Here is a 72,089-nt window from a genome sequence, read left to right on the forward strand (position 1 = left end):
CGGTGAGATGCCTGACATCTATTTAGTTTAGGATGTGTAAGGCAAACCTCACAGCTTTATCTGTGGGCCAGGACATGGCTACCATACAGGTGTACTGGCCACTGCACGAGTCCTCAAGTCCACCCCCAAGAGGATCTGTGGAGCCTCACCAGAGCAGAGAAGGCACACAGGTTTCTAGGAAGAGCAATGGAGAAAGGCCTGGGGAGGCCCTAAAGGGCCTAAAAAGTCCCAGAAATTTTAAGAAGGCCCGAGGAGGAGGTCTCCAAGAGCCCATAAGTTTCTCAGGGGTCTAAGAAGGACTAGTTAGGCCTGCTGGCCCAGAGACCCTAAGAGGCTCGGCCTGGGTGGAACTTGGAGCACTTGGAGCGAGCGGTGGCCGCGCTCTACCGTAGTTGCTGGGCGACGCTTCCTCCTGCAGCCCGGCTTGGTCCGGGGTGCGACCCCGCCGGGGGCGCCCGCGGCCTGCAGCCGCTGTTCTCCCTCCCTGTCCTCCCACCTCAGGAAGGCTGGGACCCAGCCAGAACCCGCCGAGCTGTTCGCCCAACAAGAGGAGGAGCCCGTGCCCTGGGCTGGAGACCAGGAAGACGACGAAGACGACGAGGACGACGACGAAGACGACGACAACGACGACGACGGCCAGGACACGTGGGCCTTCGAGGCGGACGAGTAAGAGCCCCGGCCACCCTGGAGATTCCCTGATGTCCTGGGCTAGGAAACTAGCCACAGCCCGGAGAGAAGGGGATTTGCCTCATGCAGAGCCTTGATTGGTAGTCGACCAGCTCCTTGATTCCAGCCCTTCCTCCCGGTGACCTGCCTTCCAGTGGGGCACACACTTGAGTGATCCCCAGCAGCGCCCCCTGCTTAGCAGCCTACTGCCTTCTGCATTCTTTTAGCCCCAGAATCCCACGTGTATATTGCAATGGATCACTGCCTGTTGGCTTACAGACTACCTGAAGTATAAATATTTCCTGGAGACAATATTCTGTAAACTATTGACAGATCTACAAGCCACTACAGTGGTTTGTAACTTTTCTGATTATCCAGAACTTAATCCAGTGATTGCATTCTCATATAGCACTCTACTAAATATGTGTATCTTAAACACTACTAGGGATTTTAGACACCAAATAGTTTGATATTAGAAAATGCCTGGTCCTCTGAGCCTTTCAGTGAACCAGGCATGAGATTATTGCCCAGTTTAAGTGAAAGGTTAGTTTTGCTTTCTGGTGGGGCACATTTTGTTTTGAATAACTAAAATGGACTTGGGGCCTATTTTTAAATTAGAGATAAGTCACTGCATTTTGTTTTATGTTTTTGTTTTTTGTTTTTTCCAGTTTATGTCTTGTCTGACGTCTAGTCTCTGGGGTTCATTTCCTAATATTTGGCCAATTAGATCTTTGGTCGGGCTTGCTGCTAGTTTCTAATGCTACGTGCTTCCTAAGCTTTTTTTTTTTTTTTTTTTTTTTTTTTTTGTGCTAGGATTTAAAACCCAAGGTCTTTGATGTTGAGTTACCCTTGTAGCCCTTCCGAGAATTTTTCTTAACAAAACTCAAGCTTCTTTGTATATACACGTCAATCCTTCCCTAAGTTTACCTGTTCTACCACCTATATAGGACCTTAAGGGAACAGAAGAACAGCTCTAAGAAAATGGGAAGAAAGAGCAGTGAGAGCTACAGCACCAACCTGCAGGGGTCAAGCATCTCTCAGGAGGTACGCAGAGCTGTGGAATTCCAGACTTCAGAGGCAGGGACAGAGTCCCAGAGTCTCACTAGGGTGATAAACCCCTGCTTTTGCTTTCTGAGCAGTTTCTGCAGAGATTTCCCATTTGGCACCTTAGTCTAGTGTATAAACAGCTCAGTCGTCTCAATGATTCCTTCCCATTTCAATCTAAGGCTATGTTTTCCTCATGTGTAACATTTCAGACACTATCCCAGGAACACATAGGCCAAGGAAGCGTGAGCATCCACTGGGCTCTTTCCAAATTGCCAGTAGCTGGTTCTTACCTTCATCTTTTTAGAAAGGTGATTGTGTTCTTTATTTTTATGGGATGCGTATTTTGCCTGTATGTCTGTACACCTGCATGCAGTGCCTATGGGAAGCCAGAAGAGGGTGTCAGATCACCAGAACTGGGGGTAGCATTGCAGGTAGTTGGGAGCTAGGAACTAAAACCCACATTCTCAGGAAGAGGAGTTGGTGCTTTTCACCCTGAGCCACCTCTCCAATCTTTTTCACACACACACACACACACACACACCACATCTTGCTGAATTAGAATCTGTAGGGTTTTTGTTTGTTTGTTTTGTTTTGTTTTTTAGTGCTTAAGGCAAATACAAACCTTAAGCATGACACCCAAGTGCTGCTTATTGCTGACTGTAACCCAAGGCTCGGAGATTTCCTGCATTTGATGGACGATACTGTACACAAACATGAATGCCATCACGCACCACTGACACACTGAATAGGATGCTTCATTATACTTTTAAAATCAGCATTTGAAAACCCCCGTGCCACTCTTTTCAACAAAACCACATATCGTAATATACTTTTCATCTCCTGCCTAACAAGCTGATGGTAGTTTGGTAGGGGGAAGCTGTGCATTCCTTGAGATGTGCTGGTTGCCTCTCAGAGGAGGCAGAGGGCGCCCTCTGTCGGGCTTTACCTAGCAACCATTTTAGAGTTTAAACCTCTTTAAAAAAAAACATCAAAACTAACATTATCCTTAAAAATAAATATTGTTTTAGAATCTCTCTCAATGGAACCTGGATGCAGAAGAACTCTTTGACGAAAAGGGGAGCTTCTCATCTGGAAACGATGGTGCAACAGGTGGTAAGAAGCCCGGGATGTGTGTATGGTACCCACAAGAGTCGCATGGATGAAAGGATTTAATATCTTAACCTATTTTGTATAACTATTAATTGACATTTTTATATACATTCTTTCAGGCAAAATTAACAAGGTAAGGATGTTTGGCTTAAAGTAATTCATAAAACATACTGCTTGAAAATGTCTTGCATGATCTTTAAAAGTTTTCCTCTTTCTCAAGGCTTAAACTTGAAAATTTCTTTCCGAAGAGTTCTTTATACAAGTCAAAACCTTTGCCATTTTACAGAGTTATAAACTAGTTGTTAAATTTCTATTTTGGATGGGTGTGGTAACCCATGCCTGTAAACCCAGGTATTTGGGAGGCTGGGGCAGAGGGATATCTGTGGTGCAGAGTGGGTTCAGTATCTTCTTGGGCAACTTAGTGAAATCCTATCTCAAAGTAAAAAACAAAAATGTGGCTGGAGATAGATTAGTGGAAAAGCATTTCTTAGTGTGTGTAAGGCCCTAGTTTTAATCCCTAATATCACAAAAGAACGAAAAACAGTATTTTTACATTAACTTTTTCAGAACAATGTAAACATAACTTACCCAGGAGTAAATGAAGTTTTCTAGTCCTCGTCGAGGGGAAAGTAGGGTGTGCCCTTAAGATGTCCTGAAGCATTTGAAATAGTCACTATTCTCTTTTGGGGTAAACCTAATCTTTCCATATATCCTTTATAACAAGCACGTGAAATATTTAACTGTAAATGTAGTATTACTGTTATCCAAGCCTCGTTGATTAAAAGTGTTGAAAACAACAGAGTTGGGCGTGCATTGGATTTTACTTAGAACATGAATAGCAAACAGGGCCGTGTTGTATTCAAGTCTCCTTTTGCCTTCTAGAACCATCTGGAAAATCCGGCAGAACAGCTGGTATTGCAGCTGACCGTATCAGAGCATGCTCATAGTAGATCGCAGGTATGAGTTCTTCCTCACACTCTTTAGCCACTGCTGTTAAAATTCTCACAGCTTTTAAACACTGTATGTGCTTTTTGTATTAGCAGAACAGTAATCAAGGGGTATTTCAGCTATGGAGTTCTCCTGTTAATAAAGGAAGTGCCATAGATAAAAGGTAAGAAAACCATGTGTGTGTGTGTGTGTATATATATATAATAATATATATATTGAGACAAGGTTTTACAGTGTAAGCCTAGCAGGCCTAGAACTCGGACATCTATTCTGAAGTGCTGGGACTAAAGGTGTGTATGTCACCAAACTGAGCAGGAAATAGATTTTTAATATTCCACTGAAATAAACTTAAATATACCTGTTAAGTACTTGAGATATGAGGATCAAATACAACCAGAAAAAAAGATATCCTATGAAAATAATAGGAAATTACAGAAATCCACTCTAAAATAGCAAGTGACCGCAGACAGTCGATGTATGTGTACCGAAAGCCCTATGAGGCTTACATGGGTTGCATTGGGCTTCTTATAATGGAGAGAAAGGAAATGTGGAACAAAAGGAGTTTTCTATGCTAGGAACTGCATAATTCCATCCATTTAAACTCACTTAAGTCTCCCATCAGTCTAACACAACAGACTGTAGCCAGCATCTTACAGATGAGGACACTGGGGGAGCCACGAGAGTTAAGAAATCTGCCTGTCACACATTTCCCATGGTAGAACAGAAATGGACAGAGCTTAATGCAAGCTCAGTCCCCTTAACATATCCTATCAGACCTAGAAGGGGTTTGAATTCTTACTTTCTGGTTTATTATATTGTGTGTTAACAGCCAGACTGACTGCTGGAAGCCTTAATTTCCTGAGCACCACAGGTGGATGTCACTGCTACCTGCTCCTTCACTGTCTTTAAAATAAACAAATATACTTTGGAGAAAAAATGAACTAGAAACCCAGCATTCTGTGGTGTGGCTCCCCTAACTCCAGTTTCTATATTGTTTTTCCAGTATGACTTTAATTTAATGTTTACCTATTACTCCCAAAAGGGCTTCAGAAGAAAAAAATTACCAGGGACTACTTCATGAATGAATCTTGTTTGACAGACACTGTTGAGTTCATTGTTTGATAAAAATGATTTTTTAAAATTCACAGTGTTTAACATAGAAGTCTTTGTTATAAGTAACTTATATACAGTCTTTAAAAGTCTTGTCTACTTCAAGGTCAATAAATATTTCACTCTTAACTTCAGTGCTACTCAAAGCTGCAGGTTGCCATTCCCCACTACCCTATCCATAGACACTCACCCATTTTCAGTGCAAACTCATAACAGCAGTTAGTCATTTTAAGGTATTATCACAGGCTTAACTGTGCTTGCACCAAGAGTTGCTCATCAGTATTTTTAATGCATATTTTAAGACATTTGTGTAGTTGCATCTAATTCAAGCATACTTGGAAACCAATGTTTCTTTTAGAGGTAGCTACTACATACATAAATGCTACTGGGAGCTAAATACCAGCCTTTCTTTGATAAAAGGTTACTAATGCTATTTTTAGAGTATTTTTTTTTTTTACATCTATGAGTGTTTTGCCTGCATGTATGTATATGTATGTGCCATATGAGTACCTGGTGCCCATGAAGATAAGGCAAGGACACTGGATCTACAGAAACTAGAATCATGGATGCTTGTGAGCTATCGTGTGGGTGCTGGAAACTGAGAACCCAGGTCTTCTACAAGAGCAAGCACTCTTAATTGCAGAGTCATTTTTCCAGCCTCATAATAGCATTTTAATTCTTGTAACAAGCCACAAGCCATTAGTTAATTAAATCTTTCTTTTTTAAAGAGAATTCAAAAACTCTTCAGTGGAAACTGGCTTCAGTGCAGCCCACAATCCCAGGCTCTTCACTCTAAAGCACTTATTAGCAAGTATTCCAGGTTTGAGAGATAGCAAGCAAGTCATTCCTTATCCGGGTCGGTCAATGCCAGCGGGTCTGTGCTGGCCTTATGCCGATGGAGACTTTCTTAAGGATAGAAATGAGTTTCGTAGTAACTCGTTTTCAACTATGGAAAACAACAATGGTGACTCTTTATCTGCTTCAAATTGGAATTTCAAATACAGAAACAGCAGTGCGGAAGAAAATGTCACAGACGAGAGTGACTTGTCCGAAAACGAGAAAATGAATGACTCTCTGCTCAGCTACTTTAAAAAGATGGACCTGAACCTAAAGCCGGAAACGATAGACCATGTGGAGAGAGCTTTCACAGAGGAAGTGTCTGTATACGCCGACTTTCTCCCGGCCCCTTTCAACACTCTGGACCTGCACAGATTTGCCTTCTCCAGGTGTGAAAGCTGGAAGGCAGCAGTGGACCCTCCGGAAAGTTCCATTGAGCGTTTGATAATTCGTTTGTTGGAGCTGGAAAGATTACAACATATGACCATACAAAGAGAGAGGCCAAGGCTCCAAAGCACTTTCTACAGCTCCATGTTTTCAATGGCAGAACGACCCTCTTCCTCTAAAGCCATCGCACTGAAAGCCAAGCCGCCAAAGATTCCTGAAACATCAACTCTCCAGACCTCTGGCACAGATAAAAATCGAGACAAGAGGAAAAACAACTCCGGTTCTGGCAAGCCAGAACAAAATGTTTCCAAATGGAGCTTGAGCAGTGGTGGCAAAAGTAAGTCGAACTCTAGACCATTGCTAAAATGTCCATCCACTTCAAAGCAGTGCGCTGTGGCTCATGATGACCAAAAGAATTCCAAAAACTCCATTTTAAACCCTTGCCAGGAACCCCCACCCAAGCCTACTACTACCACCCAAGCAACTCAACCAATGGCTAAAGTGGTCTCAACCCGATGCCTTGCACCAAGGTCCCCCATGCCAGTCTCCCCTATCCCCCTGTCCTTCCCTGAAAATCCAAGGGAAGAAGGTAAAGTGCCAAGGACCAAAAAGAAATGTCACCGAAAAAGCATACTACTGAATAGATCTTTCTATATTCAGAAGCGAAACTGCTTATCACCTTCTCTTATAGCCAGGGGCAAGTGCTCACCCACTGACCAAAAATAGCTTTCATATATCTCAATGTGAGCGAATCTATTCCATGAAACCCAGCTAAAAAAATGGTTCATCATTGAGACACAGGTATTAGAAACAAAAATCCTCACCCTTACAAAGTAATTCCTTGCTATGACATGGGTAGAACTCATGAATGTCACTGCTGACTCTATATACAGTCAAGGGCTTCCTCACTGACACTGTCAATCTTTTGTATGTTATACTTTGAAGAAATGTCTCATTTAGTAAAGCAAACTATTCAGAAGACTGTTCTTTTGTTGTGATTGTTTTCCAATGACTCCATCATTAATAAATAGTATAATTGACTTAATCTGTTGTAGTTGTCTTATTCTAATATACAACCAGGTAAGAGCTGCAGTTCCTTTTAGTGATTTTTCTTACATTCTGAAGGGAAAGGTGTCCTGGCAGTTGGGAGCCAAAGAATACCACAAAGTCACACAACAAACCTCACACAACAGATTTATTGGGGAATAAGACAAGAGGAGGCTGCCTCTGCCGCAGAGAGAAGCAAGGAGTACTGAGCAGGAGGCAAGCATTATATAAGGTTTCCTTGGGGGAGGGGATTTCCAGGGTGGCCTGGGATTGGTGGGATTTGGGGCCTGATGTGGGAGCAACCCCAGGGGGGGCTGGATCCAGCCTTTAGGATTTGAGTATTCTGAGGGGTGGAGCCTGGTGGTTGGAGGTCCTTAGGGGTGGGGGGACCTGGGTGCTTACACACCTGGAGGTTCTTACACTTTCCACCTCAAAACCTTTCCCCTTTCCTTCCTCAACTCCACCAACCTATCATTCGAGCCTTTGCTCGGCTTTGCAGTTGTTATTTCAGGGCTGAGATGTCCTAATGACTTGCGTTTGATCCCCAGAACCCACATTTGAAAGAGAAAACTTGCAAGTCCCTTGACTCCACTGTGCATTTCAACATGAACAGAGTAATGATGTAAGTCACTTTGGTTAGTCAATGTGCCAGATTCTCACCGGCATGGTAGTCCAGCATTTTGACATTTGACACCTATCCAGGTTGCAGGGCAGCCTGTAGGCCGTATAGTGGACAAACTTTCCATTTCCCCTCCAGCATAGACATGAAAGTAGCAACATGGTCCCCAGAGTAGTCAAAATATGACATTGCTAGAATTCTCTCTCGAGAGGTTCTAGATGTTTGTATTAGCTCTAGTTAACAGAAACTAAAGAGCTAAAACTTAACTCATGAGTTGGCAAAAGGCAGCTTCTGAGACGGAAGGTTTTTATTATGTCTAAGGATCAGGAAAACAGGCTTCAGCTACAAACTTCCTGAAGAATTTTTGGGAGTGGGACCCATGGAGATATTCAAGCGTTCACATTAGCGTAAGCATCTCATGTAATGATTTGGCATCAGGGTCAGGATGTCTATGAGGACAGGTATCATGTGCTTTGGTCTTAAGTTAGATGTCTGATGAACTCCAACTAATTTTCTTAAACATTGAAAAACATGTTTAGTTAGATACCATCAAAGAGACCAAATGAAGTCAAAGGTGAGCTAGCTTCCTACCACGACTTAATTACAGCTGTGTGTGTGTGAGAGAGAGAGGGTGGTGAGAGGGGATAAGGGAACTGGGATGAGTGAGATGAACTGAGAGGATTCAAGCTTTATGCTGATGAAAGTTGACTCACTAGTGTTCTCTTATTTGCTTTGGTCAGGGAGTAAGGTTCAAATGGTTTATAACACAGGCCACAGGTCACAGAAAGCATGTAGGTCACAGAAAGTATGTCTAGCGTTTAGGCTAATGACAATTTCCTGAAACAATGCAAACACAAAGGGGAATGGAAACCGGAATTTATGTGTTTATCAGTCAATCTCCATTATTCAAAGATGCTTAACGACAGTCCTCCAAAGAATACAACAATGGACACGTGTGTTCCATGGTTCCCATCCATCATCTTGGCTTGTCCAAGTCCAGAACCTTTAACGGCTAGGGCTTGTGCCCAGTTTTGCCTTTAGTGATCTGGCCTTCATCCCCTTACTTTTAGGTTCATAATGCATGAGATCTTTAGGGGTCAGCAAGCCTGTTTTATTCACTACCTCATTTTGGTATTATCAAATGGACAAATGGACTCTTCTCCAACCTTGGGGTAATTGTGCATGGCAGCAGCAAGCTCACTTTGAGAATTTAAGCCCCAATCCTATCACAGGAGTTACAACTCTAACAAAGTTCTTTTGTCTGTCTCACTTGGGGACTACCAGTAAAGATGGCAACCAGGCTGGGGAGTAGAAGACTGGGGAGCAAAGGCCACAGGAAAACAGGCCCGTTATGGTACAGGAGAAAGACCAGCTCAGAGCAGTATCTGGCAGTGGAGGAGGACAACTCTCAAGGAACCAACAATTCTTGCAAAGGCAGGACTGAGAGAACACAGGGAATGACTAGGTGGCAGACAGGAAGAACATCTCAGAGCGCTGTAGGTGTCAAACAGGAATTAAGACTGGCACCAGCCCAAAGCTCTTACATTAGGCCCACTTCAACCCCTTTGGACATATGGTTGGAGATGAATTTAGCCGCTAGATCATATGAAAACATAAACAGTTAGAAACAATAGCCCCCTATGACTAATTTCTTATAGGAAACATAAAATGCCACTGCAGAACAGGGATTTGGCTTGGTACAGTGTACTGGCTGGTTTTTGTGTGTCAACTTGACACAGGCTAGTGTTATCAGAGAAAGGAGCTTCAGTTGGGGAAGTGCCTCCATGAGATCCAGCTGCGGAACATTTTCTCAATTAGAGATCGAGAGGAGGGCCCCTTGTGGGTGGTACCACCTCTGGGCTGGTATTCTTGGGTCTGTAAGAGAGCAGGCTGAGCAAGCCAGTAACATCCCTCCATGGCCTCTGCATCAGCTCCTGCTTCCTGACCTGCTTGAGTTCCAGTCCTGACCTCCTTTGGTGATAAACAGCAGTGTAGAAGTGTAAGCTGCATAAACTCTTTCCTCCCCAACTTGCTTCTTGGTCATGTTTGTGCAGGAATAGAAACCCCGGTTAAGACATACAGTGTGTCCATTTCACATTCAGGAAGCCCTGAGTTTGATCCCAGCACTGTATTCTAAAATTGGGCCCACATTTATAATCCTAGCACTTGGGAAGTGGAGGCAAGGGGATCATTAGTTCAAGGTCATCCTCCAATGTACGGCAAGTTCAAGCCCAGGGTGGCATATATGAAATCCTGCTTTAACAAAACAGGCAACCCAACTTAACCAGAAACACTTGACCACAAAACCACCTGATAATTCTATATAATCCCTGTTTTAAGTGCATTAAAAAAAAAAAGTATCAAAACACTGACATTTCCAATTAGAGGGGCTATTTGGTGAGATAGATGGTGAAATTTTCTGTATTTGAATCCTTAAAATGAAACCAGATTGAGGAGAGTAGTGTAGGAGACCAACTGGAATGGGGCAGGGAGTAATGACAGGGTAAGACTTATTCTGAAGAGGAATATATACACCAATCTAGTGTAAAGTTCACTGCTGGAGCAAACTGGCAAAACAAATACACTGGATACTTCAGTTTGCCAGAGCCAACTTCTGTCATTCTTTCTGATGGGTTTAAAACACAAGTCAATACAAAGTAACACAGTCAAGCAAATTTAGAGTGGCTTTCTCTTAAGCCCTGATGCTTAGTTTCCCACTCTTTAGACTTCCTTAGCTCATCTGAGGCTGTATTTCATCAGATGCATGTTTTGGGGCTCCTGGGACACCCAAGCAGAAAACTGCAATGGGGACAAAACCACTCAGACCCTCTGCCACTGGACCTGTTCCTCAGTGAGACCAGCCAGGCTAGCTTCAGCTCACTCTGCAGTCAGCTAATTACCAGTTCGACTCCTTCCAATCGTCTTTAGCATGTGCTGCAGACGCTTAGTTTATTTGTTCTTTTTTTTTTTTAAAGCTGTAAACATTTCCTTAAAAGAAAATGAATGGGCAGAATTTAAGGGTAAGTAGCTTTGACACAGCAACGAACTAAGAAGAAATTAAACTCACTACGAGGAAAAGAGAAGGAACATGAATACAGACAGCACTGGTGCTCTAGTACCCAATGCTCTGAGAACAGGTTTTAAGCTGGGCATTCCCCTCCACAGTCTTCCATCGCTGTGACTCAAAGTACATTTACCTCTCCTAAGATCTTTGTGTGTATGTTTTATGTGTGGGCACACACATGAAGGCCAAAGGTTGACGTTGGGTGTCTTTCCATGTCACTCCACTTTGATTTCTGAGACAGGGTCTAATTCTATACAGCAGCAAGTCCCGAGTATAGTGTGTCTGCCCTTCCAGCAGCGCTGGGTTCCAGGAAACCAGCCAGTGTCCAGCTTTTATGTGGGTGCTGGGAATGTGAACTCAGATCCTCACGCATGCAGAGTCATTTCCCTAAGTCCCTCTTCTGGAATTTGTTAGGAAAGATTCCCATTTAGCTTTAATGCACAAGTCCTGAGTCACATTTAAGCACAGGTTCGTTACACATCTGCCATTGGTAAAACAAGAGCTCAGAAACAATACCAGGTAAGAAATGATGTCTATAAAGAAAATGCCAGTAGACAGTATGGTTTCGAGAGGCACACTTTATTAAGCTTCCTATTAAGTTGTTTGGGATCATTTGCTGCTACAATGTAAGTTACAACTTAGATGGTATCATAAACAATTAGAATACACAACATTTTCTCAGAGCAGCTTCCGTATCTTGATCACTAATTGGAATGGTTCTTCAGAAGAACAGTCCCTTACCCTATATACAGAAGAAGAAAAAGTAAGGATGCTACAATGATATCTCAAGGAAATCCAAAACAAAACCCAAACCTTAGTCAACTTCATAATACAGCATTGACGTGGAAAAATTACAGATGATTTGCAGTGAACATTTATGTTAGGACATTGCATGTAGGAGAATAAATTCATGTCAAATATATAATGGCCACAAAACATTACTTATAGGGCCCAAATGCTATCATAAGGAACAAAAATCACACACTATATTGTCATATCTCTATATATAATCCTATTCAAAAATTAAACACTCGTACCCAAAATAATTTAAACTTAAATACATGTAATTCCTATTTCATCCGAGTCTATTTTTTACCTATGCTCTAGAGTAGACTAGGGAAATGCAAATCTGGGCCAAACTGAAAACATTACATTTTACTAACTCTGCTACATACCATAAAATATGCATTTTGTATCCCAAAAATGTCCTGAGTATTTCGTCTTGTTAGGGGGGGAAAAAGATGGTAATTGCAATGGTAAAGTAAAAATCACATTGTTTTTAAAAAAAATAAAATAGCTGAGCAAGTAGCCACTAGGAATGAAGAAACAGAGCGTTGTTAATCAGGACTTCAGCCGAAACACAAATACCATAACATAAGGTTGCTGTTTATAACAAAATGCTGCTCCTGTTCAGAACTGCCCAACTCCCTCCTATCTGAAGGTTCTTGAGAACAAACCCTACCAAGAGACCTAACATTTATGATGGATGCTTCCTGGCTGGCTGTCTCTTTTCTAACCTCAGGAAAAAAATGCTTAAGAGTTTTCTGAACCCTCTTCAAGGTGTGTGCACAGACTGCCAGAATAATGTTAGGAGGTCTTGGATAAATTGCCCATGTACATAATGATTACATGAATATCCACTTATCTTGGTACTCTTTATTTCCTAAAAAGAACACACATTTAGCTTTAATTTTTTTTCTCAACGACAAAAGAGTTTTATGAATCTCAGGCTTGGTAATCACTTGTCATTTCTGCCATGAAGTATGAAACCTTAACCTTCCTGTCAGCTTCACCTGAAAACATTTCAGCCAATCAGAACCATGAATGCAGGTCTGTCCAATAGGATCATTCCCAACTGACTTCAACCTAAGAGAGTGCCTATAGAACTCCAAACTTCTACCTCAGCCAGGTTACCACATCAGACAGAAGGAAGAATATCTAATGCAGTTTAAGGCTGGGGAAGTTGGTGGTACAGTACCACCTTTCTCACCTCCAACACCCACTATTGCTATTTTATGTCCCTGACATTAAAAGCTGGTCGCAAAGGACTAAGATAGAGAACAGCCATTAAAGGAGCTGACCAGCTTGTTGAGATCCTAGGCGACTCTTACGATTTAGGCACTTGCTTAAAGCCAAAGCATTTCTTTTTAAAGGAGGAGCTCTTACAGGACAGGCAGACCTTGAGCCCGGCCAGCATCCTTCTGCTTCCACTCCGGCGTGCTGAAGTTACAGGTGTGGCTACCACACTCAACATGCAGATTATTTTCAAACATACACTAACCTGGCAGGAATTTTTTTTCCTTAGTCATCTTTAGGACCTAATTCTGGCAACTATGAAATGTGGGCTTTTTGTGACTGAATTTGCTTTTGATTTTTGAGGAAGGCTGTAGCTGCAGAAACTGTGATACACAGGTGCACTCTACAGATGGGCACAAGAGCACTGTTCTAACACCACAACGATGAAACCCAAACTATAATGCTGAAACTACAACTCAGACACACACTAAATGAGAACTGAAAATATCTTTTATAGGACAGAAACCTTGGCTCACGTCTTCTGGCTGCCGTCATCTTCCAGTGAGCTGCACCTAAAACACAAAGAACAAGTAACAAGCAACTTTGTTTTTTTAAAGAGCAGGCAAAAGCTTTGAAGGCATAAGATGAACTGTTTCTAGTGGAGATTAACTTATTAAGTAACTATAAAATGAAGCCAGGAAAATCATCAGAAGGAAAGCATTAACTATTTTGAGTGAAAACAACTATAAAAGACCTAAATATGCAGCATATTAGCACCAAAGTAAAGTAAGCATGGTGGGAAAAGCCCTACCCATAGCATTAAGGTGGACGCTGCGCCGTGATGCCTTATTTAAAAGGCTTCACTCTACCTGGAGCTGGAAATCACCGTGTGTTTACTTTAGTAAGTCTACCCATGAGGAGCCGAGTGTAGGTTCATAGGTGGTTTATTATCTCTCTATCACCTTCCTGGCTGTGCGGTTCATTTCATGTCTTTAAATGGAGCATAACCCACCAGGAGAATGCTGCTATTCTGACATTCCATTCTTGAGTGCACCAAAATGTGCATGCTTGTTGTAATTAGGTGCCTGGGTGAATAAAAAAATCCCATTTACAATGTAAAAATATTATTTAAACCCCCAAATGTTATTATCGTTCTCCATAATCCTCAGGGAGACAAACAGTAAGTTTACCCACTCCCAAACAGAAAAAATTACATAGGATTTAAAAAATTCTCTCTACCATCTTAAACATACAAAATCCTTTGTGTCACAAAACCAAGCTGATTTACATGATTTTGTTTTAAATTGTTGCTAAATGTTTTATCTACACATGCTGTCAGAAATAACCTTGTTAAGAAGGTGAAGCTGGTGTCTCAGCAAATCAGACCCCTTGGAGAAGGCGTCGAATGGCCTGTGCCCCGTTTTCCTTTTTCTCTTTCCGCACCATCAAAAGGAAAAGTGAGAAAATAGCAGAAACATTAGTTAAATCCTGAGTTATACCCCATAACCTACTACACTGAGGAACAACCTCACTACACTGAAAGCTGACAAAATTTGAAGAACTTTTTCTGGATGAAATAATTAAGACCCTAATTATTAAAAGAAATCTAGAAATAAGGCTATACTGAGTTACATTTTTAGCAGGTAATACTTTCAGGAGAAAAACAAAGACTGCTTTAACTATTTACAGTTTACCTGACTTACCAGCACTGAAGACAAAATCTTTTAAAAATGGCTACAAATGCCTTGTTCACAAAAGCCTTTATTATCTAGTGATGCATACTGAGAACATACAGAAATCTGCATGGTCCACCTCCCATGCAGTGAACAATCTTCTCATTACAGTGAGTGAGTGTCAACTGTTTATGCAATAGACAACACTTTAAAGTCACATTTTAAAAGAAAAGCTTCATTTACAAAAGAAATAAAAGGTAAAGAAGCAATTACCGCTTTTAAAAAGCAGCTGCTTTGTTCAAGAGTGGAAGGTTTATGCCTGTATTGAAAGACAACATGATCACAAATAATGCAAACAATGAACAAATGAAAAACACTTTTACCATAAAGCAGTACACTTTCAAAATGACATACAAATAGTTAAAAATCTCATTATGTTGTCTATCTTTTAAATATGAGGACTTTCAGAAGTAGGCCTCAACATTTTAATTAGTAAATGAAAACTATGCAGTTTCTATGTCACTAAGAACTGTATTTAACAAAATGTATAAAGTCTATAGCAAGTTGATTTAAAAAAAAGTAAAGTTAATAAGAAACAGTACACTGAAGGCGCTCTATCCATCAAGCGCATACGCTTCAAATTTTAAATGTGATGAACAGAACAGAAACTGTAACTATGCCACAGTCGCGATGCGGAAAAATAAAACAAGATCAGTTATCACACATGCAGGGAATTCTGCCACAAAGCTATCCCTCATTTTCAATTATTCCAATAAAATAACATCTTAAAACACTGGTGATGTTGATGGTTTAGCTTACCTTCAGTGTACTGAATGTTGTACACAACCTGCTTTAAAAGAGGAGACATCCCTGCAGGCAGGCTCAAGAAGGAACAGACCCCCTTCGGCACTGACTACACCAAGGGCATGCTGCTGTGGCCTGCACACACACACCTAGGAAAACGTGAATATAAACAGCATTTATGCTGGCCATTGTATCTGAAGAGCAAACTGAAGCCAAGTCTGCTAAAAACAAATCAACCACCCAGCACTGCTACTCATAACAGATGCTTTTTGTCTTTTATGTGAACTGCAACCATATACATTAGCACTGTAATTTTGTGCAGTCTTGGCAATTAAAACATTTCTACAGTGAAATTTCACATAAGACACAAAACAGATTAACTAACATTTCTAAAAGAAATATCACCCTCGGTGTTAATTCAAATATATCATGCTTCCTCAAATTTGCTGCAGAAATATTTATAAGTTTATATACATTAATAATAAACTGCTGTGAAATTTCTTCAGTCTTTGTATTTAATTACTCAAACCCTTGGAGTTTCTTCATCTCATTTAAATTTTTTCCTGGATGAATGCGTGCTGCAGGGCCTGGTTGATGCTGATTCGCTTAGCTGGGTCCAACATTAGGATCTGGTCCAACAAGTCCTTTAGCTGGTGTACTTTTTTACGTTGATCTTCAGGAAGTCGCTGGCACCCAATCAAGTCAGCCAACAGGTCCTTAGTTGGATTAATGGTGCTCATGACAGTAACTTTCTCCTAAAAATAATTTTTACAATGCATAGCTCTAAATAAGTCACATGTATGTAAATCAGTCTTTGTTTTTTTCTACCAAAATATTAATAAACAAGAATACTTATGATGATCAGTTTTGAAACTGTTACATGGTTTTAACTTCTACATCTTTTCAAAGAGAATCAAGAACTTAAATGGAAAAGATCTGCAAGTTAACCATGAACAAGCACTAAGCATCTGCTGCCTGCACTGTGCTTTCTCTGACTTTATTCTTTAGTAGCAAGTGAACCAGGCCAATCCCAAGACATGTTACTCTGTGCTTCGATAAAACAAGGGCTCAGTATCATAGATAAAAATTAGCACTTACTGCTTCATCTTGTAGGCTTTAGAAAGACTGGTACGTGTATGACAATGCACATATGTCAGCAGTGCTGGATAAAGGTGTTTAGGAGAGGCGGTCACTCAGGACACGACTCAGCCAAGGGAGTCTGAGCAAAGGCAGCGAGGCCTGCCTGAACCAGGGTGCCTCTTAGCCAAGAGTGGATTCACAGGGAAAACAAAAATGACAGAGAGCTTGGCTCGTAACTGCAAACTTCAAAATATAGAAAACTTTCTCTAACAGCCATCTGGAAAGCCAGACTATGGCACTCTGAGGAATCGCTGGCAAGGCCCTAAATGAGAACCCACCATCACCTTCCAGAAATGGCTTAAATCCCTTCACTGTTCTCACAGTCTGAGAACACAAATTGGTAGCAAAGGTAGCTGCTGTCACTTTAGAAGCAGTCACAGCTCCACACAGCACACAGAACTCACTTTGTGGTAATAAAGCACTGAGTGCAGTGGTAGAGCACTGATGCAACTAAGTGTGACTCCCCATCACAGTCCCCACTGAAAAGACACAGAGCACACTGAGCATACACAAGTCAGACTTACCCTCTCTGTTACTTTATCAACCTCTATGTACATGAAGTTCAGATTTTGGTCAAAATGTTGGTCTTTGAATACACCTTTCCGGATCATCTAAAAGCAGAAACAAATGGCTTTAAAACTACTACAAATCTTGCCTAGCACACTACCAACACTATGTAATAATAATTCTACTATCAACTCTATGTAATAATAATTCACGAGCACATTAAGACTCTTGCTGTACTCAGAAGCAAGATCCCTTAGCAAGTCTGCAGTGCTTAGCCACCTTCTCTTCTGACCAGTGCGCTCCCTGACACGCTAACTCTAATGAGCAGCTCTTTCCACGGTCTCTCCACGGCTGCACTCTTCCTCACTGAAAGGGGAGTTCCCTTTGGTAGCCCTGGCCTGGAGAGATCCACTAAGTGAGACAGCCACACCTGAGCACTTACTTCATAGCTAGAGTCTAGGGGACAAAGTGTGTGCAGTCTAAGCCCACAGGAAGGAAGTTAGCCTACCTTATTTGGCATTTTTCCTTTAAGGTCCATGGCGAGCTTCAACATATGATTATTGGTTTTGCCAGGAAATAAGATTTTTCCAGTATAGAGTTCATATAAGGTACAACCTACAGACCACATATCGATACCGTAGTCATAGCTTTTACCTATAACTAAAAACAAAATGGAAGTTTTAATACATGAGGATAAGAATGAGCGACTGCTCAATTTTTATTTCCAGTAATGGGGCACTACCTTAGCTTGAACTATAGCCAAATCCATAATATCGTAGTTTAATTTCATGTTTTCCCCCACTAATTCTTAAGAGATACTTTAAAAAAAATAAAAAAAAAACAAAAACAAAAAAAGCAAAACAACAAAAAAATGCCAACAGGTTTAAAAACAGGGAAAGGAGAGGAACTGGAGGACAAGTACAGATGCTTCTCTTTCTCCTTGACCTTGGCTGGAGGTGCTAGTCAACCTCAACCCAGGCAACAGCAAGAGAAAAACCAAAGGTCCCACACAATCCATAAACGTGATAATCAGACCTTGAACAATCAAGAGCAGTCTTCTAAAGTCGAGGGCTTTCCACAACTGTTTTGCTACTCTTGCTCGACATGATCAAGACTCCTGTCACAACTACCTTCATTCCACCTGAGGAGGATGAACTTGCTATGGTTCCCTTCCTCATGAATGAGCTCGTGCAGCTGCTGAAGTGTGACGGAAAACAGTGCTTAGACATTGCACACGCCGCTTCCACCACAGAGGATGGCCCGCGTACACAGTCACTCTGAGACACTTACTGATCTCCGGAGCACGGTAAAATCTACTGACAAGATAAGGCGTGATGTCATTATCTGCAACATGCGAAGCCGACCCAAAATCACAGAGCTTTAAAATGGTTTTGGACTCATTAACCTGAAAAACATTTTTTAAGGAAATTCAATTCATGTTAGGGATAAACAGACAAATTAAAACTGTCTTTACTAATTTAAACTAATCCCTATACTAAGAACAAAAATCACTCATTTTAAAATTCCTTTTCTATTATACAAGTTCCTAGTTATAAAAGTGTTTGCTCAATATTTTATTACAACTATAGTAAGACTTTTCCAGTGAGAAAATACTGAATACCAGGTACAATTAATTCTACTTAACTGTATTGAAAATCTCATTTTATGAGGCAAAGCATTTCTAAGCTTCCCTTGAATGCTTAACAAGAGCACAAGAACATTTATTAATAGAAAACCTCTCACTAGATTGAATACCAGTTGCCAGGAAATTACAATGGCAAGGAAAGGAGGGTGTGGCACGTGACTAACACTAGCGATTCTTCAACAGTAACCTGGACCACATCATCTGAAACTGTCACCACTTTAAGTCTGAAAAATATTAAATTCCTTCAGTAGAAAGTATTAGCAGGAAAATGTTAACTGTATCTAACAAAACTGATAAACATGAACTGTGCATTAGTCATTTGTTCCCCTTTCTACGGTAAATCCTTCCACAGACACAGTAACAGTGACCTCTGCAGAGAAAGGCTGGAGCTGCTCCCATGACTGCTGTCACTCAAGACCAGAAGCGTGTTCAGGATTAACAAGTGAAGAGAATTCATATTCCAGAGTCCCTCCCCTCTTCCAAACAGACACATACACAGTCTGAGCTGGGACCTGCACTTGGCCTACTATTGCCATCCCCATGATAAGGAACAGTTTAGCCAGCTCTAGTACTCTCTGGGGGAGGGAGAGTTATCCTCACACAGTGTAATCAGTGTTAACAGACTAGACTATCAGTGGGACCCATAGAACTAAGTTCCTACCCCAAGTCCAAGAGAGTCTCTCTCTGTCTGTAGCCTTGGCAGGCCTGGAACTCATCTATGTAAACCAAGCTGACCTTGAACTCACAAAGTCCACCTGTCTCTACCTCCAAGTGCTGAGATTAAGGGCAAGAGCCACTAAGCCCAGCCAAACACAAATTATTTTAAACTACAACAAAATGTCAAAACCAATTTTCTTACTTTGGAGACAAGTAGAAAGTTGTCTTAAAATGGTAAATATATTTTTTATAAAAAAAATAAACAAGCAAATAAATAATCCATGCAGCTACTGAAAAAGTTGTAACACCTGCTGCACCACCCCCAACCAACAACCACCCCCACCACACTGTGTGCTGCATATCACGTGGCTAAAACCAGGCTAAAGGCACTGGATTGTCAGAAGTGAAATCGGTTCCAGGTGCTGAGGATATTTTTCCAAGAAGGAATATTTAGTTTCCAAACTTCATGTGAAAACCTAAACTAACACTGATTGAAAGAAAGGAGGTGCATAACAAAAGTTTCCAGGGCACTGTCGAACATCAAACTGCCACAGCACTACACAAGTGCTTGCTGTGTAATTATCTAAACTGCAGGTGTTTATTGTATATGTATATTGCTTTCGCAATTTTTTAAAAGACAAACCTGTAGTTAAAAATATGTACAGTTGGTTACTCAATTTTATAATCCACTTAAAATATATCTACCATTTCACTAATGGCTCAGCAGTCCCACCCCTAAGTTATATCAGGCACACAACATGATACAATACAAACATAAACCAAGAATCATGGAATGTGCATCATTATTAATTTAACAGCCTGGAAGGAATTATTGTAAGATAGATGGTATGTGTGTGCCTCTTTACAAGAGGACCAGAGTTCAGATCCCAGATTTACACATAAGAAAATGGGAGTGGTATTAAGTGCCTCTATTGTCAGCACTAGAATGGTGGATACAGGATACTCACAGGGGTTCACTGACTGGCTAATCTAGCTAATGGGTAAACTCCACATCCAGTGAGAGACTGTCTCAAAAGAAAAAAAAAAAAGATGGTGAAACAGTAAAGACATTCTATGCTCATCCTTGGCCTCCACATGCTCACATGTAGGCACATGCTATACACATGTGCACACACTCATGTACCAAATACATAAAACCACACAAAATAATGTGAACTAAAGAGCTTTGGGACTCATTAAACTTGTGATCACAAACTTAGGGATACAGTACTGGAGACTGAAGCCAGCGTCTCATGCAAGCATCAAGCTCCAGAATCTCCTACCCAGTCACACCAATCACCTTAAGAATTTTGTTTGTCATAGCTCAAACATGAGTTCCCAGGAAAGAAAGCTTTACATATGTGGCTCTTCCTCTGGGGCATTATTCTAGAACTGATATTATAAAAGAAAAAAAAAAGCATGCATTAAACAAACAAAACCAACCAACCAAACCCAGAGGTGTGAGGATTAGAAAACACTTCAGTTGCTAAGAGGCTTCTGATCCCAGAGCAAATAGTGGCACGGAGGTGGGGTTTGTTCCTAGAGCTCACATGGCAGCTCACAACTGTCAATAATGCCAGTCCCAAGGTGTGGTGTGGTGTGGTGTGTGTGTGTGTGTGTGTTTTCATATACACACATGCAGACAAGACACCCACACGCTTGAAGTCAAAATAAGAGGAAAAAAATAAAGCGCATGTTACAGAACACACCACTAGCAGCGATTGACTAAGCTGTAGTAAATATGCTTCAGAGTATGAACACCACAGAAAGGTGAGGGGCCAGAGAGGGCAGAGGTATGTTTCTGCACTGATGCTATCACCATCATGAGGTAACTCCAAATTTCAAAAACACCAGACATTGTGGATTCTGATGGTGCTACATGAGAAATCACTAACAAGAGATGTCACAACTTCAAGGGAAGGCCTTTCAACAACACCTAGCTGGAGCTGAACCTTACTGCTTGGGTCCCCAGAAGCCAGCTTCAAAGGCAAAAAAAAAAAAAAAAAAAAAGTCTGTAATCTCAGCCTGAGATAGGGGCAACTGGGGCAAGAAAACAATGAATTTGAGGACACTAAAGAGCAGGGATGGATCTCGAAATACCAAGGGAACCAAGCAAGCACCTTTTAACTCCAAATCACTGCTCGGCAGAAAGCAGGTCCTGTGTCCACACCACACAACCCCAAAATCCTTCTTTTGCTGCCCAAGGGGATCATTACCATCACTCTTAGGGTCACCACACACTATAAATCCCTCCATCAAAATTTTAAAAAGGGATAATTCATTTCCTATTTCCTCATAGTTTCCTATGAAATTTACCACTCAATTTCAAACAAAGATAAAACTTGGCAAGTCATAATTAGTTATTAAACACAGAACTATATTAAATGTTATTTTAGAGTATAACAATAACCCTATCATTAGTTAGTAGGAAGAGATATGAATATACATACAAGGTGACATGGTTGACTTACCAGAATATTATCTGGTTTGATATCTGCATGTAGTATATTACATCTTTTAAGGAGTTTCAATGCCAGGAACAACTGCTGACTGTACGATCGTACAGCCTTAATATGAAGGCCGACATCCTTACCGTATTTTTTTAATACCTCTCGCAAATTCATACTTTAAGGAGAGAAAAGACATGAAAATGGGATCAAAAATCAAATACAAAAGGCAAAAATACTTTCAAGCACAAAGTAAAATCAAGTGCAAAATACAACTTATGTAATTGTCTGAGAACCCTTATTCCAAATGCCTGATATATTATTTGGCACTGACATGGGAGAATAACAGATGTCCATAATAGAGCTTCCCAATAAAGCTCAATTTTCAAAATAAAGAACTACATTACTTGAGAAAGTCTTCACCTGAAAATACAACTCAGCAGCCATATTGCTGAAGGTCAAACTGGTATCTGTCCCCACCACTCCTGCTGACCTGCAGGGTTCCTGAGGTTTCTTACTGTCTGCCACCCTATAACACAGAACTCTGTGCTACACGATGATTTCAAGATAATATAGTTAATAAGAACCAGCAGGAAAACTAAGCAGTCTTTACATTCACCCGCACGGGGCTGCCAGGCACACTGCAGGAGCAACTGACTGGTCAGGTCCTGACATTTACCTGAGAGGCTCGAAGACCAAACAGAGATGCTGTTTGTGGTAAAAGTGTCTGAAGAGACGCAGACAATGGAACTTGTCATCAGGATCAGCATCATTAAGTTTTTTCAAGAACTCCAGCTCTTTTAAACCAGTCTTTTGCCTTCAATGAAAAAAAGATTAGGGCATAAGAATTTAGGAGTAACATGTTAGACATGGCCTGATAAACTATAGGCAACACACAAACTACTAAGTGTTAATTAAAAATTTCTAAATCTCAAAATATCTTGATATTATTCTGGTTCTTCTAAGAATGTGATTACTGGGCATGTCTCCCTAAATATAACTTTACTAATGAAAATCTGACGATAAACTGCCATAAACTGCATCTAAAAAGTGAGTGTCTATAGTACAGAAGGTTAGACATCCCAGCCAAATATATCTTTCTAGGCCTAGGCCAGTCAAAAACTTTAAGAAAAATCTGTAAAACTTCTAACATTTGTAGGCCAGTGAAAAGCTGGAGCTTGCTGTGTAGTGGATTTAAATATATGGGAATGGCAATTATTTATGCTTACTAAAGAAAAAAAAAAGCCAAGAATGACAGACACAAATAACTCCTGTCAGTAGCTGTAAATCATTCTGATTGGCTGGCTGCTATGTTCTTAGTAACAGTCTGCATCCTTTCATTTCTCCTCTCTAGTTCAAGGCTGACCGAGCATTGGATGGCATTAGGTGACACAGAGGGAGGGGTAGGGGTCTAAGGACATACTGGTGCAGAGTAGGTACTGAAATGAGTCTGACATAATAGAACTTCCCATGTAACACATGGCTCTAAATTTAAAATCCTATAGGCAAAAATCTTTTTTAAAAATTTTAGTTAACTAAGATTCTTGTTGGGTGTTTTATTGTTGTTGATCTTGGTTCAACTCTGAACTTACATGAGTTCATTGTTCCTGATGATCTTTACAGCTACTTCCTGATTGGCTCTTGCATTATCCCTGGCACGGACAACATTGCTGAACACACCCTGCCCAGTGTAGCCATACACATTATAACGCTTATCTAGGACTTCCCCGATGTTCACACCTAAAACCAAATTTAAAAATTAAAAATATGATTATGAAAACAAAATCAAGACATCATTTACACAATGGAGTTAGTTATTTAAAATTAGATCAAATCTTCACTGTTTCCAATACACAACGGACAAAGAGTCACTGCCTCCACTGGCCATCTTTTCAGAATGTGACAGAAGCCGCATTCCTATTTCAGAAACTCTCAATAGTTCCTGTGGTCGTATAACTGCTGACAACTTTATAAATGTCCCACTCAGGTGTAGTACTGCATGACCAAGACTTCCAAGAATACCTGAGTTCCTTTGTACACTGCTTCTCTTGACTTATAATAAAAAGAGAGTCAAATGGTAGACCTTTTCCCTAGAGAATTCACACATTCCTGAAAATATCTACATATAAATGTAGGCTTGCTTTAATTAATATGCAATGCTTCTGAGCTGCTGACTAGAATATAACAAAAATCCCCATGCCAGGACTGGCTGTGCCATACCTTTCTATAAGGATTTCAACAATGTGGGATTATTTGAGCAGTGTACTTTTATGGAATTGAACAATGAATTTTAAAGTTGAGAAATGCAAACTTACGGTAATAGCCTTCTGCATCTGTCCAATTATCTCTGAGATTGGGATTCTCTTTGAAATCTTTCCCAATACCAGCAGCCCGGAGACGAGCACTCTGAAATGAGGGAGGAAACCAGGTGATTGCAATTCCTAATAACAAAAAATGGCAATACTAGCATTTTATTACATTAGTTGATTATTACTATCGCTTATATACAAATTCAAGGTAGCCAAGGTAAAGTTACCAAAATGTCTGACATCTTAAATAACAGGAAAGTATTTAAGAAAGATTTCCAAAGGCTTTTGGGCTTGATTAAGCACTACAAATTACATGTTCAAAATCAGATCTGGTTTCCTTTAGCTGATGAGCCAGACTGGAGAAACTCCTACAGACCAGAACTCAGATAACCAAGCAGTGTCCAACATTACCTACCGATTTGCATCACTTCCTTCTCTGCCTCCCTGTCCATGGAGACATTTGTACCCTTACCACACAGGCATGAAATGTAGTAACATTCACTGGCTGTACTAGGTTGAGCCTGTGTGGAAAATTAAAAATAACAACATCTATCTAGTATTTGTGAATAACCCTATTCCATATTATTCTCCATGCTACCCAGAAGGTCCTGCAATAATGCTGTAGTTTTGCTAAATGGCCCCCAACCCACACTCCCAAGTCTTTGTGATAAAGGCTTTGGCTCCCAGGCTGGCACTGCTGGGAGGCAGTGAAGTCTTTTTTTTTTTTTGGATTTGGTTATTTCAAGACAGGGTTTCTCTGTATAGCCCTGGCTGTCCTGGAACTCACTCTGTAGACCAGGCTGCCCTCGAACTCAGAAATTCGCCTGCCTCTGCCTCCTTGAGTGCTGGGATTACAGGCGTGCGCCACCACTGCCCGACTCAGTGAAGTCTTTTAAAGAGCTAACACCTATAAGATCAAAGGAGCTTGTGAGACCCCGAATCCTCTTTTTCTCCCCTTCTTGACAATTAAATGAGCAATTTTACTGCCACCTACTCCTGCCATGGTGTACACTCAACTCATGGACCCAAACCAGCAAGGCCAACTGATTATGGACTAGAAGCCAAACAAATACCTTTTCTTTATAAATTAATTGTCCAGGTATTTCATTTGATAACAGAAAGGGAACCAAGTATCGTCTAGGCGAAAGGGGAGTGCGACACTTCAATAGGAGCAGTCTTCATCTACTTTTAATTCATGCTCTTCCAGTGTTCCTGTTGTGGGCCAGGCGATGCATTACAGACTTCTTAGGCCAAACACAATGTCTCACACAGTGATTATTCTACCTCATTTTGATTTTTCCTGTAACATCTATCCTCTTTCTTCTTACTAAAGCCTTATATTTATGACCCTTTAAATATAAACTGAAATGGCTTCAGACTTTCAGGTTTATCTGTAGTAAAGACTTTCAATAAAAAGACACTGATTAAACATTAAGCAAAAAGAACAAAAATAAAATAAGGCAGAAAATTAGTACTGTCAAAGACCACCTAACCACCCCCATTATGGCATTTCACTACTACACATAAATATTCTTGTTCATGTGCTGAGGTGCCACTTGTACATACATGCACAAAGTACTATACATTTAAGCTTTTGAGTGGATGTGCAACTTTGGTTCTCCAATTGTACATCTTTTAAAACCTGATACAGTTTTAGCCTCAGAGAGGAACAAAACTGGTCCAATTCAGTTCTGAGATGCTGGTTACACGGCCTGTTCAGATGTTAGCACTTCCAGTGTTGTTAATGTAAACCTCACTGCTCTGTAACTACTCACAAACATTAGATACACAGACTATTTCCTATGTCACTGATTTAAAATTACTCACATCAAAATAAGCAGCAAACATATCATCAGATTCTGTAAACATATCAGGTGCCAAAAGCTTCTTCTGAGATGAACCTTAAATGAAATAAATATGCATTAGAACTTGAGACATAAAAGCAGAAATTAAAATCCAAGTCAACAGAAGAATCAATCAATTAATCAAACGTCTCCTTACACATTGGCTTTCAACCAATAATTCAACTGATAAACAGGTTTTACACTTGATATGAAATAGCCACTGCAAGAACAAAGCAGAAAATCTAACATCAACTTCTGCCATGACCAGTTTCGATAAATAGTTCTACAATAATCTTGGATTAAAATGAAAAAGTATCCCTAAAACCTTCTTAATTAAAGCCAGTGTGGTAGTATACTCATTTAATCCCAGCACTCTGAGTTCCAGGCCACACTGCTCTACAGAAAAACTTCCAGGACAGCCAGGACTACACACAGAAAGCCTTATTTGAAAAACAAACAAGTCTCATATTAAATACCTGAAAGGGTAAATTCTGCCTTTAGTCAGATATAGATCAGCCTCTACCAGTTTAAAATTTGCCACCAAAATAGCTAATACTCATATCGGAAACTGGACAAGAAAAAAAAAATACAATGATTTTCATTCAACAAATGAACACTGAAATCACAGTAAGAGAAATACAAATTCAAGCTAACATTGGGTTGCAAGCACTTATCAAGGACAGTGACTAAAATTATTAAGACAACAATACTATATGAGTAAGACGTTGGATAAAGTACCCAGGTATGCTTTATGGAATGGCAAAATTACCTAACTTGCAAGAGGAGAATTTGACAATTTATAGCAAGAGCCCACACAAATAGTCCACTATTGATCTAGGAATCCCATTTCTTACATTAATACTGGAGAAATGAAAACAGAAACTAAAACCTAGGTCAAGAAAAAGGTCAGTAGTGTTAACTTCTTTACCTTCTTGTACACTGGCTTTCTAGGCAACTTCCAAAAGTGTGGCTCAGTACTGAAAACAACCTGACATGCATTCTTATTAAATAAGAATAAAATGGGTGGCCACAACTCAGATACCTGAATAAAATATTCTTGACAACATGAAATCAGTAGAGTCCTGTCTTGCCAAAACCTGTATTAAACAAGTAGGGCATCAAAGCAATACACACTTGTGATCCCTGCACTGGGGAGTCAAAGACAGTGGCTCCCTTACCAGCCAGACAGCCAGGCCTACTCAGCAAGCTGAAAACCTCTCAAGAAGACAGGTGGGAACTGAGAAATAAAATCTGAGGTTTTTCCTTGGCGTGCTCGTGCACTCCTACCATACAGACACATATACACACAAATTAAGTTAAAAGGCACATTAATATAGAACGTTACTTGTACATAATATTCCTACTTCTTTTTAACTTTCCTCAAATCTAACTGTTATAAGGTGATAACAGCTAACCCTGCAGAGAAGAGCTTCATTAGATACTCCAACTCACCATTATTCTGTTCAACTGTCATTAGGTTATGCTTGGCTTTTACTGAGGCCTCAAAGGTGTCGACATTCTCCCGCTCATATTCTTTTACATCAGCAGCCACCCGCTCCAAGATGTCGTCTGGCGAAGGGGATCGTGATCTTGTGCTACTCTGGGGACTGCTTGGCTCAGATGGCACAGATATATTGCTATCTTCAGCAAGATATTTATATTTCTATAATAACAATAGATACATCAGCTTCATAAAACTAGATATTATCTAAATATGTTACTTGCAGAGGTGCTGCATTAGGACCCAGGGAGCACTGCAAAGTCAAACACCAAAAGCAACCACACTCAGCGCACATCAGGTGCACAATTCTTATTTTATAAACTCTGAAAAGTAGTGTTTGGTGAACATTCATCAGGTGATATAACCTGATCTGACCATATGAAATTCTATCCTCTGGCATGACTTTTGTCTCAGGACAACCAATGAGATATGGTTTGTCTTTCAAGCAGCAAATCTTATTGCTTCATGACTGTTGTTATGTGTATAACAACCTTTCTCACTCAGCTTTTTCATTTAAACCCCATTGTGGGGGGTGGCGATATGGCTCAGTGGGTAAGTGTGACTGCCATTAAGCTGGCAACCCAAGTTCAATCTCCAGGATACACACACACACACACACACACACACACACACACACACACACAGTGGGAAAAACCAACTCCTACCAAATGATCTTCATTTCCATGCTCGGGCCATGACAGACAGACAGACAGACAGACAGACAGACAGACACACACACACACACACACACACACACACACACACACACACACACACACACACAAAGCCTGAAGCAAAATTGAAACTGTAAAATTTACCATTATCCTTTCAGATAAGTTTTTTGTAAAGTAACAAATAATTGATTTTGCTAAAAGAACTTCCGATTTATCCAATATTGTAAGAATTTCATGTTTGTTAAAAAACATGAAAATGTTCAAATATTTCAAATTCTCATGTCTTACACAAGAAGTTCATATTACAGTTGATATAAAACAAAACAAAAAGCAACAGGTCAGTTTAATAACTAAAGAAAGGGCCATCTTCGTAAGTCTCACAAATGCGTGTAAACTCTTCTAGTGACCTGATTACTGTCACTACTTCTTTCTTTGCCTAACTTAAAAGCCTTTCTTGTACTGATTACCAAGCATGGGATAGAAGGCCCATCACACACCTGCACAATTGCTTGCCTCTGTATTCTTCTCTGTTCTATTAGAGCCTCTTCATCTTCTTCCTCCACATCAAAATCTTCAAGGCTAAAAAAAAAAGTTTTCAAACATTTCTGTAGATTCTCAAACTGTTAACTTGTGCATCTTTAAATTAATGCTTGAGCCACGGTCTAAGCCATCACTGATCCAAGGCTCAAAGTTGCCTAATGGGAACCGAGCAAATTTTACCCTCACCTTATTCACTGCACCAAAACAGGAAACAAGGAAATCTCTGCATTCAAAATACCCACCAGTGACTCTTTTGTAACCTTAGAAAAGAGTTTTTACTGCTCTGATCTAAGTTTTCTCACCTCTAAAGCAAAGACAGAACAGGTAAGCTGACGTTTTCCCCCCTGAGTCACAGAAAGCTCATGGAAGCTTCTAGTCTATTTCCTATCAAAAATGCAAGCAGGCTGTGGTGCCACCTACAAAGCCAGCAAAAAAACCAACGTGATAGATAAACAAAAAAGGATTAAAGAAAGTATCCATACAAACACTTGACTCTTCAGATGGACAAGGCTCAATGTCCAATTCTACCTGGACCGTCGCCCACATGTTCTTCAAGGATCTCCTGAATCTTTATGAACTACTAAGTGCACCACTGAGCAGCTCCAATATTAACACGTGCATTATGTCAAGCTCTAAGAACCCTTCTCCTTCCCAGCTTCCTCAGTCGTAGAACCAACAGTGGCTCCTTAGTTCAAACATTGCTGGTTTTAGGGGTGGATTGTTGGTGAGGGGAATTGGCCTATGGATTACAGGATCTAGTATCCCTGGCCTTTTGCCACCAGGTGACCACATGTCTTCAGACATGAACAAAATGTCTCCACAGAGGCAAGAAGTGCTACTGAGAGCTTTGCTTCTGAGATAGTACTTTTAGAAGCTTGCATTTTAAAGCATTTTCTAATACTTTAGAAAACGTAGTCATCTGAACTGTTTCTCATTTTAACAGTTAACTGCCCACCAACTAGCCCAACAGAAAAGCACGCAATATCTGACACGAACTGAAAAGTCTAAATTTTATACAGAAACGTCTTCCCCTAAACCGGTCTGCTCTTTCTAATGAAAACAAAAGGAAGACAGTAAACTGATGGCCCGATATTCAATTCATTCTAGAAAAAGCAGAGCCCTTAAATTTTGAAAGATACCTAATAAGCAGAGAGGGTTAACTTTTAAATTCAGGATGAAATCAGGGACTCACTTATGATAGTTGGGCAGAAACTGAAGCCCTCCAGCACCCCACTTTTCCTAAACTAGAAACATGAAATGGCGACAGTCCATCCTTACTTATCGTCAGATGAAGACTCTTGCTCGGCTTTCATTCCTTCCGAGAGACTTCCCTTAAATTTATCTTCCTTTACTTTGCTTCTGCTCCTTCTCCTATGACCACCCCGTGACCGAGACCGTCTTCTCAAGCGTGACCTGCTCCTTCGACTCCTATCTCTATTTGAAAGAAAAAAAGGGGATATATAATTATTTAAGTATCAAATATAGTGAGCAAACAACACCATGTGTAGGGAAGAATAAAGGGGGACTTTGAACTCTATGCTCAATTTTTCTGTGAACCTTATGTCTTCTGTATTATCTGGTTTTGTGTGTCTACTTGACACAAGCTAAAGTCATCAGAGGAAGGCTTCTCACACTCAAGGAAATGCTTTGATGAGATCCAGCTATAAGGCATTTTCTCAATTAGTGATCAATGGGGGAGGGCTCAGCCCACTGAAGGTAGTGCCATCTCTGGGCCGGTGGTCTTGGGTTCTATAAGAAGGCAGGCTGAGCAAGCCAGGGGAAGCAAGCCAGTAAGCAGCACTCTTCCATGGCTTCTGCATCAGCTCCTACATCCAGAAATCCTGCTTAGGGTTTCTGTCCTAACTTCCTCCAATGATGGACTATAGATTCAGAAGTATAAGCTGAATAAATCCTTTCCTCCTCAACTTGCTTTTTGGGTCATTGTGTTTCATTGCAGTAAAAGAAACTCAAACCAAGACACCTTCAAAATCTATTTAGGTACCCAGACATGGTGATGCAACTCTGAAGGAGGCTATGAGAACTTGGAATAGCAAGACCCAAATTCTTTAAAAATTTGTTTTTAAAGGTTTAGCTTGTGAAGGCCTAAATGAATGAATAGAAGTATGTGTACAACTGGTATCCTCAGCAGCCTGAAAAGGACATTCAAGCCCCTGGAACTAGTAGTCAACAACAGTGAACCACCATGTGGGTACTGGGAACCAAACCCAGGACCTCTGCTAGAGCAGCAAGTGGTCTTGAGGAATCTCTCTGTCCTCTTACTTAGGAATTTGAACATCTAAACACAGTTAATAATACTTATTGAATTACATTATTTTCTCATAAATATGGAGCTAAGAGCAACAGAAACAAATACTTATGTTTCTTTTTTCTTTGATTGTTCTGAGACTGTGTCTGCTAGTCAAGCACTCTACACTGAGCTACACTCTCAGAGTACCAAAGCTGTGACTCATAGGCTCTGTACTGTGCACATGCGTATGTTATCGTGTGTGTAGACATGCTTGTGAGGGTGAGTGCACACATCCCTGTGCTAGAATGCAGAGACCAGAGCAGGATGCCTTTCTCTATTGTCTGCCATTTTACTGCCTCAAGACAGTCTCACAATATAGTTAGAGTGGCCAGCTCTCAGGATCCCCCTATCTGACCCCTAAATGCCTGGGTACCTGTGCCATGCTTAGCTTTCTATCTGAGAGCTGGGTTAAGTGAACTCAGATTTTCATACTGACAGAGCAAGTGTTCATTTTCATAGGCACCAAGGCATCTCTCCAGTCATGCATTTATTAATACTGCAAAAATAAGGTTTCCTCTGGGTTTCAGCTGTGTTTTATTATCTAAGCTGCTTATGTGAATTGTTTATCTAAAACTGCATGACTAACTACATAAACTTCATAAGTGACAGTGTAAAACTAGAGTTTTCTGTGAAACCTAAGTTGAAACTACAAGGACAAGATAACAGATGGTTGCTAAAGACTAGAGTCAATGGAGACTGATCATCAAGAGGCAAGATCTTCTCCCCAAGAGTAGGACTAGAGTGCTCACTGTAATGACTAGATGCACCCGGCACAACTCCTAACTTTACATGCAAGGGTTTGTTACTTTATAAAGTCTTAAAATCTTATTATTTACACCCGTATGAGTGTGTACGCACACACCAGAAAACAACTTTTTTTTTAAAGAATTGTATTTATTTTATGTATGAGTACAGTGTAGCTGTTTTCAGACACATCAGAAGAGGGCATCTGATCCCATTACCAATGGTTGTGAGCCACCATGTGGTTGCTGGGATTTGTGAGACCTATAGAAAAGCAGTCAGTGCTCTTAACCACTGAGCCATCTCTCCAATCCCAGAAAACAACCCTCAAAGAGTGGGTTCTCAGATGACACCCCGTAGGATCTGGGGATTAAGCTTATTCAGGCTCTGTCAAGCACCTCTTCCTGCTGGCCTAGTTATGCTTTAATAAAACCAATTTAAAAGCGCACTACTGATTATTATGTACAGGAAAGATCATGGGTAAGTCTAATGTGACCCTAAGGCTTTCTTTTTAAATTTAAAAATACCAATTAATCTATTTATTTATAGTGAGAGGGAAGAGAAAGGGAGGGCTGTGACCCACGCTGTGAGTCATGTGGGTCCAGGTCCTCTGCAAAAGTAACCAGGGCTCTCAAGCACAGAGCTCTCTCTCCAGTCTGGCTTACAATTCTTGCAGAGGATCCAGGTTCTTAGCACCTATATCAGGGAGCTTACAACTGCCTGTCCCTCAATTGCCTATCACTCCAGTTTCAAGAGATCCAATGCTTTGTGGCCATTGAAAAAACCTACATATTTGAAAAGATGACAATGAAGAGAAAATGTATCCACGACTGGGAAGACAAGAGAGCTGCCAAGAGAGCTGCCACAGAAACTTGGCAGAAACCTCACACTGAGCAGAACCACTCTGACTAACCATTTCCATTTCTAGGAAGACAGTTTTAAGAGTAAATTATCAGAAACATGTAAGGTGGTTCTAATATAAGTCTTTGGTGTGTTGTCTTCCTAAACTATATTCAAAAAGGTGTTAGAGGGCTGATAAAAGAATGTGCATAAGTTCAGGTTAATATATGCAAGATTTTAAAAGTTGTTTTTTAAAACTTGCAAATAATACACACTTTATATATGATGTTTTCTAGCAATGAGTTCAGACGTTTATTTTTAATCAGAAAATCCTAACCAGAAATCAAGTTACTTATACAACCTTTTAGCGAGGGCTAGTTAAAAAAAAAAAATTGTTAAGTATTATCAATTTTAAAGATTGTTTTTATTATGTGTGTCTGTATGCATGAACACCATGTATATGCAGGTCTGTCATGTACAGGAAGGCCTAAAGAGATCTCTGGATCTCTTGGAGCTAGAGTTACATGTGGTTGTGGTCACAAGACATAAATGTGAGACTCAAGTTTGGGACTTCTGGAAGAGCAGCTGAGCCATCTCCCTAGATCTTTAACTGAATTCTTAACTGTGTTGGGCACTGGCTGCTCTTCCAGAGGACCCAGGCTCAAATGACAGCACCCAAATGTCTGTAACTCCAGTACCAGGGGCCTGACACCCTATGCAAATTTACATGTAAGCAAAACACCAATGCACATAAAAATAAAGAAAACTGTATGCAGTGTCACATGCTGGCAGAAGGAAGTTATGGGATCACAATTAAAATGTTTCAAAGAAAAATGGTCTGTGGGAAAACCTGCCAATGTAGCTAACTTAAGTTTCAAACTGGGCCAAAGGTTAAGGAATGGACATGACTGTATTGGTCCTTAATATTTACCTTCTCCGAGGAGACCTGCTTCTTCTTCTAGGAGACCTGCTGCGTCTCAATGGAGAACGGGATCGCCTTCTAATGGGAGACCTACTTCTTCTTCGGGTTGGAGACCACCTATTGATGGGGCTGGCATCTTTTGATCGTTCACATCTACCAAGGATATCATCTCGAGGTCGTGTTCTTAAGGGAACAAATTCAGAGAAAAATAGATCCAACTAAAAGACTCTGTTTGATATTTAAAAGGCATAAGATTCACCATCTTAATGAGAGTAACTGACTATATTACTTTGAATCATCATTTAAAGTCAGATGACCCCATTGGCATTATGGTATTAGAGAAGGCATACAATAAGTTTATTTCCCATAACCTCAAAATTTAATAATTTAAAGACTTTTTATATGTTACAAAGAAACTCTAATTTTATGTACAAATCAAAAGAAACGTCCCTAAATGAGTCATAATAGTCTACTTCCTCATTTTGAATTGTCTACATATTGATATTTCTATGCTTAAGAATCTTATTTTGTTTATGTATGTGAGCATGTGTGTGTCTTAGCACACATGTGGAAATCAGAGTTAACCTATGTACATAAAGTAGGCTAACAGGATATAAACGTATCCTGAGGGGTTGTAGAGGGCTGGGGAATCCAAAAGCGTACAGGTTTCTATATTATTTGGCTTTTTCTTTAGTCTGAACTTCTTTTATAATTAAAAAAAAAAAAAAGGCAGGAGTGTTTTGAATAAATATTTAAGGTTGGCCTTTAGTAAAACTTTCAAAATGGAATACCAAGGATGACTAAGAAACACTTCAGATAAAAACAATCAGTAAACTTAACAGCCTCAAAGCAGAAACTAAAGGAAAGGGGCAGTTTTAGTGTAATGCTCTTCATGTAAGAATAAACAGCCTCCTGAGATGGTACTTTGAAAACTCTCTTCGAAGTTCTCAGAATGTGACAATGCAAAACTTCAAGATCAACTTAAAGTCACACTGAACATATTAATATTAATAGGGATGAGTAAACAGAATTCATACCATCTTTACAAGCCCACATCTTTTATAAAACTTGACAGATTAATTTCAAAATGCACAATTCCTATATACAATAAATCTATTTCTAAAACGCCTCTCCTATTTTCTCCAAATTTAGTTCTATGATCCTAGTCAATCGTTTGATTGTACACTGTACAAAAATTAGGGCCAACAAGGTGGAACACACCTTCAATGCAAGCAGTCAGTAGACTGAAGTGAGAGTAGTATTAAGTTTAAGGCCAGTCACAGCTCTTTCACTGGACCTCCCCACCAAAAAGAAAAAAAAACAGCTTATGCAGGGCTCCCTCTCCCTGGGCTAAAATAATCCCATTTATATTCTAGAAAACTGCTTAGATTTAAATGGTTGACTGAGTTAGAGGCTAAATTAAGTCAGGAATTTGAAAAAAATAAGACAGTCGTTAAGCTATTCTTAAAGCACACATAAAATTATGATAAAAAACTTTAGTGTTAATATAATTAACACACTAAGTTATATTAAGAGCTATGAAACCCATCACTACCTCACTTAAAAATTATCTTTATATTCACTTTTTTTCCTTTAAAATATAAATTGCTATTAAAAAGCATGACTGTTTGGTGAACAGGCTACCTTGGAGAAGAAAGGCGCCTCCTCTCGGGTTCTCTCCGTTTCCTTTCTAAGGATCGGCTCTTGGCCCTTCTGCCTGGAGACAGAGTTCGAGAAGGTGATTTGCTCTGCTTGGATCTTCTGTCATTGAGAAGCGGAGACCTACTTCTTCTTGACTTGTCTCGTTGTTTTGGAGACAAACTTCTTCTTTTAGGACTACGGCCAGGCCTTCTACTAGGTGACCTATTTTCCTTCCCAGAAGAAGCATCTTTTGAAGGTGATTTAATCGGCTTCTTTTCTTTGTCAATTTCAGATCGTTTTGACTTCCGCTCTTTGGACCTTGACCTTCTGTCTTTGGATTTATCTCTTAAGTCAACTGGGGACTTGGATTTTTTAGATCTATCTCGACTTCTTTCATTTACAATTGGTGATTTTTTCCTATCCTTTATTTTACCTTTCTCTTCACTCTTCATCTTCTCATCAGCAGGAGATCTGGCCTTCCCCACTTTCTCTTGGGACCGCCGTCTAAGGGTAGGGGACTTGGACTTTCTTGCTTGGTCCTGAGACTTGCTCCTTTTGGACGGACTTTTGGATTTCCGCCTCTCCTTGGACTTGCTCCTGTTGGCTTTCTCTCTCGCCGCTTCCACGGCTCCCTTGCTTTTCCTCTTGTCCGATCTATGCCTAGTCCGTTCTTTGGACCTGCTCTTACTTCGTTTTTTTGCACTATTTTTGTTGTCCGTAATTTCAAGTTTCCCCCGTGTACTGGAAGACCTGGTACTGGACCTATTTCCGTTTCTTGCCTTTTCGTGAATCTCTCCTTCTTCTTCAGAGCCGGACTCATAGCCTTGCAAAATGAGCCCCATTCCAGACTGGACCTTCCCCTCCATTAACTCATTATCAAGCTCAGCTTTAATCAAGGCTCTCTGTTTTTCCAAGTCTTCCAGCAAAGCTAAATCATCAAGTTTAGTTCTTTTTGCAGGGGACAGGCCTTCTTTGTCAGAAGCATCAATAACTTCTTTCCGTTTGTGTTTCTTATGCTTATGCTTATGTTTGTGTTTCTTATCCCTATCTTCTTCTGAGGAATGCTTATGTTTCTTATGTTTACTTCTGTGTTTATGCTTCTTTTTTTTGTGACGACTATGTTTATTTTGAGATTGGTCTTCTGATACTTCTCCATTTTCTTCATTTACACTCTTTTCAGAATTATCAGCATCATCCATCCTATAAATGTACAAAGTACATTTTACAATCATAATATTTATCCAGTATTCAGTTATAACAATAGTAATGATAAAATGAATCTCAATGTAACATGACAGTCACTAAAATGTTGTAAATTCCAGGTATTTTATTTAAAGGAGGCATGTAACCAGAGTTGAGGTGGTGGAGATACAACAACCTGTTTTAATAACTGAAATAAAATCTAGAAGTGTTAGATGAAATATATTATGGAGTATGGCTTTGAAAAACATCATTTAACTGAAAGAAATCCAAACCAATAACAATAAAAGCCAATTAATTTTAGTTATACAGAAACTCTAGTAATTTGATTTTAAACTAGCATTTCTCACAAATACAAAAGGCCCACTTTCTCTTTTCATAAGGCATAGATACTAACATACTGAGAAGCCAATCTTCTCCACTTGATGCTCAGAAAACTTGGTTGTCAACAATCTACCTGTTTATTTGCTATGAATACATCTCACTTAAGCATCCCTTCTTGAAAAAAAGTAGCTAATATTGGCTAAATCCAAAGTGGTTAGTGTGCCCCCAGAAGCTTCAGAAGAGCACAGTAGTAACAACACAAACAAAATAATCCCATGGTCTAAGACTCTGGAGAACTAACTGGAATGAGGACTGTGGTGGGTTGAATATGCCTGGCCCATAGTAAGAGAGGTGTGTGGCCTTGTTGGAGGAAGTACATTGCTGTGCAGGAGGACTTTGAGGTCTCCCAGAGCTCAACCTCTGCCTAGGGCAGAAGAGAGCCTCCTCCTGGCTGACTGCAGAGTCTTCTGCTTGCCTGTGGATCAGGATGTAGACTTCTCTGCTCCTTCTCCAGCAACATATCTGCCTGCATGCTGCCATGCATGATGAGAATTGATGGAACCTCTGAACCTGTAAGCCAGCTTACATGTTTGCCTTTATAAGAACTGCCTTGGCTCTTCACAGCAATAAAAGCCAAACTAAGACAAGGACTCTTGGTCTATAGCTACCAAGCTACAACCACCACCAGAAAAACATTTTGGAGGTCAACAATAATCTAATACTGGAAACTTTGCAGGATTTAAGCCAGTATTTGTTCAGCAAATTATTTAATCTCTCTGAATTTCAAGTAAATTTGTTATCCCAAATTATGTTCATATTCACTGGTACTATATAAAAAAGAATGGACTGAGGGAGGTTCTGTGTTTTAAATGCTTTCGCTATTAATGAGTTTTTGACTCCCAACTTGTCAAGGTGAAGTTTTCAATAATTCCAGATTAAATACAGGCTCGACAACATTGCAGATGCTCCTTGACTTACATGGTGTTGTGTTCCAGCAGAACCACTGTAAATAGATTCAAAACATTCTAAATAAAGTAATATACTTAATGCACCAATCCTACCAAACATCATAGCTGACAACCAGTAAGAATTAACTTCTCCCCCTGAAGGCACTTCACCACAAGTGAAGATGCCTACAAGATGGGACCAAAAGCAAAATCAAGATCCTTGGCTGTCCTGGAACTCACTCTGTAGACCAGGCTGGCCTCAAGCTCAGAAATCCACCTGCCTCTGCCTCTCAAGTGCTGAGATTAAAAGGCGTACGCCACCACTGCCCGGCTAACTTTTCTTCTTTCTTTTTTTCATGAATCTATTCACTAGTCTCTGAACATTTGACGCACTACTACATTCAGGTATTCAGCAAGGTGACCGGAAAATAAAAAATGTCCAAGGACATATTCACTTCCCTAAGGGAAAAAAGTATGGTTCAGCGGGAAAGAACACCTATATGACATGGAGAAGTACCAATGACAAAAGACCCAAACGAGGGGGTATTGGAATACAGAAGAATCATCTAAACCTATATTTGAAAACAGTCCAATAAGGGATCCTGGGGGGTTGAGGTGTGTGTGTGTGTGTGTGTGTGTGTGTGTGTGTGTATGTGTGTGTGTGTGTGTGTTTTGTGTAGGGGTAATCCATTTGTTAACTGGGTCCATTGAAGAAAAGATGTTAACTGAGAAGGAATGTGTGCTAAAAAGAATAAGTAGATTAACAGTATCTAAGAGTGAGCAAAAAAGTTGGAGAGCGCACTGCAAAGAGAGAAATAGAGCAAAAGTCAGTTATGTAGCGAAAACCACACTCAGATCATGATGGTCAGGGCATGAAACCTGTGAAGACTCTGGTCTAAAGAGATTAATCCCTCAAGTGAAACAACACCAAATGACAAAATGTATGTGGATCCAGGAGTGAGTGAGACAGAATCCAAGGGCACGGGGACTGAAGGGTTAGAGTGGAGGCTGGATTATCTACAAAAGCACTACCTTTTCTGGGACTGTAGCAGGAGTTGGTTCTACAATCTTATACTCTTGGGTCTCAGTTTTCAATAACTTGGTAGGAGAGAAGGGTACAGAATATTTCTGAGTGAGAAGTTATCAGGACATCAATGAAGGAGTGAAACACATAGCCACTACATGGCATCAAACAAACCCTCAAATTTATCATCTTCAATTTCAGCTATGATGGAGTGCAGAGGAATTGTCCGATGATGACTCAGGCTCTTGCTAGTAGATGAGATGATACAGGATGCTGTAGTGTACTTTCCTGTATCACATGGTTTTTAAAATCAAAGACTTCAAGGAAAAAGAACATTATCTTTGTATATTAGCACAGACAGAGTTTTATGTTACAGAGCAGGAGGATGCACACGTACTGCCAATGGCATTTCAACTTTGCTCCTGATAGAGGACATACACGTTAACTCCTTTCCTCTTCAGAAATCTCACATCCACAAGATAGGGACCTTTCCCCTTGAATCTTGACTGATTAGGGGGGACATCCAAGAAATGTTATACTAATCTTTTTAAAGATAAAAAACATTCATTTTAAAATCGTGTATAAAAATCTAAGTATCCACAGTATAGAATTTTAGTCACAAAAGTAACTATAAGTCACACTACATAAAACTGTCCTTAAAATGAAGGTAAGTACCCAGGCTAGATGCATGGAATAAAACCTTGGTTCCACTACTGTACTAGTTGTAAGAATTTGGCAAGGTGTCAAATCCTGTCCCTCTGAAACTTGCTTTGTAGAGCAGTCCAGCCTTAAACCCAGAGATATGCTTTCTGAGTGCTGGGATTAGGGTTCAGCAAGTTTCAGGTATCTGTAACCTAAGGTATCTCTTCTGTAAGATGGGAAAAACAATGGTACTTATCTAAAAAGATATTAAATGCTTCTTTGCAACATTGTTTAGTATGAACTAACTGCCCACCAAGTAAGATGCTATTATTGTATACATATTAGACAAATATACCTGTTAAAACATCTTGGAGATGCAGGGTAGTTACTAAGTTATTGTAAGGAATACTATCAAAAGCAGCAGGTGATTCTAGAATCAAACTACTTGACTCAAAATGCTGCCCCCCACAACACAGCTATTATAACCTTGGGCAAGGTACTCCTCTAATGCTATTTTCTTAGTCATAAAAATTGGATAATCAGTAACACAGACAAATCATAGGTTTGTTATGACAATTAGACTAAATTCACATAAAATGTGGTCACGGCAATTATGTAAGAGCCATGATTTTTGCTTCCTTAGCACCTAGTGCTCCCCAGATTTCTATTTGCACACACTATACTCCTTGATACTTAATATGCAATACCCTAAGTAATTCACATCTATTGCCCCCCCCCCAAAAAAACCCTGTTGTTTTAAAACTGGTGGAAATAGAATGTTAAGCATACCTTAGTAAAGGACTTAATTTTAGGCATGAAATAAGTTTCATTAAGAATTGTGATATAATCCAGCTTTTTAAAAAAATCTACAATTGCTGGGCGTGGTAGCGCATGCCTTTAATCCCAGCACTTGGGAGGCAGAGGCAGGTGGATTTCTGAGTTCGAGGCCAGCGTAGTCTACAGAATTAGTTCCAGGACAGCCAGGGCTACACAGAGAAACCCTGTCTTGAAAAACCAAAAAACCTACAATTTTACAAATAAGTTTTTTTGATGAAAAATGTTACCTTAGGACCACCAATATAGGATTTCCAAAAATAATCCTATATATTCCTGCAGCAAACTTCTACCTTCTTCAGTTGATCTTTTAAAACAAACTTCAGGAAACAAGAACTATATTTTCTGGTTCCAAAGGCACCTCAGTGGCATAGTACTTAGACACTTGGCACGTGTCAAGCCTTGGTTTTACTACCAGTACCACAAGAAATGGGAATATTAATTAAGTGACAAAAAGAGTTCATTATCACATCATTCTCTTAAAGCTTAATAAAAAGCTGTTGGTTAAGACAAATGATGGTTCTTTGAATAGTTTACATGGACAACAAAAACTACACAAATCTTATACATATAAATCTATTCTTTATATTTGCATTTTACAATGTAACAAATGGATGTGCATACTTGCCTGTCTACAACAAATATATCACAAAACAAGTACTTATCAACAACCTACTAGCCTATATTGGTTAACACTGATTCACACCCAGGATTAATGATGAATCTAAAGAGCATACAACACAGAGGCTTCTGGCTTCGACAGTGGTTTTGGGAAGATCTGGCGCCAATAAAGGACATGGAACTTTCAAAGCAATATCATCAAAATAAAGTCATCAATTACATGCACTGGTGTCATTGTAACTTTCTTTTCTACAAAGGTTGCCTACAGAACAATGAGGGGCAGGGTAAGGTGAGGTGACCCTACCTGGCTTAGAACTTTCATTCCTCCTCCCTCAGCTTTCCAAGCGCTGGGAACACAAGCATGCACCATCCTAAGCAGCTCAAAGATTTGTTTGGCCTCACCATATAGCTCTAACTGGCTAGAAACTCAAGAGAAATCTGCCTCCCAAGAACTGGAATTAAAGGTGTACAACATCTTTCCTGGTTATCAACAGATAAGGTCCCTTCCCCACCCAGCCTCTACCAGGGCTTCTGGAAAGCTGGGATTAAAGGTTTACACTACCACTGTCCAGCCAGGACTTATTTGGAAAGCATTCAATTTATGCCTAGTAGACAAGCAAGCTAGACAATTTTTTTTTTAAAAAAAAGACAATTCTTTAAAAATATGTTAATATTGAGCAAAATCCAATGTAAAGGAAGTAACTAAATGACTTTCTCTTCCAAACTGAAATGCTTTTAATACAGAATTGATGGAGACAGGAATTAGAATGGATCCCAAAGACCAACTGGCCTTAAACCTAGTTTCTGCCTTTCTTTTTCCAAATCATGTCTCAGGAATTAAATTTTAATGTAGTAGAAACACCACATCAAAAGCACATCTTTGGCTGGCATGGTAGAGCGTGCTTGTAAATGCAGCCTTTGGAGGCCGGTCTGAAAGACACAGTCAGCTCAGGGGAGTGAGGCACATCTCCATGGTAGACTACTTAGGCTAGTGTGTATGAAGTTCTAGGTTTACTCCTAGTGTCAAGCCCTGCTCAAAGATCTCGGGCTGAGAATGTGGCTCAGAGGTAAAGTACTTGCTTATTAACATGTGCAAAAGGGTTCTTAATTTGATCCTTACTTCCTCCTCATCCCCTACAACCGTCTTTCTGGGACACTAGCAAAAAAAAAAAAAAAAAAAACAAAAACCATTATTTTAAATCTTGGGGGCAACTGAAAAAGGAGTCACAGTACAACAGTTCAGAAGCTGGCCTTTAAAACCGTATTGTAAAGTTAAATGTGTCTATCATAGTGTGACCTTGAGCAAACTACCTAATTAATTTCTCTGTGTTAGTTTCATCATCCATAAAATGCCAGCAATAACAGTATCTAGCTCCACAGTATTGTTACAAGAATTAATGAGCTACTATTTGAATGATTTGAATAGTACCTGGTCCCTAGTGACATCGAATAGCCTTTTTTTTTTTAAAGCAGAAATAAAGACACTGACAAATGTACAGGCCATTAAAACAAAGGCCCTCTGAGCCTTTGAGGGAAGTTTAAACTATGTAATATGTGTATTCTTAATTTTCTAGTTTGAGTGGCTTCCCTGTAACTCCAAGCTATTCAGTGTAACTCTAAGCCATGTAACACAGAGCACTATGGTCAGAGATACACATAGTGCCTGCTTTCATAGCAAATTGTTATTTACTTCATTAATTACTTTCAAATTAGCAAAAATAAGGCACACAGAAAAAATTCCATTTACACAACTTCTGTGGGGGAAGGGAAGGTAAACTAAAAACTATCTAAAAATTAGTATTATGTACAGTTGCCAGAGCCTAAACTAATGCATGTTTATAACGATAGGGTTATTTAAATATGCAAATAGGGCTGACTCATACTCAAAAATAAATGTGAATGAACTCTTCCCTTAAGTTAAGTAAGTGAACATAATACCAAGACCGATCCAGATTACCACAACACTACTCAGCTAGCCGAAGACACCCATCAAACTAAACTAACATCCTGTAACTGGGCAGCCACGAATTTGAAAAAAACAATAAGTAAGCTATGACTAGTTAAAACCCTGTCTGTTCTCTGCTTTGCCTATTTGCAACAGCAACAATGCAACTTTCAAACATACTTAATAAAAACCAATTCTCTATCAAAGGTGAAGAAGGCAAATGACAGGGGAACCCCGAACTAGACACTGAGCAGAGAAACCAAGCTCTTTGGTGGCAAAGTCGTCCTCAGTCACAAGTTGCTGGAGACCGTTCAAACACTTTCCTAAACAGACTGGAAACATAGACAATGCAGATGTAACGAGGAGGGGAGAGGGTATTGTTGCCACCCTGTCTTCAGTGGTATTTTCTTTAAAGTTAAGCTTTTCTAGCATAAACCGTGGGAAACAAAACACTGCTCTTATTTAAGCAACAGCTAGTCCTTTTGCTTATTCAGGAAGCCTCTTGGCTTCAAAAAAAACTTCTATATTCGCTTAATTATAAACACAGATTAGAATAGTTTAGAAGTAGCAACGATGCCTAATACTTCTTCCATGTCCCTTCCTAAAGGGTTATAAACTAGGGCAAAAAAAAAAAAAAAAAAAAATTCCAACCTGCCAGGCCTCAAAACCCAGGTAGTCTACATTACTTTGGCTCAAGTTTGAAAGTTAGAAATAAACTACTAATGGACAGAGAAATACCGGGGTTGCGGTTGGAATGAAGAGTAAATAAAGGGCAAAGGACTTCGCCAGCACAATTTCCGGGACCGTCAAAAGTGTGACCCTAGCACCCCCGTCTCTGCTTTGCCATCAGCAGGATCGCAAGGATAGCTAGCATATGCGTTAATAGCAAAGTGGGGCTGAGCCTGCCCGCCGCCACTACCCCGAGAGAGATCACCGAGGGTTGAGACCAGAGAGCTCCACGGTCCCCCGGGGAGGAGCAGGAAGGCGCGACCTCAGGGCAGCAGCAGCCACCACGCTAACTGGACCTGTAGAGGCCGCTCGTGCCGCCGCCTCCCGGGGCAACGACGCGCAGCAGGCCGCGCTGCCGGCACCCCAACAGCCGCGGCCCCACCGGCAGCAAAGCCGGGGCCGCTCCCACGCCTCCCGCCGCACCACCCACGGCGCGCGGAAACGCAAAGTTTGGCTGTCGCCGTTAGGCCTGAACTTTCCCGCCCGTCGCGCAGATCGCCGCCGTGCCCGGCACGGCGGCCTGGCGGCCCAGCTCCAACCACCCGCACGGTGCACTTACTCAGGTTGCTCCCGCAGCGACGGGGGCTCCGTGGCGGCCATCTTGAAGTTCCCGACTTCTCCGCGGTGCTGGCTGCGGCTCGGCGAACCGTGGACGCCAGTGGAAGCGGAGGAAGAAGGGAAAAGCAGTCGCGCATGTGCAAAGCACGTAGAGAAAAGCGGCACTCTGAGTCCGCGCTAAGAATCCGGATAGAAATACTGCGTCCGGGGGCGGGGCGCGGAGTGCCGTGATGTAATTTCCGGAGCTAGGGGCGGACCTTGGGGAGATGAAGGCCTTAATCACTTAGAGCGCTAGTCTGTATGTATGGAAGTGTGAGTGTTTAAGTGTAGGAACTTGCTGGAGAAAGGAGCAAAGAAAGGGGTCGGGCGCATTTCTGAGAGCTGATTCTTTATGTGGTCCAGTAGTGTCTGAAAATTGCTATGTCTCTTGTTGATTGGCTAGTGGAGAGCTCACAGACCTGGCCTAATTTAAACAGCCAGAATATCTCCAGGTCCCCTTTTGACATTCTGTTCATTATGGTATGCTTTATATGGGAATTTACTGTTTCTGGGAGAAATAAGTTGGAGATAATGGACGCCATCTGATATCGAACTGAGACTAATTTCAGATTTATATACACCATTCTCTCTCTCTCTCTCTCTCTCTCTCTCTCTCTCTCTCTCTCTCTCTCTCTCTCTCTCTCTCTCTCTCTCGGTTTTTTGAATCAGGGTTTCTCTGTGTAGCCCTGGCTGTCCTGGACTCACTCTGGCTGGCCTCGAGCTCAGAAATCCGCCTGCCTCTGCCTCCCAAGTGCTGGGATTAAAGGCGTGCGCCACCACTGCCCGGCTACAGACACCATTCTTAAAAGAGCGAAATTAAGCACTTCTAAAGGAGCTGGAAAACGTTTCCATTGAAGTTTTTTCAGCAAGTTCATTTCCACGCTAGTATCAATTTGAGAGCGAAATAGATGTTTAAATGCAGCGCAAGCTGTTATTGTTACTGTTAGTAAAGGTTGAAACATTAGCTTACTCTTGCAGGAAACGTTTACAAAGTGACAGTTCAACAATTCATTGTATTTTTCTCCCGGCTTCCGAACCCTGGAATCGGAACGGCCGAACTCATAGCCGCAGTTTCCGCGGACGGGGCGGAAGTGAGCGCTCCGCGGCGTAACCAGCTTCCCGGAAGTCTTTAGCGGGCTAGAGAGACGCATGCGTATTGACGCCCAGAAGAAAGCGAGGGCGTGTTCAAAGCGACCCGCGGCGGTTGTGGCTTTAGTACTGCGGCGGGCAGCTTATAGAGAGGCTTTGCCAGTTCCCTGCCCTTGGCTCAGCTTGTCTCCGCCTCCGGGTCTCGGCCCCGACCTCTCCTCTGCTGCAACGTCAGCAGAGCGGCTTGCCAAGATTGCGTCTGTGCGTACCCCAAGATCCCTCAAGGAGAGGTCCGCCCTGTTCGGTGACACTGGAGATCACAGTGCTTGGCACGCCGCCGGCAGACAATGCAAAAAGTTGAGGCTTTGGAGGCAAGCGTGTCTTTGTGAATGCTTCATCTTTTCCTACCATCTGTGCTTGCTTCAAGTACTCCAAACGAGATGGGCATTCTTTAGATCACTGGAAAATATATTTGAGATATGCGTATTTCTGTGGAAAGCTATTAATCTCGTACACGGTTACCATGGATCCCAGTGAACTCTTAATAGGCTAGTTGTAACAGACTACAAACAGATTACGAGCGTCAGAAAACCCTTTGACTCTTGTAGTTCCCAGGTGTCTTTGAAGAATGTAGAAGCCATTTGGCCAGCACTTAGGTTTAAAATTGGGATTTGGAGCTTTATGGGAAGACGCCAAACTGGTGTTAACACGCTTGAGGCACCGTGCCCATCTTGCTGTAATTTTTTGTTGTTTTAAACAGTTCTGTGCATTTGTGAAATTGGACAAACTCAAAGAAAAATCATCCTCCATTATCCATATTGAACCAACCGGAACACGTTGGTTTATTTTTAGCCTTTTCCTATGTGAAATATTAAATTTTCACACTTGTGTACACAAATGTCATTGTTTGCTTTTTTCACATAACAGTTCTCAAGTTTTGCTTCATTCTGGTTTGGCAAGCATCTTCTAATTAGATTGTTGGCCTTGTTACTACGTATCTAGATTGTATCAGCTTTGCAGCAGTGTTAACTATGAAGAGAAACAACTAGAACAATGTTTAGAACAAAGTTAGGGCTGGCTGGTGAGGTGGCTCGAGTGGGAAAAAATGCCTGTCAAGAGGATGTCTTCTGGCATGGATTGTCTTCTGACCTCTATTCACTGACACACACAATAGATGCAATAAAAATGCCTTTATATGAACATAAGATTTATGTCATCTTTGCTATGCAACCAAGAAAAACTCATTTTTCCCCCTAGTTTTACCAACCAATTGGGGATAATAGTTCTCATTGTATAAACACAATAAATTAAACAATGAGCAAAACGCCCTATATTAATAAACGGTAGTTATTTGTGATGGTTTGTATATGCTCTGCCCAGGGAGTGGCACAATTTGAAGGTGTGGCCCTGTTGGAGTAGGTGTGTCACTGTGGGTGTGGGCTATTAGACCCTCATCCTAGCTTCCTGGAAGCCAATATTCTGCTAACAGCCTTCAGATAAGGATGTAGAACTCTCAGCTTCTCCTGCACCATGCCTGCTGGATGCTGCCATGTCCCCACCTTGATAATGGACTGAATGTCTGAACTTGTAAGCCACCCCAATTAAATGTTTCTTTATGAGAAGAGTTCTTGGTCATGGTGTCTGTGCACAGCAATGAAAACCCCAACTAAGACAGAAATTGGTACCAGGAATGGGGTATTGCTGTGCTAGGCCTGACCATGTTTGGAAGAATGTGATTACCTTTTGCCTGGTCTGAAGAGTCTGCCTGAGGCTAACGTGAAGAGACTCAGTTAATTGCATCAAATAATACACCTGCTTGGTGAATGGGATGAACCATGTGAATATGGAAATGCCTTGGAAATGAGTAAAGGATAGAAGAATGTGTTGCAGTCTGAGAGAGACGAAGTTGCTAGTAAGTCATATTGGCTAAATGGCCATTGTGTGTACAGTATGAAATTGATGCCAAAATCGCTACCCAGAGATAACTTGAATGTTTAAGGGATTATTATAGAAGGGAAGGGATATGCCTTTCCTAATATGCTCTTGACTTTACTCTGACCTGGGTCTCAATAACTCTTCCTCTTGTTACCCCACTTAAGTGTCATTCTGCACATTTTTTTTAAAAACAGTTTCACCCCTTCCCATGATTTTGTCAATTATATTCTGAGCTCTTGATATATTTATTGACTATCTTATAAAGATCTTATACTGAAATTTGGCATGGTGGTTCATACCACTATTCCCAGCACTTGATAGAAGGAAGCAGGAAAATCAGAAGTTCAAGATAATCCCTGGTTACAAAGTAAATTAGGGGCCAAACTGGGCAACATGTACCACATCTCAAAACAAACAAAACAACAACAAATCCAGATTGTTGTGTCAAAAACAAGAAACTAACACCAAAGTGTTGCGAGGTAAAAATTTATTTTACAGCCAGGCCAAACTTGCAATCACCTATGAAGTGGGAAAGAGAATCAGTGAAGACTAAAAGCATGGGATCCTCTTTGTAGCAAGTGAGCAGGCAAGTACAAAAAAAAAAGCAGAACTTTTACAGTTTTTATGATCATGGGAAAAGTGCATGTGGGTTTATAGACAGTTCCCAGAACATACCACAAAACAATGGAAACAGCATATATTGTGTAAATCATAAGGTTATAGAGGAAGAACTAGTCAAAACAAACAGACATAACCAAGTTGGCCTTTAGCTTGGGACATGACTAGAGAAAAACACAATAAGGAACACAATAGAAATAAATCAAATTCTAACATTATGTTTAACCGGGAAAGGAAGGAAAAAACTAGAGTCGGCTAGACCTTAACAAAAATGAAAGTAGGAGGAAGGAAGGTTGCAGTGAACTTGGCTGAAGCTAAATCCATATCCTTTCTCCCCTCTGAACTGTCTGCTGTCTACCTTATTAAATAAGGAAGCTGTTAAAATAAATCATTATCCAGGTCATCAGTAAGCACCATTAATCTCACCACTGAGACATAATGAATTCATCCTGTTCCCCAAGTTCCTGCAGCACAGTCTCGGTCTCAGCCTTGGTCTTGTAGCTCTTTGCCATGCTATTTTTTTCCCAAGGAGATGTGAGTGTCTGTTTACCCCACATAGGGTACCAACAGCTAACCAAAGACATGATGCCACCAAGGCTAGCTGATAAAGCCAGTGAGTTATTGGGTTTACTTACTGGAGCGTGTGTAAAGGGATGTATGAATGACGGCAAAAATGCTGCCCCACTGAAAAATTCCACCTGGCATGGGTGAAACCTCCTGAAAGCTGCGTAGTTGGAGCCTTTTATTCACCTTCTAGCCTCTACTTCCTCCAGCACCTCCAAGGACATGGAATTCTGGGGAGAATTTTGTGCAGGACTGGGGGAAATTAGAGAAGGACTTGGATCTCAATTGAAGGTCCAATGATCCTCCCCTCCCCCTCAGAGAAGGTCAACAAGCCCAAGTTTGGTGAGAACCTCATACAGGTAGTCACAGCTTTGCTAAGATAGGACTGGTTGTGCTACACCTCGAGGACAGTGTTTGTTGTGCTGTTATTTATTGTCAACTTGACCACAATTGGAATTAACTAAAACCCGAGTGTCTGGGTACACCTATGAGGGATTTTTCTTAATTAAATATTTTGAAGTAGGAAGACCTGTCTTTGATCCCAGATCTTTTGAGATGGGAAGATCCCACTTAAATCTGGGCTACCCCTTCTGATGACAGCCTATATAATAGATGTAGAAGGAGGAAGGAAGCACTTGCTTTTTGCCTGCTTGCGCTAGCTGGTCAGGCTGTAGAGCCTACATTCTGGCATTATGCTGAAGAAGGGCTGAGATACCCAGCCTCACGGACTGAACAACTGCTGGATTCTTGGTCGGTCGGTCTGTCTGTCTGTCTCTCTCACTCTTCCTTCCTTCCTTCCTTCCTTCCTTCCTTCCTTCCTTCCTTCCTTCCTTCCTTCCTTTCTTCCTTCCTTTCTTTTCTTTTCTTTCTTTTTATTAATTGGTTACTTGATTTATTTACATTTCAAATGTTGTCCTCCTTCCTGGTCTCCCCTCTGCAAATCTCTCCTCTCATCACCCCTCCCCTTTGCCTCTAAGATGGTACTCCCTACCTACCCACCCACTCTGTTCTCACCCCTCTAGCATCCCCCTGTGCTGGGGCAGCAAGCCTCCACACACCAAGGGCCTCCCCTCCCACTGATGCCAGGTAAGACAATCCTCTGCTACATATGTAGCAGGAGCCATGGATCCCTCCATGTGTAGTGTTTGGTATCTGCAGATGGGGTGGATCCCAAGGTGGGGTGGTCTCTGGATGGTCTTTCAATAGTCATTGTTGCACTAGCTGGGTCACGGCCTGTCAGCCAGTCTACTAAATCATACATATACATATACGTATACGCATAGGCATACACGTATGCATACATATATATATATTCATATCATCTATTCTGTTCCTCTAGAAAACCTAGACTAATAGAGTATACAAATTCATTCTTCTCTCTCTGTGACTCTTTGGCCCCTTTTCTCCACCCAGAAACTCGAGTACACTTTCAAAGCACAGTGAGATCATGTCATCCTCCAGCTTCAGAACCATGTGACAATAGCAACACATCAAATAAAACCAAACATTTAAATTCATCTTGTCAGGGCTTCGATGGTTTAAGCCCCGCTGATGTTCCAGGCTCAGCTATCAGCCACAGAATTCAGTGAAGCAAAAGCAGGTGAGTGCTGGTGCTTGGTGATTCTAGAATAAGCTGTATGCTTTCTTCCCTGAAGGCCTACAAGTTTTCTTATTTCTCTTAAACAAATTTCTCTTCATCATGACTACTGCAACTCATTCTTCAGACACTGTCTTAAACATCAGTTCTATGAGAACTCTTACCCAAATGGTAGCCTTCTTTCTGGTCCCAATATACACATAGGCCTATCTTACCTATATTTTCCTTAAAGTAATCTTTTGTTTTCCTAATAAAACAATTATCTGAAGCTGGGATAGTCAGTTAAAAGATGTGTGTGTGTGTGTGTGTGTGTGTGTGTGTGTGATAGTTAATTTTGATTGGCAACTGGACAATATTCAGAATCACTATGGAAACATGTTTTAAGATGTGTCTATAAGAAATTGTATACATTAGATTAATTGATGTGGGAAAACCCTGCCTAAATGTGGGTACTACTATTCCATAATTTGGGGTCCTGGGCTAGATAAAGAGGAGAAAATAAAGCTGAGCACAAACATTTATCTCTCTCTGGTCCATGTCTGCATAATGCAGTGTGACTGGCTGCCTAGACTCCTGCTGCCTTGCATTCCCACAATTCCCTCCCTTCCTTAAGTTGCTTTTCTTAGATATTTTGTCACAGAAATAAGAAGACAAATGAATTCAGTAGGTGTCTTAGTATGGGTTTGATTGCTGTGAAGAGACACCATGACCACAGCCGCTCTTATAAAGACATTTAATTGGGGCTGGCTTACTGTTTCAGAAGTTTAGCCCATTATCATCATGGCAGGAAGCATGACGGTGTGTAGGCAGACATAGTGCTCGAGGAGCCAAAGTTTCTACATCTTGATCCTAAGGAAGCAAGTCTTGAGTATATATATAACTCAAACCATCACAGTGACACACTTCCTCTAGCAAGGCCACACCTATTCCAACAAGGCCACATCACCTAATAGTGCCACTCCCAGTGGCCAAGCATTCAAACCTATGAGTCTGTGTGGACCATGCCTATTCAAACCACCACTGTAGGAAAGATTCATTTTGGGTCAGTTTCGTGGATTTTGAACGCCATCATGGCTCCTTGTCTCTGAGTGTATGGTGAGGCAGAATGTTAGGGTGGAGAGAGTGTACTAGAATTAAACAATTTATCCCACTATAGTCAGAAATAGGGGACAAAGGGGATCGGAAAAGACAGCCAAGGAGTAGGCAAGAACAAGATGTCATCCCCAAGGATCAACTTCCATTACCTAGGCCCTACCTATTAAGTTTCTATTGCCTCCAATGAGCAAATCTAACTGCGAAACCATCAGTAGATTAATCATTTGATGAAGTGAGTGCCTTCAGGATGCAGTCAATACCCCCAAATTCCCAGGTAGCAGCCACGCCTTTTGCACATGGTTTGCGGGAGACATTTTAGCAGCCAGTGTATTCATTTGTATGTTTGTTTCTGTTTTACTACATTACAAATGATTATGTGATTAGACCATGTTTCTTCTATCATTCTGTGCTGAGGTTCTGATGATACGGAACACAGCACTAGATAGTCATAAAATGCATTTGGTAAAATCATGGAAGAAGATAAGAGCCTTGATTATTGTGATATCATTGAAAACATGGGGAGGGGGCTAAAATTCACTATACCACACATACAAAACCTCAAAAGAATAAAAAATAATCAATTAAAAGAGAAGGAAGTAGGAAGGAGATGAATAACAAGCAAAGCCCTTGAAGAAGCCAGCATGGACGCACCGGCACGGGCGCACGGGCATGGGTGCATCGTCATGGGCGCACGGGCATGGGTGCATCAGCATGGGTGCACTGGCATGGGCGCACCGGCACGGGCATGGGTGCATCGGCATGGTGCACTGGCATGGATGCATTGGCACAGGTGCACGGGCATGGGTGCCGGTGCGCACTGGCATGGATGCATCGGCACAGGTGCACGGGCATGGGCGCACCAGCACGGGCGCACTGGCATGGATGCTTCGGCATGGGTGCGCCCACATGGACATACCGGCATGGGATGAAGCAACAGACTCAGTACCCAAGAAATCTTTTTTATGTCGATCTCAGCAAGGTTTTTTGTTTTGTTTTGTTTTGTTTTGTTTTTTAACTTGTGGTACATACCTGCTATGTATATTCTTCATAGATTTTGTTGAGAACTGATTAGACCTGCTGATTCCAAAGGTCAGGTTACTTGGTCTTCCCTAAGAGAGATTATGGACACAGCCAACAGACTAAAGAAAAGGCAATTAGAAAAATCCTTAAACATTTACTTTTACTATTTGTTCCATTTCAGCTTTAAAAAGGCAATGGTGCTCAAAACAAATGATTAAACTGAAGTTTTAGATAACATTATCAATGTGTATAAAATGGGTAGATGATATAATTTAATATAATATCATGTAAATGTGGTAGGTATGAATTTATATGCCGCAAAGATTTTTAAAGGATTTTTGTATTTCTACTTTATGACTGTGAGTGTTTACTTGTATGTATGCCTATGTGCTATGCTTATTGAATACTGATGGAGACCAGGAAAGGGCGTTGGAGACCCCAGAAATGGAGCCATAGATGGTTGTGAGCTGTCACATGGCTGCCAGGAGCCAGCCCCACCTGGGTCCTCTGCAAGAGCGGCAAATGCTCTTCACCGCTAACCTATCTCAACAGCTCCTGCAAAGATCATTTTGTAGAGTGATTACTCATTTAAGTAAATATCAACTATCAATAAAATTTGCAGTTCAGTTCTACAAACGCTCATTGTAACACTCATATGTCTAAAGTGCATTGTTATAAAACACATCTATACCATTGGCAACGTAAATGAAGACGATATTCAATAAAAAATAATTAAAAAAGAGAAATACACAAAAATACAATTTTTTTTTTAAAGAAAATAATCTACATGTAAAGCTAAGAAGAGATAGCATATGTCCCATGGCAACTGAACCTGCTGCAATCACTGGTGGAAGCTTTGGAGTATCTATGTGCATCTTCCATCAGAGGGCAGTAAAGGACCAGTGTGAAGTCGTTCTTATCGCTTAAAATCTCAGCACCCATTGGCCTAGCTTGTAAAAAAGAAGGGGGAGAGATGGTGCACAACTATGATTTCCTTCATTCCTAGGTTGCCTTATATGATCTAATATGGGTTTTATTATCCTCTGAAGACTGAAACATTAGAGAGCCTGTTGATTAAATGTTTGGTCTTGAATCAGCAGTAAGTGTTTGAATTCTAGAAGCTTGCTCTAAAGGCTTTGAAGTGTGGAAGGATGATGTGTGTTTTCTGAGCCTGTCAATCTAGGATAGAGACATTTTACTCTAGCAAGTCTCTACTTGGAAGCCGGCAAAGAAAAGAATAGGCCGTTACTCTGTGGCAACTTGTATTATTAGTTTTTTTTTAACTATGTCATGTACGTTCATATACTGACCAATTTGTTTATGATCATCCTAAAGCATTAAATAAATACATGTGAATACCTTCTTAATGTTGCTTTCTCAAATGGCATCTCTTAATTTGGGCACTTTTTAAATGAATGTAAAATAATATTGAAGGTTTGTTTCCCTGCTTTTTTGTTTTTGGTTTTGGTTTTTGTTTTGTTTGGTTTTCTTCTGTTTGGTTTGGGCTTTGGTTTTGTTTTTTTCAAGACAGAATCTCACTATGTAGCTTTGGCTGACCTCAAACTCAGACAGATCCTCCTGCTTCTATCTCCCAAATACTGGAATTTAAAAGCGTTCACCACTCTGTCTGGATTTGTTTCACCTTCTTTTAATTCTCACAAATTGATAGTGGTGATTGACATCTCTCCTGATGGTTGCTAATTTGCCTTTGTTACGTTTTCTTATTGTTACCTTTGCCTGTATAGCTCTATGGACAAGATCGTCTTTTCGAATTTGTTATGCTTATATTTTTAATATTATTTTTAATTTTTACTAGCTGTGTATTTTCCCATAGATAGTGGTAACTAATCAGTACCTTATCTTCCCCCAATTTGAAAAGAAGGTACTTAATATAGCCAGATTTCTTTTTTTTTTAAATTTTTTTCCTTATAATTAACCTGTATTTTAAGAACAATTTTAATCTGAGATTGGTATTAGTTGAGATTTGAGCCTTTTAAAGACATACTTCAAGCTTTACACAGAGGTAGATATCCACAACCTCAGGATCGGGGCAGATTCTTATCAACAGTCCGCATGGGCCTTGGTTGACACTCATATTAACAATCCATGCAGGCCTGTGCTTCTCTTTCACGTATTTAATGATTCTGGTTGAGGATCTGTGAAACTTCTATCACACTCAGCAGTGCCAACCACTTTTCAGTCTTTGGGACTTAACACACCCTTCATGACTTTTTTCTTTCATTTTCTTTTCTTTTCTTTTCTGCCATTATTCCTTTGAATAAAAGAAGTTATTTTTCACCTCTGTTTCCTAAAAATATTATTATAAGTCTCTTTTCATTTTAGTTCTTTTTTTAAGAAGAATCATTCTATAAACAATCTTTCAAGACTGTGAATTTTGGATACCATGCCATTCTGTGAATATGCCAGAATTTAATTTTCAATCTTCCTCTAATAAACATTTAAATCATCTCTAGGTTATTCTGGCTTTATGTTGTGCTTAAGTGATAATTTATCTTTTGGGCTTGAGCTAAGGAGAGAATTTCCAAGTACATTAAGTTCCGTAAGTATGCATAGATAGTTCTAAATATTTTCCAGAAGTGTTGGGACCAGTTTAAACTCCCCTGGAAAGAATAAGAGATTCTGTGATCAACACCTCTATAACATCTGGTCAGTCTGGTTAATAAAACTATACAGGCAAAGGAACCAATAAGAAAGCTTAACAAACACAAATTAGCAATCATCAGGAGAGATATTTTCATTTCAAAGAGGGTCAAAAAAGTATCCCAATTTTGTCTCTGCTGACACTTTTTTGACACTAGCAAGGCTTAGATTTTCTCCATGTGCTTATTCTTACCTTGCAGTGACCATTCATGGTTTTTGCCTATTTATTGTTCTTTTTTGTCTGTTCCTTATTAGTTTGGAATTCTTTGAATATTGATGATATTGATTATCAGTTATACAATTTTTTTTCAGAGACATGGTTTCTCTGTATAGCCCTTGCTGACCTGGAACTCACTCTATAGACCAGGCTGGCCTCAAACTCAGAAATCCACCCTCCTCTGTCTTCCAAGTGCTGAGATTATAGACATACGCCACCACTGCCCAGCAGTTATATGAATTCTAAATGTGTTTTTATTTGTAAAAAAAAAAAGTCACACAAATATATTTTGATGAACAACAAGGTTTTTAATACTCAGCTAGGATGAGTATTTCTCTCTTAGCACTATAAGATGAATCACTGATACAGGCTAGGGTTTCCAAAGCAGAGACGGCTATAATTGAGTGTTGTAGCTCAAACCTGTAATCCTAACACTTTGGAGACCTAAGCAGGAAGATTACCCTGAGCTCAAAGCCAGTATGAGCTACACTGTGAGTTCCAGGCCAACTGGGCTACAGTGTGAGATGCTCTCTCAAAAGAAAAGAAAAAGACAGTAATAATAATAACAATAAAAATGGTTAATCTTGATTGTCAACTTGGTTGGATTGAGACAAAACCCAAGAGAAGCACACCTTCTGGATGTGTCCGAGAGAGTATCTCCAAGGGTCACTAGATCGTGAGGGCTCTGGTCTAAGCAAGGTTTAATCTAGTAATAGGTTCAAAGCTAGGGTAGTCTACTGTTTCCTGATGCCAGTACATTAGCAGCCTCTCCCAGACAGTTGCATTCCGTGGTATTCTACAAAAAAAAAAAGTCAGATAGCCACGAACCAAACACTCTGAAAACAGGGAACCACAATAAATCCTTTCTCTTTTACTTTCTTCCTGTCGGATTTTTGTTCTAGTAAACAAGGTTTGACTAACACAAGGATCAACGTTTTATGTCATTGTTCTGTTGGTTAGTGCTGTAAGTTCATAGAGCTAGCTAGCAAGTGTACCTTGGAAATCAAGACTTGGGTTGGCTGTGCCTGCATCTCACACGCTCTATTAGGCGGCCTTCTCCATAGGCACAAAGTGAAAACAGAAACAGAAGCCCCTTCATGACTCCACTCTTGAAATGATAACCACAGTTAAGATTTAGTGTAGAGTATCAAGCACTTTTGTCATGTTCTTGTTGATGGTCTTTTTTTTTTTTTTAATGAAGATAATCCTCACAACTATTTTAGAACTTACATTTCTTTTTGTGGGACAGTATCTCATTATATAGCTCTGGCTGACCTGGAACTTACTTTATAGACCAGACCAGCCTCAGTCAAACTCACAGAGTCCCACCCAGTTCCAGGGTTTCCGAAGCAGAGACTTAAGTTTGCTGTATAATAGTGTTTAGGATCAACACTTTCCAAAGAAAGGGTAAGGAAGTAAGTTGCAAGAAGAGGAGCTTTGATGATGGCCTAATAGTGTCTCTCTAGGGTTTATGTTGCTTGGTACTGTTATTCCATATGACGCTCAAATGGTCCTGTCTTTATGTCCACTCCTTGCAGAGTTGCATATTTGGACTGGCCTGAGCAAGTTAGGTTGAGACCAAAGTTTCTGGTATGTCTGTTTTGTGCTGTATAACTAAATATCAAAGACTGGATAATTTCTAATGAACACCAGAATAGTTTTTGTACTTTTAGACAGGGAAGTCCAAGACATCCTGCCTTCTTGCTATGTTTCAGTCATGAATACAAAATGGAAACATAAAGGTGGAAGGAAACAGGAGATTGAACTGGGAACCAGAAGCACCATCTCAACCACTATTTATTCACTCACAAGGATGGTAACATGGTGACAAAAGTACTTCCTTTCGTGTCGCAATTCCCAGCTTGGTTTCTTGGGGATTGTGCTTTCCACAAATGCTTTGGGAGGGTCTCATTCAAACCATAATGGCAGCTTCTGCGCCTGCTGTGATCCACTGTATGTTTTAAGTCTACCGGTTTTATTCCTTTTGTCTTTAGTGTGTGTTCTCTGAATCTTGTCTTCAATTATCAAAGTAGTTCTAAAAACCACCCCAACCCCTCCATCCCTCCCTCCTTCCCTCCCTCCCTTCCTTCCTTCCTTTCTTTCTTCCCAGGACTGAAGGGGTCATGCAAAGGATTTGAGGCTTGGCACCATGAAGAGAACCTATGAGAGGCTATTGGTAAAGCCTAGTTGCAGTGGAAAACCCCTGTGTATTGCAGATGCCAGTACCATGTGATTACCAAGAACAGCAGCAGCAATGGAGTGGATCAACCTGAGCATAGAGTGCTACAGAAGACAAAGCTGGAGAAGTGATGCCAGCCCTTTGGAGAAGCCCAAAAGATCAAGTATGGATCACAGTCATTGAAACAAGAAGCTGTAACATTGAAGTTGTCTTGGAGACCCCACGATTTTCGAGATGCCAGAGTCATGGTCTATCTGCTAAGGAAAGCTGCTAACAGGGAATCATACCAGCCCAGGAGAAAGAACTTTGTTGCAGTCAACAAAGATGAAAAAGGAGTTGGAGATCTGAAGATTGCTTTGAAGTCAGACATGGAGATGCAGAATTTGGAGCTAGCCCAGCTGGTTTCCAGTCTTACTTTGGGTATTACAGTGAAGTGATTGGGTGAATCTCAGAAGAGACTTTGAACTTTGGACTTTTAACATAATTGAGACTGCTATAGACTATGGGGATTTTGTAAGTTGGACTAAATGTATTTTTCATTATGCTATGGGCAGGTATGACCCCCATATACTCATGTGTTTAAACAAGCCTCTGGGGGCCAGGGAGTGGAATGTGATGGTTTGTATATGCTTGGCCCAGGGAGTGGCACTGTTAGGAGGTGTGGTCTTGTTGGAGTTGGTGTCTCACTGTGGGCATGGGCTTAAGACCCTCACCATAGGTGCGTGGGAGTGAGTATTCTGCTTGCAGCCTTCAGATGAAGATGTAGAACTCTCAGCTCCTCTTGTACCATTCCTGCCTGGATGCTGCCATGTTTCCATCTTGATAATACTGGACTAAACCTCTGAACCTGTAAGCCAGCCCCAAGTAAATGTTGTCCTCCAAGTAAATGTTGTCCTTATAAGAGTTGCTTGGTCATGATGTCTGTTCACAGCAGTAAAACCCTAACTGAGACACTGTTCTAACATTTGTTCAAGAATATTTGACAAATAAAGATTTTTTACATTTCCATCCTTTTGTTTACCTGTATAAAAGTGATTCAAATCTTTATGCAGACTGGTGCTCACACATGACTTAAAAGTCTCTAATAGAGTGTCCCACAGTACACTGAGCATAACTGAGCATACCAGAGATGTTCATTGTTATCGCTTCTTGGCCTTTTGGCTAAGATCAAGTGCAGAGATGTTCATTGTTTTAAATCCCATTTTAACCTTGTTATTAATGTATGATACAGAAATAATTTTTCATTAGATTATTTTCCATGCAGCTATCCATGAGAAGGGGAAGGGGAAAGAGAGCGACTTCGTTTTTGTTTTTAAAAAATATGTGGAAAATTTATTAACTATTGTCTTAGTCAGGGTTTGTATTCCTGCACAAAACATCATGACCAAGAAGCAAATTGGTGAGGAAAGAATTTAATCAGTTTACACTTCCACATTGTTGTTCATCACCAAAGAAAGTCAGGACTAGAACTCACACAGGGCAGGAACTTGGAGCCAGGAGCTGATGCAGAGGCCATGGAGGGATGTTACTTACTGGCTTGTTTCCCCCTGGCTTGCTCAACCTGCTTTTTTATAGAACTCAGGACTACCAGCCCAGAGATGGCACCACCCACAATGAACCCTCCCACCCTTGATCACTAATTGAGAAAATGCTTTACAGCTGGATCTCATGGAGGCATTTCCTCAAAGGAGTCTGTTTTCTTTGTGATAACTCCAGCTTGTGTCATGTTGATACACAAAACCAGCCAGTACAAAATTATACTAACACTTCAGTTGTGGTGATTTATTTATTTATTTATTTATTTATTTATTTATTTATTTATTTATTTATTTATTTTGAGAAAGGATATCAGTGTGCAGTTTAAGTCCATCTTAAACTTATCATCCTTTTGCCTTATCATCTGGAGTACTGGAAATATAGGTGTGTATCACTATGCCCAGCTGTGATGGCCATGATGCCTGCATGAGTTTATGTGTACCATGTGTGTGCAAGAGCCCATGCAGGTCAGGTGAAGCATCAGATCCTTGAGCGCTAGAATTATAGGCAGTTGTGAACTACCTGGTGTAGGTGCTGGGATCTGAATTCAGGCCCTCTGTAAACAGTAAGCACGCTTAACCCCTGAGCAATCTCTACAGCCCTATTTCTTTCTATTCAAAAACATATGTTTTGTGAGTATAAATTATAGTGTAAGAATATTAGTTGGTTCAACAATCTCTGTCTTAGATGGGAAATCCTAAAATGCTAATGGAAACGATGGTTTTTCCCCATTTGTGTTCCTTATAGCTTGTAGAGCTGCTGACTTCATTTGCGACAGCTTTGTTGGCCACCTTCATCCGAAATTCACCGGGCTTTTTCCTATTCCATAATCCATTGTTTTCTGATCCTCAGCCCAGAGCTCTTCCACCCCTCTGGCACTCAGGTTTAGCTCAAGAGCTCATTTTCAGGTATCATCCAGTCTGTAGTGGCCTCGACTCTTGATTTACAAGCACCCCTTGCCCTGTTTCATTTCCCTTTCACTATTTAATCCTCCACAGTATGTAACTTCTTCCTTTTTAGTTAGGTTTTTAGGTTAGTATCAAAGAGAATGAGTCTTATGATTCCATTTTTCAGACTTCTATCATTATCCTTCTATCCTTCCATCATGAACCTACCTTTCCTGTTGTGTTTTATTAGAGAGAGAGAGAGAGAGAGAGAGAGAGAGAGAGAGAGAGAGAGAGAGGAAGAAGAAGGAGGAGGAGAAGGAGGAGGAGGAGGAGGAGGAGAAGGAGAAGGAGAAGTAAAAGAAAAAGAAAAAGAAAAAGAAAAAGAAAAAGAAAAAGAAAAAGAAAAAAGAAAAAAGAGGAGGAGGAGGAGGCCAGGATATGTTTCAGAGAGAGTCAGGTATGGTGAGGTGGGAGGGGTGCCCTAGGGGGCCCATGCTGAGGTATCCCTTCCCCCTGAGGTATATACAATGGATATAGTATGGAATAGAGTTTATTTAGGGAATGGGAAGGAGTAGAGACTAGATAGAGGAGAGGTTGGCCAGGAACCCACGGTGAGAAGTGGAGAGGGAGGGGGAGAGAAGAGGTCAGGTTGAATAAGAGGATGAGGAGGGGGCATACAGCCCCTTTTAGAGTGAGCCAGGGCTACTTGGCTGTTGCCAGGTAACTGTGGGGCAGGGCCTAGAAGGAATTCTAACACCTGTGAAATTTTCTCTTTTAATCATTGGCCACCAAATTAGATATGAGTGGTAAACCATCAGGAGTTTTTGCTGGCAGCTGTTTCCCTAACATCTGACAGTACTTAGCACGGTAGACATATAATAAATATTTGTTTTTATTAATTTCAGCATTGTGAGCCCATAATTTAGCTTCTTTGACAAAAGAAGCTTTAGTTTTTCAAGTGGGTTTATCCAAATCTTAATTGTTGTCAGTTATATTTAAACCAAAAAAATCTATGTCCACTGTAGTGCTACAGCTGTTTATATTTAACCATATTTATTATATTTATATATTATATATATGTATTATATATAATAATATAACCATATTTACATACAGGATTTAAATGTATCCAACAGACAGAGACTGAATCTACACACTGAATAATTCTCCTTATGGAAATTTTAGGGTCAACGAGATGGCTGAGCAGGTAATGGGGCTTGCACCACAAGCCTGAAGGCTTGAGTTTTATCACCAGATCCTACAGTAGAGAGGGAGAATCAACTCCTGAAAGTTAACTCTGACTTCTACACATGCACCATCGCATCAGTGTTCCTCCACCCCCAATAATAATGGCAACAGTGATAATTTTAAAGGAAAACTTTAGACATTTGATTTGTTTCCACAGTTGTTAACAAACATTAAATTTAATAGAATCAAAGCATCTTGTCTACACTAGAGAAAGAGGCTGTGTCTTAGTTTCTCTCCGTTTTGGGAAAGGAATCCCTGCCAGCAACTCTCTGTCATGGTGATGCTGTGTTCTTTGTCAGAAGGTGGGAGCTCTGGTTTCCTGTGTTTTCTAGGCTTTGGAGATTTGTTTAAGATCTGTGTTTTTGGAGGGAACATTTCCATGGTTACACTTTTCCCTTCTTTTACCCTTGAAAAAACAAGAGCTAGTGGAATGCCCCAGTTCCCAGATCACCACTACACAGATGTCTTTCTATCTGCCCACATAAGAAATGTTGGGCCAAGTTCTATTTCCACAAGTTTATTCCCTCCAATGTTTCTTTGAAATGAAGCAAGGCTTAGATTGGCAAATTAAACAGGGAATGGTCTATGTTATATAAATAGCCTGAACTCGTGTAGGATGGATTTAGACGTATGGAATATGAAGGGAGAGATTGTTTGGGGGGCAGAAATGAATTATAGCTCCAGGTAGCAAACACAAATGTGTGGAGAATTGTGTATTCAGAAGATCTTTATTGTGTTTAAAAATAGTTTTCAGTATTTTATATGTAAAGTTCCACATTAGACTGTTAAAATAAGCATGCACACTTCTACTCGGATGGACCAGTAAAACTCATTTCTTATATCCCGATGTCAATTATTGCTGCTCTCCCAAGTCTGGTTGAATAATGTGTACAATAAAATCCATAGATTTATTTCATGAGCTCTGCAGAGCATTTGCATTGACATCCTTGAGTTACTCTTGTGAATTAATCTCAAGGTATATTACAAGTAAGAGATAACAAATATTTGCATGGAAAGGAGTGACCAAAGAAATAATTGTTAAAATTAGCTTTAGAGATATCTATCTATCTATCTATCTATCTATCTATCTATCTATCTCATCTATCTGTAGATATAGATTAGATATATCGATATAGATACAATTCCTTAAAGCAATAATGTGTGTGTGTGTGTGTGTGTGTTTGTGTGTGGGGGGGGGTGGGGGTGAGGGGTGGGGAAATGGGATCTGTGTAGCCCTAACTACCTGGAATGCACAGAGTTACCTGCCTCAGCCTCCTGAGTGCTGGGATTAAAGACATGCATCTTTATGCCCAGCCTTGGCTTATATTTTGAGGGAATATGGTCCATCCCCCAATGGACTGGGAAAAGAGAAGGGAGGGCAAACTGTAGTGGTGATATAAAGTAAATAAATTCATTAACTAAAAAAAAACCAAATTAGGTCATGTTGCATAGAACTAGTTTTTCCTAATGTATCAAGAGTTTAGGATTGGAGCTGTCTGCATCTATGAAACTGAAAGATCCTATTCATTAACCCATAAAATTCTCACTGGTCTTTTCATTTAAAAAAGTGTTTTTCCTTACTGAGTTTGTTGAAGTGAAATTCATGCCTAATTAAAATGATGCTATTATACCTTTCAAAGGATCCTAATTAAGGATCTTATGTTCCAGAAAGGATCAATGTGACAAATGACTAGCAAGCTGTTGCTGTCAACATTATAGAATCATAAATGCAGCCAATTGATCGCTAGGGTAAATATTTTTAAAGTCCAGATATCTACACATAATTGTCCTTCTAAATATCTGTCCTTTTTACTAGCCCAAGGACACAATATCACATTTTCACAATAGAGCATATACAGAGAAGAAAATACACATGGATTTTTTTCCCTTAGGGCCACCGTGATAATAAGCCAGCTTCAGCTGCCAAGCAAAGACAAGAGATCATTCTGTCACAGAGACACAATTTTAGGTTTCATTGGAGACTTTAAAAATACAGCATTAAAGTTGTTGACAGTCTTCACATTTGGGTGTGAAATGTCCCTCCAAAGGATCCTGTGGTTGAATACTTGGTCCCCAGCTGGTGCAGATGTTTTGGGAGGTTTGGGACATGTAGGAAATGGACCCTTACTGGAGAAAGTTGGCCACTGGGGATGGCCCTGAAGGTTTGCAGCTTGGTCCTGATTTCAATCTGTTCTCCACCTCCTAGTCTACAAAGACATGAAGAGGTGTAGAATTGTAGCCACACCCTCTCGCAGCTGTGGAAATGCTTGCCCCCACACCTTCACCTTCTCCCGTCTTTCCCAAGGGCCCAGGTTCTGAGTCAATACCCCGCTTTGGCTATGCCTTTGTTCTTCTCTACATATAGGTGGAAGGGCTTAGGAATGTCTGGCAGGGCAAATTTGTGAAAAGCTTTGTCCATCTCAGAAGTCCAGTTCAAAGTATTCTCCTGTTCCCTGATCTGGACATTAGCCTTCAGTTGCACCAGGACCAGGGTACAATGCCTAGCTAGTCCTGTAGGATGTTTCTCTGCCCATACCCGGGGAATTTCTTCCTATAACCTCTCTAGGCATGGATCTTTACCTGGAGGAGTTTGGAGGAGGGCTGGCATATAGCTTATATTCTTCTTCTAATGTCATAGTCAGTACATGTGTAAGGCCATTCTTATTTAGGACCTGCATTCCCTTGGGGCCAAAGTGGATCTGTGCTCCCATCTCAATTAGGAGGTCTCAGCCCAGGAGCTGATATAGGCATCCAAGGATGACCATAAAAGAATGAGTTACCTTTTCCATTCCTAGGTCCACTTTCCTTTGGGTAGTCCATGAATATTGATCAGTTCCAGCGACCCCTCGGGTCCATGTTCTTTTGTTGCATAGGGATCCCATGGGTTGTTTTAAGATTGAATGTTGTACCCCAGTGTCTACCTGGAAATCTACTGACTTCCCCTCCACCTCTAGGGTTACCTAAGACTCACGGTAGAGATGTGAGCCCTGATACCCTCAGTTACTCGGTTCTTCCATTTCAAACACCTTTGATTCTCCCTTCTTATATCTCTTGGGATACTGCTTTTCCAATGATCCTTTTCTTTACAGTATGCACATTGATCCTTCTGGAGATGGGTTCTCCCCTCCCGACTTGGTCAGCCTTCTTGGGGAGGGCTTGCTTCCCCGCTTCTCTTCCATATGATATATTCTTTAACTCTCACGTATCAGATATCTCCCTTCCAGTAGTACCTTGGGGAATCTTTTGGTCTACCTATCCTCTGGATCCTCCCCATTGTTAGACTTTTTCAGCCATTGTCATATGTTTACCTTCAAATTCTTCCAGCTGTTGGAATTTTCAGTAGATGTCTGGTGCCACTTGGTTGATGAATGCCAGGTTCACAGTGGATTGGCTTTCCTTGTCTCAAGGTACAGAAGTGTATAGGTGCAATAGGCTTCTAGCAATCTCTTGAAAAATGCCCCTGGAGTCTCCTCTTTATCTTGTATAACCTGTCCTACTTCATACAAATTTGTGGGCCACCTAACATCCTTTTAGAGACCCCTCTTTAGAATCTGGCAGTAGACCTTCAGCCTCTCCTCACCCATAGGGCTGTTTGGATGCCAATCAGGGCGAACCAAGGGGAAAGTCTCAACAATATTAGTCTGTACAGTTGTAGGCTGACCCTTGACACCCAGAACCAATTACTGGGCTGCTGCCATCACTCATTCTCATTCCTTAGTCGTGAAGAGTACCTGCAAAAGCTGTTGGCAATCATCCCAAGTGGGCTCGTGAGTAACCATTACAGACTCTAATATATCTATGAGGGCAGTAGGTTTCTCTGAGAACTTAGGATTCTGCATCTTCCAGTTGTATAGAACACTAGTGGGAAAGGGGATGTGGGTCCTATGTTATCTGCCCTGCCATCCATCATGGGGGGTCAGTTGCTTGCAGGAACAGTACAGTCGTGGTTGAATTTGCATCCTTGCTGCATGGATTTGTGTGTGTGTGTGTGTGTGTGTGTGTAGGGCTATCTATACCCCCTTCTGCCTCATCTGCAGAAGAGGAGTGTGTGTTGAGGCAGGGTCATAAGGGGGGTGGGAATATGTCTCCCAGCACCACTGGTTTACAACTATTCAGCAGCTGTTTCCTTAACCTGCAAAATCACCAGAGCTGGAGGTAGGAAAGGTCTCAGCCAAGGAAGGGGACTCTCAGATGCTGTCAGACAGTGATGTATGGGACCTGGCCAGGGTGTCCAGGGTTTCCATGCACAATGCATTTAACCAAGCAGATAGTAGGGAATGGAAAGTGCCTTCTTCGGGCCACCCCACATTGAAAAATGGCCATTCATTCCTGCAAAAGACAGTCAGTTTCCCTGACAATACAGTTGGCCTCAAACTCTCTGCCAGGCATTGGAAGTCTTTGAAGTACGGCTGGACTAGGTCCAACGGGGTGGAGCTGGTTGTCTGCCCCATAGTGTTTTCTCAAGAAAACAACAAGTAAAACAAGAAAAGAACAAGTAAAACACACACAAAACCACAAAAACAAGTCTACAGGGGTCTGGAAAAGAAACTGAAACAAAATTGATGGTGACCTATCCCTTAAACAGGCTCCACCAATCAGGAGTGACTTACCAATTTCTACCAAAACCTGTGTCAGACTGGTGCTCTCTGACTCCAGCTAAGGGTAAGCCAGAGCCAGTTGCCTATCCTAAGAACGGGCTCAGCTGGCCAGGAACAATCCATCATCTTCCACTAAGACCTAGGTCAGACTGTAGCTGTCTATCTCCAACTGAAGGGGTCCAGCGTGTCCTTGGAATCCCCTGGCCAGGAGGGAGTTATCAGTGCATCTGCCCTGCCTCCATTGGCCTCCAGGATGTGCAAACAAAAGGGAAAGAATTCATCCCACATTGAACAAGAAAACAGACGACTCAGAGCAAGACAAAGACATACAGCACACAAAGGCATGCCCCAACTCAACGATTGGCGAAGAATCAGTTGCTCCCCCAAAATACTCTACTATCGAGTTGTGGGAATCACAGTAATCCCAGATGATCCCCCAAATGTTAAGGTTCAGGAATCACTGAAGGAAGACCCAAGACACCACATCAAAATGGTGACAACCCCAGACAAAGGTGTGCAGGCCATCTTATAGGGAACCAGGGGAACTCTCTAGAAGGATTAGGTAATCTCTAATGTGATTGGTAGGGGCCAAAGCCCTGACATTAGTACAATTTTTATTGGCTTCTATGTTAAGGTTAGGTAATCTAAAATCTCATTTGTGGGTGATGGGATGCCCCAGATGGACTATATTCTTGCATCAGGAATGATTAATCACAGCATGGGCTGCCTAGCACAGATGGCCTATCCTCAGGTGTCTCCCATTCCTCAGTGGGGGATTTTATTGTCTAGTTCCTGGACTTTGGGGTCTGCTGCTAGAGCAGATGATGTATGGCCTAATTTCTGAGTGGAGATGAAATGGAATGAAAGGACCCCTTCAATATGACAAACATCATAGCTTGTGTTTTTAATCCCAAGAATTGAATATAGAGAGGTAGGCAGACTATCTGTGGGTTGGAGGCCAGCTTCTGGCACAGTGATCTGCTGCATACAGGGTTCTAGGCCAGCCAGGGCTACATGGTAAGACCCTGCCTCAAAAAGATAAAATAAAATAAAAAGAGCTACCACATATTAATCTCAATATTAAGAATATGTACTGCTCTTGCAAACGTTCATTTCTTAGCTCTGATGCTAGACAGATCACAACCACCGTAACTGCAGATCCAGAGAGATTCAACACCTTTGACCTCCATAGCCACCAATTTGTGTACACCTACCCACATATGCAGAATTTAAAAATTAGAAATTAAATGACTAAATATTTTTGTCTGTTCAAAGGAGATAGATGCTTTTCTTTTCATTTCTTTTATGTGAATTCAACAGCTGCAATTGGCCCAGCAGAGCTTCTGGGCAAATTTGGCAAAGGTGCCCATTTTCTTTCTGCTTCATAAGGAGCTCAGTTGGATTCAGACCACATCTTCTTGTGCTGAGCAAGTTCACATGCACCACCACTCAATATGGTATCTCACTAGTAAAATCATTGTTTTTCCAAAGGAAATTTCTGTACATGTGTGTACAAGATGGGCACTCTTAAACAATTACTTTTTTGTTTGTTTTGAGATGGGGTCTCACTCTCTAACTCCAGCTGGTCTGGAACTCAATATGTAGACCAGGTTGGTCCTAAACTTACAAAGATCCTCCTTCGTCTGAATCTTGAATGCTAGAATTAAGAGTGTGTGACCACAATAAAAATAATAATTTTTAACATTGTTGTAATCTAGGCTAGCCTCAAATTAACTCTGTAGTTAAGGAGGTCCTTGTATTCTTTCTCCTCTTGCCTCCACTTCCTAGGTGCGGGGATTACTGGCATGAGCCACATGTCCATCTTTGTTGAATAGCACTATCTCCATTCAACAGATGAATTTTTTTCCTAATTCATAAATTTTAACTTATTCTTACCTTACTATTGGTAAGATAGGATAGGAGAAACATAATATGGACAAGGCAAAGTAAGTATTTTGAGATGAATTTTTATGTCTCCAACAAAAGTATCCAATTGATAGGTTATTTCCTCACCACCTGTGCAATGAGCCAACTCAAGCCAGATTAGATTATATTAAAGTTGATTGGGAAACTGCTCTCATGTGAGTTCACTGGCCCCATGGGGAAGAGGGGGAGGGGAAGACAAAGAAAGAAAGAGCACAGGAGCAGAGAAGAGAAGAGAGAGTGAAAGAGAGAGAGAGAGAGAGAGAGAGAGAGAGAGAGAGAGAGCGCACAATGTCTCGATTATATAGAGAATTTTGGGGGAAGGATAGCCCAACCCCTGGGGCTGGAAAGTTCAGGGTTGGGGGCAGGATAGACCAGGTAGGGACTGAGGGATGTTGGGAGAACCTGGAGGGCCAGATCTGCTTTGGTATGTAAAATATGCACCCCAGTCCCTTGTCTCTCCCAGTCCAAAACCAAACAGTCAAGTGATGGACCACTTATCCCAATATGATCACTACATAATACATATATGTATTGAAACATCATACTACACTCAAATATTCATGATTATTGTATTGACAACTGTATGATGCTCACAAGCAACGCACTTGCCCGCACCTGTTGTTCAAACGACACCAATAAGTTGTAGCTGCTTAATTTGAAGTAGTTCCTGGAATAATCTCAAAATTGCCCATTCTCCTGTTTGCTGTGCTGTGTTCAGGTTTATTTGTTTTGTGATTATAACAACAATAAAAAAACTTAAATTCCTGGGCTGCTCTAAGTCCTGCTTAGTCAGCATGTTCTCGTAATTAGCATACGTATTTGCCAACAGTGTGTGGCACACATTACCACAGCCCTTCTGCTCTGCTCACTTGGAGCCTTAGCTCCAAGCACTTTCCCACCTGTTAAAGCTTTGTCTGTACACTGAACCATTTTCTTTCTCTCCACCTGTTCTTGCAAGGTTACAGAACCGTGTGAGATGGGATTAAGATTGCCCTTGTACCCACAGGCTGCAATAACAAAAAAGCACACGTTGCTTGTGAATGTCAAGAGATTGTTTCTTGTGGTTCTGGAGGCTAAGAGTTCAAAGGAAGATGCTGGCAGACTTGGTGTCAGGTCTCTTTCCAGCTCTTAGAAGACACCTTCTAGCTGTGTCCCCAAGTGGTGGAAGCAGGATCAAGTACACTTGGGCACCAATTCCATTAGCAAAGGCTTTGCCATTTTGACAGCTAATCTTGACTGTCGGTTTGATTGGAGTAATACACACCTAGAAATTAGTAAGACACATTTCTAAGTGTCCGTGAGGGTTATTACCAGAGGACTCTGACGTAATCAGTGACTCAATCTGTTGATGGATTCATAGTTGGATGATGTTGTGAGAGGTGATAAGAAGGTGTGACCTCACAGGAGGAAGTAAGTCACTGAGCCATACTCTGGAGACTGTACATCACCCTGATGATGCCTTCCATTATCCCCTTTCTTAGTTTTACATGAGGAGCACTGACTGCTCTGCTCCAACACACCCTCCCCATGATGCTAGACTAATTGGTCTCTCTGAAACTGTAAGCTAAAATAATTCCTTGTCCCCTTATGTTTTATTTAAAGTCATGTATCGTATTGTATAGATGAGAGAAATAACTAATATAATTTATATAACTATGATGATCTAATAATGTCCCCCAAAGCATGTGCTTGTCCTGTTAACACCATTACCTGTTGGGTAAGGATTAGTGTTGAGGGGAGGGCAGGGGAACACACACAAACAAGAAGATACCTCTAAAAACTGCAGGGCCACACTGAAACTAAAGTCCGAAGTTCCATATCTTAAATTTTGGTTCTTTTTATCCCTGAGTAGAATCATCTAAACTGATGCAGAGAAATAAATCTCACTTTCTGGGTTCATTGATTGACACCCCAGGCTGCTGGGTTGTACTACTTTCCTGACTTTGGAATACCCACACTTACTTCTGGAACCCTGCAGGCTTAAGAATTTCTTATTGGACAATCTAGGCTCAAAAGATATCTGCAGGTTAGCCTCCCCTTCTTATGCATACGAGACTCCAGACCTGGTTTTGTCCTTTCTGTTTGTCTGATTGATTGGTTGACTGGTCTTACTGTACAGTCAAAGTTGACCTTGCTCTTCCTGCTTTGGCTTCTCACATGCAGAGATTACAAATGTGTGCTACCAGGTCTGGTGCCTTATATAATTGTCTCTCTTTTATCTCTTTGATAGAGCTGGTAGTAATGCTTTGGATTTTCTTTGAGGTAATTTTTATCTATTAGGTAATAGTTCAAGACCATTCTCTTAGAGATAATCAGCTGTCCTATGAGACTACTTCATGAGTCCGTTTTGCTAACTTGCTGTGTGAAGAGCACCTCATTCACCACCAGGCCTCGGTTTCCCCTCAATTAACTCACAATGTGTAAGAATGAACGTATTATCTTTGCTTCCAGAATTCAGTCCCTCACCCCACCCCTGCCCTGCACCGCCATTTCTAGGAACACCAGAACTGTGCTGTCTCCCAGGCTGGAAGAGCTTCATATTTTACTTCCCCTTCATCACCAAACAGAGCCATTTGCCTTTCAAATTTCCTCTCCCAAATATTTCCAGGCCTGCTCATTTTTAGGGCCATTGCTATTCACATCTTCCTTACTTCACAGATGGATTCATTGCTATTCCACCTCCTAGTTACTCTCGCCCATTCAGCCTTCTCCTTTCCCTGGGTAGCTAATTGTTCTAGTGTACTTGAGAGTCTCCTCTTCACATGATAAGGCTGTTTCTCCTCATACTTGCTTAGTATTGGGCAACAGTGACAAGTTGCTCCTAGTAGGTAAACTTCTTGCCTTTATATATGGGAGGGAATGAAATGTCCCATCAGTCAGGCCCAGAATTTCCTCCCATTCATTCTTCTCACACTTCCCCCTTCTGAAGTACTACATAGAAGGCTGACTTCTATACTGGGCCATTAATTCTCTTACAATTTATCCCCCCTTCCCTATTTTAGAGACAAGGTTTCTCTGTGTAGCCCTGGCTATCCTCTGATCTTCATTCAGGGCAGCTACATCAACAATATACATGCAGAGGTCTGTTTTACCATCTCCACAAAATAAGTTTCTAGTCTTTTCAAAAGGCCAGAGAAGCCATTTGCATCCCTCACAACTGTAGGATGTCAGAACAGGCTGTGGTGGCAAAGTGCAGGCAATCACAAAAACTTGGGAGGTAGAGGCAGGAAAGCCAGGAGTTTAGTTTAAGGCCATCCTTGGCTACATGGGAAGCAGACACTTTAGTTCTGAGCTGAACTCCCAGCTTAAGCAACAAGTCACTTTTTAATATAAATATCCTTCCTGATCAGAATATTTTTCTACCAAAAAGTGCTTCCTCTTCTTCCTTTTCTTAAAGTTCTATGGGTGTTTTGTCTGCATGTATGTCTGTGTACTTCTTGTAGTTTGATGTCCTAAGAAGGCCAGAAGAAAGTGTTGGATCTCCTAGAACTGTAATAGATAGTTGTGAGCCATCTTATGGTTGTTGGACATCAAACCTGGATTATCTGGAAGAACTGTCTTCCCACATCATTCTTGGAAAGGAGGGAGCAACAGGAACCTGATTGGAGACAGGAAAATCAACTGTCATTAGGACAACACCTACAAGTGGGGGAATAACTGCTTTTCAAACAGACTTAGAACAATTCTTTTTATTTGCAACCCTACTTTTACCCTGTAACAGACACATAGACCACCAATAGTTGAAGCTTTGAACTACTGGTCTTTCTCTTATCTACCCATAAATAGTGTACATTTTTGCTTCCTTTCTTTGCATCTTTCAGATTTTATTTTACTCTGTTTTGGTTTTGCTTAGATTCTTCTTCTTTTGTTTAGGATAGGCAGGATAGAACACGAAAGGATAGGCTAGAATAGGATAAGTTAGGACAGGATAGGATAGGATAGGATAGGATAGGATAGGATAAGTTAGGATAGGATAGGATAGGATAGGATAGGATAGGATAGGATAGGATAGGATAGGATAGGATAGGATAAGTTAGGCTAGGCTAGGCTAGGCTAGGCTAGGATAGGATAGGATAGGATAAGTTAGGCTAGGCTAGGCTAGGCTAGGCTAGGCTAGGCTAGGCTAAGATAGGATAGGATAGGTTTGACAGCTTTTTCCTGATTGGTCCCATTCTATGTTTCATTTGCATGTTGGTTGCACTCAGCCAACCACGGAATGTGTATCTTTGAAGGACAGAGCTCTTGCTTCCCTTCAGGAACTACTCTTTCTTTCTAGGCCTTCAAGGCCTGCTGCTTCAGCTGCACAAAAGAGGACTTGCTTCAGCCAGTGAGACTCAATAGACCCTGACAAGATGCTGCTGTTTGTGGCTTGAGACCTGCCAGAGACAATAGGTTCAGTACCCTGTCTTCCACAGTCTTGCTCTTTAAGACCATTCCTGGTCACATCTTGAGACTCTTGGAGCATTTAGAACTGTAACACAACCACCCTTTCTCAATCTATTGGATCTCTTCCCACGTGACAAGCAAGGGTTGCACCTGCTTTCCTTCCACGGTCTAGCCACATCGTTCTCAGAAAGGAGAGCAGCCCAACAAGAACCCAATTGGAGACAAGAAAATCAACTGTCATTGTGACAACAGTGTGTGTCACTTAGTGTGATAAATCATCCTGACCTAAAGATTTCCAGCCACGCTGCAGGGAACTTTGAGACAAAGCCACCTTTGTATAGATTTCACATTAACAGATCTTAAAATAAGGCTTGCCCTTCGAGGACTAGCTTAAACACTGGTGTCAGGCTGTGTGTCTGCCTCACCAATGGGGTGCCAGGGCACTGCTGACAAGCTGCTCAGAGTTGGCAGAGCTCAGCCTATGATAGGATTTGGATGAGAAACAGTAAGGTCTGGGACAGATGTTGTGGTCCTCAATCTCCTGTGTACCCAGATGCCACTGGGGACTGATAAAGGTGATGCATGGGTCTACCCTTCCCCTACGCATCAGGCAGGAAGGAATTGAC

At 40.9% G+C, this 72,089-nt stretch overlaps 2 protein-coding genes and 1 pseudogene across 14 annotated transcripts; 2 read left to right on the plus strand and 1 right to left on the minus strand.

Annotated features, from left to right (window-relative positions):
- Positions 1-1,647: 1,647 nt before the first annotated feature.
- Fam217a (family with sequence similarity 217 member A) lies at positions 1,648-6,831 on the plus strand. Its single transcript, XM_052157776.1, has 6 exons — positions 1,648-1,710; positions 2,742-2,826; positions 2,943-2,956; positions 3,706-3,780; positions 3,867-3,934; positions 5,610-6,831. The coding sequence occupies exons 1-6, from the start codon at positions 1,648-1,650 to the stop codon at positions 6,829-6,831; spliced, it is 1,527 nt and encodes a 508-aa protein (XP_052013736.1).
- Positions 6,832-11,395: 4,564 nt separating this feature from the next.
- On the minus strand, positions 11,396-44,069 carry Prpf4b (pre-mRNA processing factor 4B). Of its 13 annotated transcripts, none has more exons than XM_052156238.1 (18): positions 43,870-44,068; positions 35,048-36,244; positions 33,413-33,586; positions 29,871-30,026; positions 28,550-28,631; positions 27,330-27,540; positions 25,861-25,934; positions 24,040-24,130; positions 23,317-23,464; positions 22,404-22,541; positions 21,749-21,902; positions 18,266-18,380; positions 17,484-17,635; positions 16,993-17,079; positions 15,344-16,083; positions 14,798-14,843; positions 14,198-14,284; positions 11,396-13,936 (listed from the first exon to the last, which is right to left on the minus strand). In XM_052156238.1, exons 1-15 carry the CDS (start codon positions 43,908-43,910, stop codon positions 15,880-15,882), a joined length of 3,024 nt encoding a protein of 1,007 aa, XP_052012198.1. In that variant the 5' UTR covers positions 43,911-44,068; the 3' UTR covers positions 11,396-13,936; positions 14,198-14,284; positions 14,798-14,843; positions 15,344-15,879. The 13 variants fall into 13 exon arrangements, with proteins under 13 accessions (XP_052012198.1, XP_052012199.1, XP_052012195.1 ...); XM_052156239.1 differs by having other exon boundaries at positions 11,396-11,577; positions 13,378-13,423; positions 13,864-13,936; positions 14,198-16,083; XM_052156235.1 differs by having other exon boundaries at positions 11,396-11,577; positions 13,378-13,423; positions 13,721-13,936; positions 14,198-16,083.
- Positions 44,070-58,023: 13,954 nt separating this feature from the next.
- LOC127665317 (uncharacterized) lies at positions 58,024-58,151 on the plus strand (annotated as a pseudogene).
- Positions 58,152-72,089: the final 13,938 nt, after the last annotated feature.

Source organism: Apodemus sylvaticus, chromosome 14 (genome assembly GCF_947179515.1).
Source record: "Apodemus sylvaticus chromosome 14, mApoSyl1.1, whole genome shotgun sequence".
NCBI classification, from domain to species: domain Eukaryota; kingdom Metazoa; phylum Chordata; class Mammalia; order Rodentia; family Muridae; genus Apodemus; species Apodemus sylvaticus.

Coding starts and splice junctions, on each gene's coding strand:
- Fam217a (XM_052157776.1), top strand. CDS start 1,648: ATGGGAAGAAAGAGCAGTGAGAGCTACAGCACCAACCTGCAGGGGTCA. Junction 1,711..2,741: donor GGTCAAGCATCTCTCAGGAG/GTACGCAGAGCT, acceptor ATATTGTTTTAG/AATCTCTCTCAATGGAACCT. Junction 3,935..5,609: donor GGAAGTGCCATAGATAAAAG/GTAAGAAAACCA, acceptor TCTTTTTTAAAG/AGAATTCAAAAACTCTTCAG.
- Prpf4b (XM_052156240.1), bottom strand. CDS start 43,910: ATGGCCGCCACGGAGCCCCCGTCGCTGCGGGAGCAACCTGA. Junction 27,541..28,549: donor AGAGGCAAGCAATTGTGCAG/GTGTGTGATGGG, acceptor TTGTTATTATAG/AAATATAAATATCTTGCTGA. Junction 17,080..17,483: donor AAGGAAAAATGCCAAATAAG/GTAGGCTAACTT, acceptor TTCTGCTTTTAG/ATGATCCGGAAAGGTGTATT.